The 72,089-nt window shown below is 38.2% G+C and overlaps 2 non-coding genes and 1 pseudogene across 2 annotated transcripts; 2 read left to right on the top strand and 1 right to left on the bottom strand.

Annotated features, from left to right (window-relative positions):
- The first annotated feature begins 30,001 nt into the window (after positions 1-30,001).
- On the top strand, positions 30,002-35,130 carry LOC127135975 (uncharacterized; annotated as a pseudogene).
- Positions 35,131-35,239: 109 nt separating this feature from the next.
- Positions 35,240-35,311, top strand: TRNAN-GUU (transfer RNA asparagine (anticodon GUU)). Its single transcript has one exon. It is a non-coding gene; the product is annotated as a tRNA-Asn (tRNA).
- Positions 35,312-35,554: 243 nt separating this feature from the next.
- Positions 35,555-35,628, bottom strand: TRNAR-ACG (transfer RNA arginine (anticodon ACG)). Its single transcript has one exon. It is a non-coding gene; the product is annotated as a tRNA-Arg (tRNA).
- Positions 35,629-72,089: the final 36,461 nt, after the last annotated feature.

Raw genomic sequence — 72,089 nt, 5'->3', positions numbered from 1 at the left:
ACGGGTCAATATGATCGTCCAACTTTTTTATTTTCAGACAAAGAATAGGAAAGAATTATCAAACCATGTAAATCAAGAGTTATTGTTAAACTTCTTGGTAGGAAGATTGGATACAAGGCCTTGGTTTGAAACAGATGTGGGTGAGGAACGACATTATCAATATTATAGATCTGAGTAACGACTATTTTCTTGTGACTTTTTCTGATAAAGATGATCAATATAATACTTTAATGGATGACCCTTGGTTAATATATGATCATTATCTCAGTGTTATAGAATGGAGCTCTAATTTTCATATGGATAGTGATCAAATCGAGAATGTGGCAATTTGGGTGAGATTTTCATGGTTACCAATTGAATATTATGATGCAAAAGTTCTTACATTCATTGGTAACATGATTGGTAGAATAATGAAGGTGGACAAAACACTTTTATTCAAGAAAAGAAGAAGTGATATGTCTTTCTTCAAGTATACGGAATACGTCATAGTAATATAAAAGATTATCGATCCCACAGAGACCAATATCAATCTATCGATTACCGTCGTTACAATGTTTATCTAAGGCTAATCAAACAGGTGTATAAAATGCACGTAAATTAAAAATAGTGAAGATAAATTCAGAGAAAATGATCCTGGAACGTAATTCATATCGATTAAACAATAATCCTATTGTTTCTAAATAGAATTACTTATGGGGCAATATTTTCTTCCTTGAAAAAGAGTTAATTAAAAAGGAACTGTCGCGTTAGCATAATCAGAACCAGACCTAGCCTCTAATCTATATCGGCCGCTCACGCTGCATCGGTCGCGTATTGCGTTAAAGTGAAAAATATTTTTTATATAATTACCTCTAAGGCTCAGTTGAAAAGTGCTTTTGATTGGAACCTTTTGACATAAAAGGGTTTCCGGCATATGCTCGGTCAACTGGATCCGAAACCTATAAACACATCCTAAAATAGTTTTAAAATCACTTTCTAATAATATTAAAATCTCCGAATTATTATAACAAAGAGCTTTCACTATTTTTAGTAATTAAAAACTAACCAAGTTTTATCTTAAATGTCAGACGGCTTTTGATCTTACCCGACTTAATCACAGATCTACTTTCATAGTAACAGATCAAATTAAACACAATGGTGCTTACATTTCAGCACTAAGGATTTAGCTGGACATGGTTACGTTAAACAACAATGGTGCAAATGGTTTTAAAAATGAACAACGTGAATGATACATTCAAAGTATCGTTTAAAAACGAATCTTTTGCAATGATAAAATAAATCTGACAAGTAATCGTGCAAGGAAAATAAACAAGATAAAGCAGAGCAATGAAATAAACAAATTAAAGGCAGTGCATGGAAATGAACAATGGGAAGCGATAAATAAATAAATAATAATGAGAATTGTATAAAAACCTGCTCCAGATAGGAGACTTGAATATGATACAAACTTGAAATAAATATGACTTAAAAGTAAAATGACGATAATATTAACTTCTACTCTACGGTGCTCCAAACCCGATTACAACAATGGTGCAATAATTCTCCGATGTGAAGAATTATTACTTTAACGGTGTGATTTTATGACCTATGCTGCAAATAGACTTGGATACTTCTACTATATGGTGCTCCAAATCCAATTACAACAATGGTGCAATAATCCTCCGATGTGAAGAATTATTGCTTTAACGGTGTGATTCTATGGACTATGCTGCAACTAGACTTGGATACCTACAACTAAAGATCTAAGTCATATTTATAGTATAATAATGCCTTAGAAGTTACGTAGCACCTTCAAATTTCGTGTGGAGAAAAAATCTCTAGTCATGATCACTTTCTACAACCGCTCTTGACTGGGCGCAAAATGGGAAGATGGCGCCCGCCATCTAGGCATGGCATCCTCCATGTGTACAAGGGGTGGAAGACGTGGTCTTGTGACTGTTGGAACATGGGTAAGTGCTTACACATCATGGCTACCCCCATGTTCAACACCATGTGGAATGCCATATGTGTATTTTCCACTTAAAATCTCTTATTCTTGCTCGTTTCACTTCCTTTTTTCGTGAAAGGCTTTATTTAGGCAATGTACTTGAAAATAAGACAAAAGACAAGCATAACGCTGAAGCTAGCGGAAATATACCCGAACATATCGCACGCTCGAACATACAACAGAATCACCATCAAACTTTATTTATCCACAAAGGGAAGGGGAATCATCGCTAAAACCCGGGGGAAAGAGATATACTGGGTAAGGAAGTCAGTTATGCAAGGGGAATGTATTAGCACCCCAAACATCCATGGTACTCCATGGGAACCGTTTTGATTGTTCTCTCTCGAATAGGTGTCAGATCTAAGATTACTCGCAAAAGAATTGGAAAAGGAAAGAAATAGATAAAATGCTCGGTGAGGATTAGGGCCCTCATGCCTACGTATCCTTATAGTGCAATGAGGAATTCAGAGCTCCGTAGTTCAAAAAACTAGTGGTGGGAGATGAAAATAAGTGTGATCGAAAGTATGATCTGAACCAAAGAATATTGTTTTGAACTCCAACAAGGGGTGAAAACGTGAGCCCAAGAGTAAAACTGATATGAACCAACAAGGGAGGGCCTACAACACTTGTATCACTGTATTGGAACAACCGAAAAGAGAGAAATTAGGTGTTTGGGTTAGGGTCCAAACAACTCTTAGTTCATAAGGAAGTACAAGATGGGGCACAAAGGTATAGTGTATTTAGCTAAAAGAATAGGTATATCACATAGAGTGAATGAAGGTAGAATAATGAATGCATCACTGAGATGAATGGAGTGAAGTGACCGAAGTCACAGAATAGGAGAACTTGGTAACAAGTGACTGAATAAGTATTGTTTGAAATCAAAAGGTGAAAGTGTATTGGAATCTATAAGAGAAATGAGATTTCTACCATAGAGGGAAACATCTCTGACCACTATAGGGTGTTAGCCAAAAAGAAGGAATTCAATGTTTAGGTTAAGGGCCAAACAACTCTAGGTATAATTGCGAACTATTCATTAGGTGTCCTAAAAGGGTGTATATGGAATTCTAAAGAAAGTGTATCTCGATGTCAAAGAGACATTATGTCACTGGATGAATGATTTATGATCGAGGGTAGATAATGAATAGTGAAAGATATGAGTGATGCCCTAAGGAGAAGGAGGAATAATTAGAAGTATGCTCGTCGAGGATTCTCATCCTCGTGCCTACATATTCTCATTTTGCAATGAGAAAGTCAGAGAAATTGTAGTTCAGAACTACGAGAATAGAAGGAGAGAGTTGTTTGTCTAAGCAACAAGGACTCACAAGACAAACACCAAGTCAAGGAATGATTGCAGTGCTGGAGTGCAAGGAGTAGTGTATCACTTGCTGGGGAATCGACAATTCGAGATCAAATAAGGATAGTATCTTGGATCCAAGAGAGGGATAGACTCTTAATCGAAGAGCAAAGTAGGCATTTACCAATACGTGGACTAGCAGACCGCCACTATAAGGTAAAGCCAAAAAGAAATACTGAATTAAGTGTTTGGGGTTGTAGCCTTAATAACCCTTGATTGAGAAGGGGGACTGTCATTAGGACATCTCAAAAGGATAGACAAGGAGTCCAAGGAGAAATATGATTGATCTCAAAAAGATGGTATAGATTGCATGAATGATGAATGATTGATTGAGAAATAGGGTAGGAAAAGATAAGATAGCTCGCGAAGAATCTGAATTCTCCTTCCTATGTATCCTTATAGTGCAATAAGAAAATTAGAGCTTTCGTAGTTTAGCCCACTAGGGCTGAAAAAGAAGGTGATGGAGGCAAGAAGAGGAATGTGTTTGAGATTGAAATGATTTGAATGGAATGGAGAGACTTGATATCTACTGGATGAGAATCACACTAAAGTTTATGGGTAAAGGTGGATACGATAAGCAACGAGTCAAACGCCTCGCACTCAAAGATATCCAAAATGAGTGTGGGAAAGCTCCAGTCTCATTCCTTCTTTACCATTTAAGGCTCGTGGCATGTAATTCTTGTCTTAACTTTCAAGTGGAGAGAGAAGAATTTTTGTAGTTGTTTCTTGTATTGATGAATGGAGTAAGAGGATGAAGTGATAAGAGACTTCACAGTCGATTGATAGGAATCACACTAAAGCCTATGAATAAGGGCGAACACTTTGAATATTTGGGGCATACGCCAAGTCGCTCTAGACGATGATGGGAGAGACTCCGTCTTGTCATTCCCTATTACTTAAGGACCGAAGCGCATGATACTTCTTTTGACTGACAAGTTGTTGGTGAAGAATCTTCGTTGTTGATCCTTGCATTGATGTTGATCTTGCGTGAAGAAGATTTGGTAGTTAATCGATTCGTATTGTACTACAGTCTATGAATAAGGGCGAACACTTTGAATATTTGGGGCATACGCCCCATACGCAAAGTCACTCTAGACAAGGATAGGAGAGACTCCATCTCATCATTCCTTATTACTTAAGGCTTGTTTCGTACAATTTGAATCGTATTTACCAAGTGTTGACCTTTGATTTATCCTGTATAATCCGCTGCTTGGTGTGATTGACGATGCCTTGATTGAAGATCTTGTCTTGAGGCCTTGAGCTCCATAGCTTGGAAGAAAAGTCTTATTAAGTGACCAAGGGTCTTTTGGTCACTCAATTTAGACTGTGGGATTATACAAGTTCAAAGGATTTAATCAATCAAAATTGCTTTTGATCAATTTAACCATAGGTTTTGTTTTGGTTTTAGGGAACTAGGTTTGGATCTAATCAAAGTTAGTAACTTTTAGGAGCTATCCTAAGGGATCATGCATTGATTGACAAAAATTGATTGAAAATTCTAAGTTAGAAGTCCTAAGGGAGCATGTGCAAATTGGTCAAAATATTGATTAAAACCTATGTATAAGTCCTAAGATCGTAAGGAAATGATTAAATTCTATGTCACATTCTAATCCTAAAGAAGCATGTTATTATATGGTTAAAGTACCAAAATCATCCCTAAAGGGTAAAAGGGTCTTTTCACAAGTTATCAATTAGGAACAAAATTAAATTCTAATCAAAATTTAACTATGCCTAAAATATAATCAAATTCTAAAATTCTAAAAGACAATTAAACTCTAGAAAAACAATTAAATTCTAATTCCCTAACCTAATTACTAATATTTCTAAAAATAAAAATCTATTGTTTCTAATTGATTCTAATTAAGTTCTAATATTCTAATTCTAACAATTCATCAAGATTACACTCTAATCATCCTAATGTTTCTAAAATCTAATTCTTCTAATCAACATTAACCTAATATTCTAATATTTCTAAGTAAAAATTCTAATCTAATTAATCTGACTAAATTCTAAAATCTAATTAAATTCTAAATTACCCTAATCCTATACTCTGATCCAATCAATTAGAACTAATTAACTAAACAAGAACAATAAAAGAGAAATAATGCAAAAAGAAGTTGAATTGGGCCCTGGATAAAGGGGGTGCAGGTGTAGGCCCAAGCACAAGCAGCACCAAAAAGACCCAGGAACCTACGGGCCTTAAGCCTAACAAAACCCCAATTCAAACGAGGCCTCGTTCCAAGGCCGAACGAGGGGGGGGTGCGAATATGACTGAGTCAAATAAAGGAATCGTTGGGCCTAAGGCCACAACCCCAACCATCCAATTGAAAAATCCAAACCTTTAACCTAGACTGAAGGATATGAAGAGTCATAATCCACGAATTCCATGTACATACACGACTGCGTGTAAGACCCCAATTTTTTGACCCTAAGATCCCTCATGGCATCATAACATTGCATTGGCATCTTGCCTCAAGGATCATAGCATCTTGGCTCCTTAACCTTTGGGTGGGATCCCTTGTGAGTTGGTTTGAGATCACCAAGCATGCTTGAATTGTATATTATTGTTTTTCTCATTTTGTTTACTAACCAAAAGCACAAAAATATGTCACTAACATCTCTTGTTTGTAGCTTGAGCAGTCACAAGATTCAAAGCTTCTAGGAGATCCTATGTGCATTGATGTGGCCAAGAGAAGATGAAAGCAAGCATGGAAATGGTTCCCAAAGCTCTCATCCATCAAATATGCCTCCCAAGTATCTCAATTCATCATTTTGATCAAAGCAAATCAAAGGGTTTGAGGTTTGTTTCCCAAGGAAACCCTAATTCATCTGTTCATCAACTGTGCCTTGCTCATGAAGCAACCCCACCCCATGATCAAATGCAATCAAAGGAAGTTCTTACATTCACCATTTCATGCATATTTTAACTTTTTGAGTGTCCTCAATCATCAATTCGTCAAGATATGAGGCATGGACTTGAGAAGTTGATCAGTCAATTCATCTGACTATTTTTAAATACACTGAGACCTAACTTTTGATGTGTTTGTCAAATGGATATTACCCTAAGATAAAAAATGTTCTTAAGAACAATATGAACAACTTTCATGTTCATCGAAAATTGATTTGAAGCTTGGAAGGTCATCATCCATTCCAAAGCATTATAGGTCATTTTGACTGAAACCCTAATTTTGGGTCAACTTTCCAAGGACATAACTCATTCATTTTTCATGATTTTGAGGTGGTATCAAATGAATTGGAAATCTTAAGATGTCTACTTAAAATGTTATGTTTAACAAAATTTCAAAATCTTAAAAGAAATACATGTGATAATGCAAAACATTATAGGTCACTTTGGACCAAAAGCATTGAAATGTGAAAAAGTCCAACTTCAAGTGCCCATAAATTCTTCATCAAAAATCCAAATGATGCAAAATTTAAGTCCAAATTGATTATATTTAAAATATATACAACTTTTATGTTGAAGATTTTGTCATTTGGAGCTTTCATCATTGAGACAGAAAGGCTTGAACTTTGGCTATTTTTGAAATTCTCACATGTATATGTTTTGCACCCTACACTTCATGACCACTTTTCATCAATTTCCAAGTTTCAAATGGAGTTTTGATCAACATAACAAACGATCCTCATACAAAAATCTTTCCAACCATTACTCATGAGGTGGTGTTTCAAGTTTGGACATAGCATTTTCGAAGACATGAACATATTGGTACATTTTTTGAAATCAATAAAATTTGCATTGCATGAGCCATTAATACATAATCTACATGTCCAGTTTGTACATGCTGATGTTTAGCTGCCAAATCCAAGTGGAATTGGGCCCTCCATGCGCCTGTACAGGCCCATGCATGGAGGCCCTTTCCATTCATGCAAAGTTTTGATCATGCATTTCAGCATTGCTTTGGCTATAAATACATTGCTCATGCCTCTCATTTCAGCAACCTGAAGGCGCCCTAAATGTTGTGCAATTGAATCCTCACCCTCACTACCAAAGGAACTCACCAATTTTCTCTCAATTTTTCAGATCTAGAATTCAATTTCATTGATTGTTTTCTGGATCTAAAGTTCCTTAGCCTTCTTCCCTTTGATCCAAAGAACAAACTGCAAGCATCCATATCAAGGGATTGTGCTCTCAAACTCTGCAAATAAGAGGGAATCCTATTTGAGCCAAATTGAAGAACCATTTCCATGTTCATCCAAAGCGAAATATGCAAGAGCCATTGGGGATCTTCTAAGAGCTTGCTTGATTATCTTGATTGCTTGAGCTTACACTTATTTTTCTTTCTTATTCCAAAGGATGGGAGCTACTTGGATCATCAATATTATCTCAAGAGAGGAACTCCATTTGTGGTCTTGTTTCTTATCCTTCATCTCTTGTATGATTAGGACTTTAGCCATTCTTTTTCTTCCCTCCACTCTAACCCAAGCCAAAACTTTTGTGCAAACATTTAACACTTCTTTTTGAACATTAGAAACCTAAGCATTATGCTTTTGATTTTCAAACTTTCTTTTTATAACACTTATTTTGAATTGAATCTTTAAGTCAACTTTGACCATATTTTGTAAATACTTTTCATTGGTAAATATAGCTCATTCAAATACTTTTGTGGTTTCAATGGCCACTTTCTTATCAAAAACTTTTCATAACCTTTAGCTATTAGATTTGAGTTATCCTTGAGGTAGATGTAATACTCACCTATATCCTTAGTGATGGACAATGAGTCTTCCATGCTTATTATAGGGTTAACCCCTCACTAGCATGTTAAAGCTATCCTCACATGGTGGATTTGTGGTTTTAGGTTGAGTTTTCTCCCTTGGATAACAAAAGACCTTACGGCTTTTGGACCAATCAATTCACCAACTTGTTTTGAGATTTTTACCCCGAACTACGAGGTTTTGATCCTAATTTTTTTTAAGATGGTACGTAGGCAATGGGTTTATCCATCCAAACACAAATTGTAAATAACTTGTATATTCTCTTCTCATCTCTTCAATCATGTTTGCACAAACAAATTTTTCACAAAATACCAACCTTACAACAAGTGTGAAAAGGGCTCCCTAGGAGTACCTAGGATGTTTTGGGTGCTTAAAACCTTCACATTGCATAACCAACCCCCTTACCCCGATCTCTGACATTTTTACTAGTTTTTAATTCGATAAAACTTTTAGGTTTTTGTTCGCTTTCTAACCATTCCTTTGGATAAATAGAAGTGCGGTGGCGACTCGACTTGTATGGTTTACCTTGGATTTAGTCAATATGTCTAATGGTAACGAATACCCCGCTACACCGTGCAACACCAACTTCACGATGAGCCTTCCTCTGGGATCTAATCTTGAATCAGGTATCGAAAGACGCGTTCGAATTCCATGCTCCAACGGATCGGGATCAAATATTTCGAAAGCTGGAGCTTCAAATTCGGAACGAGCGTCCCCGCGCGTAGCTTCTCGCGATGGCTTTCATGGCTTCTTCTCTTAGATTTCGTCTTGCTTCATCCTCAATATAGTCAACCCATTTCCTCCTTTATTACTTCGATCTGAGCCGTTTGAAATGTCCAACCGCGAATGCTAAATGTCGCACAGTTGTGACGGAAACGTGAAGACGAGTTCATCGTAGGTGGAAAAGAAACGCTTACCAGATCAGAGATTCTCCGCCAACAGGTGCAGAAGGCTTTTGATTTACTTCCTTTCAGTTGATTCTTTACTTGCCTTCCTTTTCTGGTTTTATAGAGCTTGATGCAGAATGGAACTTTATGCAAGGACTTGACAAATTCAGGTGCAGAGAGATGAATATTGAATGCAAAGGGATAGAGAGATGGAACTTTTTGCAGAATGATCCTTCCAAGTTTGGTGAAGATAAAGAACTCTCAGTTGCAGAAGGTTGAGTGAAGATGGTTGAAGGAGATGAAGAAGGGAGTGAAGAGGATTAATGGTGGATAGAGAAGATGGAAGAAGAAAAATCCCCTTTTGAACTCGTGAAGGTATCTACTTGTAGATTTCCAACTCTTTCCTTCTACTACTTTCCGTTGTGAAAATCGTTTAGGAGTTGTTAATTCTGTTAGAGTGTGAAGTGGTTAGGAAATGATTCTGAAGTTAGTTAAAGTAGTTGAAGTTAGTTTATTTGAAGTTTGATTCAGTTGGGGAATGTTGAATCAGTTATGCTCTACTCATTTCAGTTGTGATGTTAGTTAACTTGCTATTTGATGTGAATCGCAATGTAAGCCATGTGTCAAAACTGTTGGTTGTTAGTGAAAGTTTTGTGTTGAATGAATCTATCTAACATGTCAAAAAAGTACGTTATACAATGTTAATCAGTTTTTAGTTTCAGTTTTTTGGTCACATGAGATGTATATGGGGTAACTGCCAGTGATTGGAATTTGAACCTGTTACGCTCTATTTGCTGAAGTTATGCTGGTTAAATGTTAGTTTTCTAATGTAATGAAGTTATGTCAATTGAAGGCCAATGTGCATTTTGCAGCATGCATGTACATGGTTTACTTTTGCAGCATAACATACCATGTACTCGTAACCCTCACACTATTGCCTTGGCATCATTAGCAGGTCGTGCGTGCATGAAGAAAGACATGGTCAAGCAAGATTTGGGTCAAGACATTGAGGACAATGGGCAAATGAAAGGTAAACAAAAGGAGATTTGGAGGTTAGGATTAGGATTGGAATTTGGGATTTATGTGAAACATGGTTATATATTGGTTATGATTTTGGATGAAATTTGGGAATTGGTTGTAGTGTAAAACATGTAAACCAGGATTGAGAACTGAATTGAAAATGTGAATCGGTCCATGTTAGCATAGTTATTATATGTTGATTTATAATTGAAATTGCTTATGGAGGTGAATGGTAGCTAATAATGGGAAATGACTGATAATGAATGTCAATGATTTGTGATAATGATGAATGTCATTGATTGGTAATACTGATGATGATGAACAATGAATGTCAATGTCATGGTTTTAAATGAAAAATCTTAAACTATAGTTCTCTTGGCTTTTGTAGGTGCTTCATGGAAAGGGAACGAATTTGGGATGGAAGGATTAGAGAATGCACTATTCAAGGTCATTTGTTAGCTTGGGAATTTCGGCTTGGATGCGGCTACAAAGCGCATTGGACGGTGGGGCTGTTTTGGAATTGATTGGGTGGGTTTTAGGCTTGTGAATCGTAGGCTATTGAAGTGTAGCTTATGTATGGATTCAAATCATATTTAAATCGGAGATGTATGTATGTAGATGGAATTTCGTTACGAATGGAATGTTTATGTACGAAACATGGATGTTTAATGGTTGAATTTGAATAATGGTTTGTGGATGCAAATAGAAGTTGTATTAACATGGTTTAAAGTGTTACAATTCGAATTGGATGTATGGTTCATGTAGTTTGGAAATCCACCATGTATGGCTTATGTGATTAGTAACTTAACATGGTTGAAATTGTTTGTAACTTTGGAATTGAATGGTGGTTTTGAACATGTGAATTGAAATGGTTTATGTATGTTTGTATGGTTATGTAGTTTGGAAAATTGAAAACATTATGGAATGGATGTATTATGTTCATAATGGAATGGATGTATTATGTTCAACTTTTCTTTATAGTTTTTCTATTATGGACATTTGTGATGTAATGTAATGAATTGACATGGTATTTTGAATGAAGTGAACTTTTGACATGCTTTGAAATGAATAGGACAACTTGAATGAAATTCGCGTGAACATGCCTTGAATGGAAATGCGTTGATGAATTTGAACATGAATCTCGTATGAACTACTTGATATGAATTGAGATGAACAACGACTATGACTTTCCAAGATTTTTAATGAATTGAAATGGATTTAAATATGAACATTATAATGGACCAAAATGGATTTGAACATTGTACTATGGCTTTTAAAATGATCTTTGAAGAAACCAAATCAAATACTTTTGATCAATCGAATCCTTAAGATCATAAGCATATGGAACAAAACTCATAGATGAATCAAGAATGCAAGCCCTTATGAATCATAATGGACCAAGATAAGAAAATGGACTAAAATAAGCAATGCAAACATGAATCAATGACCAAAGACCTATGGATTTGAATGTACCATAAGCTTACGATCAAAGCTAAAGATCCAATGAAATGACTATGAGAGGATGGCCCATGACAAGTCTTGAATCAACCAAAAACCCTAGCAAGGACCAAAATAGTGGATATGACCTAAACAAAGATCCATGGTATGAATTGAGTTTGTGAACCATGGCTAGATGCAATGACACAAGACGTGAGAAGGTGATCAGATGAAAGTTGTGGGGGGCGTGGATTTGTACTAGAACCAATGGTCACAATCATAGGATGCACACGAAAGAGCATGAACTCAATGGAACCAAAAACCAGGAGGCAACATGAATGGCTAAAGAACAAGGTTGTAGGATGAAGCTTGTCCATGCAAGATTAGGAGAGCACACAAAGGGTGGTAGCCAAAAATAGGGTTTGAGAGCCAAGTTGATACACATAAGGTTAAACACAAGATTCCCTAATAACAAATATCAAGAGTTGTGGTTTGGATGCCCAGATGTATGCCATGGTGTAGTCTTCAAGAAACACGGTCTCAAAGAATCCATAAATTAGGGTCTCTCCAATGGTGAGCCATACCACAATCTTCAGGCCAAAACCCAGATTTCCATTAGCTGCGAACCTTGAATCTATGATGTTTGTTAGCATGTGTTAACCATGAATGAATGATTCACATGAATAAAATATGAATGAGTCTCAACCATAAGTCGGATGAGAATAGAAAGGGGAGAGAAAATTTTGGGGTACAACAAACGCAAGAAAATAACAATAAAACTATAATAATCATGTGCAATCCGAGGCAAATATGCAGTGTGTTTCAATGTTATCAAATTATCCCATACTTAAGCCTTTACTTATCCTCAATCAAACTATTATGAGCACAAAAGAAAAAATAACAATAACTCATAAGTATCAAATTCGGGCTAAAGACTTTTAGTTCGATCAAGGTTGCGTAGATAGGTACTAAATCGTGAACTAAGGATATCGTAGTAACACTTTCCGCGGTTTGTGGTCATAAGTTTCCTTCCTATACAAACCAATCCACATCATGTTATTATACATAGGCCTAACTTACTCATCCCTTATTCATCCTTTTTCATTTTGGTGCAATCACATTAAACCAGTTATCTTGTACTCACATGGTGAACGGACCTATTGATGACCATGATCCGAATTTGTGTCAACATTAAATAATTTTGCTATTTAGCACATACATAGAAGCACAAGTGTCATAAGTTTCTCTACCGTTAGGTTAAATAACCGGGTGAGGGTTACCTAACTTAGAGGGCGAATCCTTTTTCAAGTTCTTAGCTTTTTCTACATGTATTTTTTTTCTTTTTCTTTCTTTTTACGGGATCATTCTCCTATTTGCATCGGCTTGTTCATGTAGTGGTAATTAAGATGGTGTTAACTGTTAAAATAAACTACTTAAGGATTAGTTTAAGGGTGATATTTCAAGGCCACAACATAATAAGTATCCGGATCAGTTCCTATAATTAAGAAACTTATGGTGTCAGAACGATATCGATTTTTCAAAAGTTTTCCCAAGTCTCTGCAACTTATCCTAAACTTGTCTAACAACCCAAATTTTCAAAATAACAGTTGTTTTCTTATTCAATTTTTTTTTGTTATGGCTCAAGAAATGGGGGGAAATAGACAAACTACACATACGACTCGTCAAACCCATGTAATTATTAAAAACAAACTAGAAGCATAATAAAAACTAACTAGAAAGCAATAAAATTAGGAAACATAAATAAAAATAAAAACAATGACTATCTCCTCCCACACTTAAACCAAACATTGTCCCCAATGTTTCGGTAAAAGTTGAAAAGTGATAGGTAAAACCCGGATAATGCTATTGCTGACCACTGGCCCTCTCCTCCCTTATCTGAATGTCGAGGACGATGACTCCTACTACAGTGACAGGCACTATATGAAATCTCGAGTTGCTCAACCCGTGTTGTCAGTGCGGTGTTCGACTCTTGAAGTCTTCTGATGTTTCCCAGTATAGAAGCTTGATTCATCTCCACAAGGTTTAAATGACTGACCATATAAGCTTGTTGGCGCTGCTGTTGAGAAGCAATCGTGTGCTGATATTCTAGGATGGTCTGTATAGATTGCTCAATCTGTCTTTGAGACTCTCGCATGAAGTCTATCGCGTCCTGTTGATGCTCATACATTGCATACAACAGACCATCACATTCTTCTTCACGAGCTCTTTGCTTTCTCAAAATTTCTTCAGTAAAGTAGTGACCAATGGATGTACCTACAAAAGAGTGAGTAAAAGGTGGTTTGTGTGAGGGCAGCCTGTAAAAAGAGAAATTCTTTGGCATTTAATTTATTTGAATTCTCCCGGCTGAAAATGGTGCATACCAACAAAAGTCGAAAAACACATATGGTCAGGTTGTGGATATTTGAGGCTAAGTTTCATTCGAAGGAAACAGTGTTGTGGCCTGTAAGATTTCACCACAGTTAGAATCCCTCAGTTGACCAATTGGAATCTATGGGTGCCTCACAAACAACACCTTCCCCATGAGGGAATCCTAACAGACCTGCGAGATAGTCGATAGTGTACTCATATTCCACATTAAACATTATAAATTTCACCATACCGACAATACTAGCAGTCTTAGGACTAATATTATAAATCAAGGAACTCAAGAATTCCCGGGTTAGCCTATCATAGGTGGGTTCTTTACGCTCGAAAATATCATGTAATCCTGAGTTATCAAGCATGTAGAAGACATTATGGTAAATACCTAAGTTATATAGAAAGTTTTCATCGATATACCTCGTAGCGAAAATTTCGCGTGTTTGGAACTCTTCAAACTGTCGCCTCTGCCTATTCCCAGCTTTTCCCTTACGAAAAATAACTTCTCCGTCTCCAATTTCTGCCATTGTTGATGTTTGTTGAATAAAAATGGAAGCTTTGGTGAGAGATGATGTAATGGGGTTTTTGTGGATTTTGGGTGAAAAGTGAGGTTTTTATGGATGGAAAGTTAGTGGGTAGTGGAAATGGTAATGGTTTAGTGAGTAAATGAGTGTTGATGAGATTGAGTGGGTTTTGAAGTTTGTCAATGGTGGAGGAAATGAGGTTTGGAGAGGTTGAAGATGACAGGAATTGGGGCAAAATAGTGTTTTTTCGAATCTGCCCCAAATTTAAGCTCCAGACCCCATGGCATTTTCCAAGGGGTAGATGGCGTGTGCCATCTTCATAAAAAGGCTATTGGGCCATATTTTCCTTACAAATTTTAGGGTTTGGTTTGGTTTGGTTTCTTATCTTGGGGTGTATGTAGAATCTTCTTAAGTTCTTCTTTGTATTGGTACATGCATGAAACATCAATGACATTTTGACATAATAAAAATGAGATTTAGTATAAATAATGACACATAATTTTATTTTGAATTTTCACCGGTAAATGCATAATACTGATATAATTGCATAATAAGTGTATTAATATTGAATGCGAGAAATTAAATCTAGTTTGCGAAAAAAAATCTAATTTGCGAAAAAATAATCAATAATGGAAATATGTATAATAATAGTGAATCGGATAATAGTAATAAAACGATAAATCTCCCCCACACGTAATGTGAGCAATGTCCTCAGTGCTTCGAGTAACTCTTCTAAAGTGATTTACGTCGGGGCACCCTGTGCCTCTTCTAGTTGGCGTCGGATACTATAGATTTCATGATAAAGGCAATCGGTCTTTGTGGCATGTGTAGCATTTGAGACCTCCATCTGTAAAGTTAGTTCAGTAAGATCTTCTCATAGGGAAACCATCTCTTTGCGCATAGTGTTGAGCTCAGAGTCAATATCACGCCGCTGCAAATTAACATTAGAGGAATAAACTGTGGTCATTTCTGGGAGACGTGTGGGGTAGTATTCAGGAACATGAGGGGTCTAAGGTCTATCAGGTGTCTCATTCTGGGCTTATAAGGCATATGACCAATTTTATTTGTTATGGACATTTGTTCTTGTTGGGTGTGGTAAACCAAAGTAGTGGATAGTTTCATTATATATTAGGAGTTTATAATGGACGGGATTGAAAATGACCCCCCTTACTAGGCCACGGTCTAAGCAATGGTTCAGGTCAAGTAGGGTATAACCACAATAGGCGGTCAGGTGAGATAGTTTGCTAATGAGACCTAAGGCATAAGATATGTGGGTCATTGTTCCTCCTACATGTATAGGTCCCTCATAGGATCTGGCATTAAGGTTAAGGTTATTAATTAGGAAATTTCCGGAGGCTACAGGACATGACTTGGTGGTACAAAAGAGCATAAAGATCTCTTCATCACTAACATGGTCATCGATCTCACTCTTTCCAAAGAAGGTCCGCGCTAAGATCATTTGGAAGTATCTAAAAGTTGGATGGATGGATCAAGGCTTCCCCCAGCTGTGATATCACTCCAAAACTTATCAAGCTCATCTTTCATGGAATCACCAACAGGGAGTTCAGGCATAGCGTCAAGGCCACACTGAAATCCTAGCAGGTTAGCAAAATCCTTATGGTTAAAGGTGTACTCATTTCCAAACAGTCTAAAGTTAATACGGCCTCTTTTGAATCCTTTACGAATGTAAGGTTCATAGGTGAGTGATCTTAGAAATTCTAGGGTGAGGTGTCTATATGTAACATTTATGGCATCAGAATATTCTTCCCATTGAAGTTGGTGGCAAAGGTATCTCACACTTGCTTGAAGACCTAAGGCTTCTAAGTAGTTGAGGTCAGGATATCCGGTTGGTAACAATGGTCGCTCAGAAAGGACCACATATCATTTTCTCTGAGTATCATCTCTGAACACAACATGCATACCGTCGAAGCTCTGCATCCTGAAAAATATGGTTAGTGGAGAATGTGTTATGGAGAATGTGTTATGGAGAGGGATGTAGCTGAAACCTGAAACATAAACATCACACAAGTTAGTCCTATTAAGCAAATAATAAATAAAATAGTTCACCTTTTGAAAATAATGGGAAGTAATAAAAAAATATAATAAAGTAATAAATATAAAATGGTCGTGGGTTGCCTCTCACGCAGTGCTTATTTAACGTTGTTAGCTCGACGATTATAGAACTCACATCGTAGAAGTAGTAATTGGTGGTTCGATCAGAGTATGTCTAGAGTAATAGGTAGGGATGTCACCTTCGTTATAATGTTTCAACCTTTGTCTGTTTACTATGAAAGGACTACATGAATGGTTTCAAATTTCTACTGCCCCATACTTGAGGACTTTAGTAACCTCATAAGGGTCGGTCCATCTTGAGCGTAACTTACTAGTGAAAAGCTACAATCTAGAATTAAAGAGAAGTACATGGTCGCCTACGTTAAATCCTTTTTTAACAATTCTCTTGTCATTCCATGCTTTAGTTATTTCTTTATAGATAATGGAATTTTCATAAGCATTGCGACGTAGTTCTTCTAACCTATGGATGTCGATAATGCGCTTGTCACTGGATGCTAAGTAGTCCATATTAAGGGCCTTGATGGCCCAACGGGCTCTATGTTCCAGCTCAAAGGGTAAGTGACAAGATTTTCCGTAAACCAACTTGTATGCAGTTGTTCCTATAGGGGTTTTGTAAGCGGTCCTATAAGCCCAAAATACTTCTTGTAGTCTCAAGGACCAATATTTTCTGGATATTGAAATAGCTTTTTCTAAGATTTGCTTAATCTCCCTATTCTACACCTCTACTTGTCCACTAGTTTGCAGATGGTAGGGTGTTGCTACTTTGTGCTTAACTCCATACTCATTTAGAAGTTTATTAAAGATTCTTGATATGAAATGAGATCCGTCGTCGCTTATAACGAGACAAGGTACTCCAAATCTAGGAAATATGTTGTTTTTGAATAATTTGATGACCACACGAGTGTTGTTGGTAGGTGAGGCTATAACCTCAATCCACTTAGACACGTAGTCAACAACTACTAGGATGTATTTATTTCCCATTGACGATGGAAACAGTCCCATGAAATCTATTCCCCAAACGTCAAAGAGTTCCACTTCTTAGATATTTCTCAAGGGCATTTCATCACGTCTCGAGACATTCCCAGTGTATTGACACCAGTCACATTTGACAATGTAGGTATGGACATCGTGCCACAATGTTGGCCAGAAAAGGCATGCTTGTAGTATTTTAGCGCAAGTCTTAGATGCGCCTGCATGTCCACCATATTATGCAGAGTGACAATGTTTGATTATATTCTCTACCTCCTCTTCAGGCACACAACGATGAAATATGACGTCTGCATCTCTATTGAATAGAAGGGGTTCATCCCAATAAAAGTGTTTCACGTCGTGAAAGAATTTCTCCTTCTGTTGATAGTTAAGGTCAGGAGGTATGATATCGGCAACTAGGTAATTTACAAAATCGGCGTACCAAGGTACGTTCATTACTGCTAGAGCATTTTCAATGTTTAATTGTAAATAAAGGTCGAGGTCATCACTGTGATTAGTTCGGACTGGTACTATAAGTCTATCATAGGTAAGTCATCGTTTATGGGTACTAGGTCTGGTTTTAAATATTCTAGCCTCGAAAGGTGGTCAGCAACCACGTTTTCAGTTCCTATCTTATCACTGATCTCCAAGTCGAATTCTTGTAGCAAAAGGATCTAGCAAAGTAATCTAGGCTTAGCATCCTTTTTTATTAACATATATCGAATGGCTGCGTGATCTGTGTAAACTATAATTTTGGCTATGATTAAATAAGATTGGAATTTGTCAATAGCGAAAATAATGACGAGGAGTTCCTTTTCGGTTGTGGCATAATTAAGTTGGGTGACATCTAAGGTTCTACTGGCGTAATAAATTACATGTAATCTCTTGTCCTTTTGTTGCCCTAAAACAACACCAACATCATAGTCGCTTGCATCACACATAATTTTGAAAGGTTGGTTCCAATCGGGAGGTTGCATAATAGGTGCGAAGATTAGTGCCTGTTTTAAGTGTTTGAATGCTTCGAGACATTTATCATCGAAAATATATTCAAGGTATTTCATTAGAAGGCCAGTTAAAGGTTTTGTTATCTTAGAGAAGTCCTTGATAAAGCGTCGGTAGAAACCGGCATGTCCAAGAAAACTTCGGACTTCCCTAACTGTCTTAGGTTGTTGGAGGTTTTCTATAACCTCTATCTTGGCTTTGTCAACCTCAATTCCTCTTTCAGATACTATGTGTCCTAACACTATACCTTCGATGACCATAAAATGACATTTCTCTCAGTTTAGAACGAGGTTCACTTCCACGCATTGTTCTAGAATTCTTTCAAGGTTAGCTAGGCAGTTTTTAAAACTACATCCAAATACCGAGAAATCGTCCATGAATACTTCCAATATCTCGTCAAGGAAATCTGCGAAGATCGATATCATACAGCGTTGAAAGGTAGTCGGGGAATTGCAAATTCCGAATGTCATTCTTCTATAGGAAAACATTCCATAAGGACATGTAAAGGTTATTTTATCTTGGTCATCGGGGTGAATAGGAACTTGGAAAAATCCAGAGTATCCATCTAAATAACAAAAGTAAGAATGTCTAGCTAGACGTTCAAGCATTTGGTCAATAAATGGAAGAGAGAAATGGTCTTTCCTAGTTACTTTATTAAGTTTTCTATAATCGATGCACATACGCCAACCGTTTTCTATACGTTTAGCTACTTGTTCTCCTCTCTCGTTTTGCACGACTATGACACCTCCTTTTTTAGGTACCACATGTACAGGGCTTACCCACTTACTATCAGAAATTTGATAAATTATTCTAACCTCTAGTAATTTTAGCACTTCCTTTTTTAACACATCACTCATTATAGGGTTTATCCTTTGATATTCTCTAGAGGGTTTAGAATCTTCCTCCAGCATTATTCGGTGCATGCACATGGATGGACTTATCCCTTTGAGATCTGAAATGTTATAATTAGAGTTGCGGGATACTTTCTCAAGACATCTAAGAGTTGATTGGTCCCATCACCATTTAAGGTAGCATTAACTATGATTGGATGATTTAGTTCTTCGTCCAAAAACTCGTATCTCAGATTCTTAGGTAGCTCCTTAAGCTCTATTGATGGTTTCTTAGGACATGGCATATGGTCTGGGGTGAGTGCTACGCATTCATAAAGACTGTCATCTATATAAGGTTCCATTAATCTTTTAAATCGGCCGTCCTCCATTTTGGGGATCGAGGGTAATTTAATTGTGTCAGTGGGTTCTTCTTGGTCTAACTCTCTTATGCACTCATCAATGATATCGATGGCATAACATGAGTCATCTATGGCTGGTGCCATTAGGAATTTGGATAGTATAAATTCTACTTTCTCATCACCTACTTCAAAAGTCATATTTCCTCTCTTGACATCTATTATGGCTCCAGTTGTTGATAAGAATGGTCTACCTAGGAGGATTGGAATTTCGTCGTCTTCTTTAATGTCCATGACAACACAATCTCTTGGAATATAGAGTTGGCTAATCCTAACTAGAATGTCTTTTAATATGCATATCAGATATTTAACAGATCTATCGGCTAATTGAAGGGACATTCTAGTTGGTTGCATTTCTCATAGGTTTAACCTATTACAAACGGCTAAAGACATTAAGCTTACACTGGCTGCTAAGTCCAAAAGTGCTTTATCGATAACACGGTTTCCTAAAACATAAGGTATATATAAACTTCTGGGGTCTTTCTCCTTTTTAGCAAGTTTGCTTTCATTAATAGAGTTGCATTCTAAGGGTTTAAGATCATCAAATCTACGTTTGTTGGTTAAGATGTCTAAAGGAATTTAGCATAAGATGGTATTTGGGTAATAACTTCAGTGAATAGAATGTCAACATGGAGTTTCTTAATCACTTTTATGAAATTTTTGTATTGATTATCTAATTTGGATTTTTTTAGTCTTTGTGGATATGGAATTGACGGTTTATAAGGAGGGGTGGTACATATTCTTTGTTATCCTTCACTCCTTCCTTATCTTTAGCTTCTGAACATTTTTATTTCTCAGGCTCTATTGGTTCCTCTACTTGTTTCTCAGGTGTAGTCACAAATTTTTTCTTTGGGGGTTCTGGTTTATTCAACCAATGGTTTATAGGTTCATTGTAAGTGGTCCCACTTCGCAGGGCAATAGCGTTAGCGTGCCCCTTGGGGTTGGGTTGAGGTTGTCTAGGAATTTGTCCTCCTGGCGTAGCTTGAGCAACTTGCTATTGTGCCACTTGAGAGATTTGGGTTTCAATCATCTTATTATGGGTAATAACAAAATTGACCCTGGTGCCTAATTGTGTAATCAGTCCATTTATATGAATGTTCTGGTTCATGAATTCTTTATTTTGCTAAGTTTGGGTTATAATGAAGCTCTCCATGATTTTCTCAAGATTTGATTTCAGAGGAGTAGCTTGCATAGGCTGGTTCGGTCTTTGGGCTTGGAAACCTGGTGGTCTTTAAGGTGTAGAGTTCTGAGTAAGCTTGTTATTCTTATAGGAAAAGTTCGGGTGATTCCTCCATCCATGGTTATAAGTGTTTAAATAAGGATTTCCTTGGGCATAATTGACGTGATCTGGGTTTGATTCGTCTAAAAGATTATATTCAGCTGCGGTGTGTCATTGGGTTCCACAAATTTCGCATCCGGGTTGAACTGCAACTACGGTAGCTGTAAGGTTAACAAATAAACTTTCAACTTTTTGGGCTATGGCGTCCATTTTGCCATTCATATGGTCTATGCAACTAACTTCGTGAATACCTCCTTTGTTTCTTTCTTTTCTACTGGTGCTTGTTCAGTTCCCCATTGGTAATGGTTTTGTGCCATATCTTCAATGAGAGTGCAAGTTTCGGGGTATGTTTTGTTCATCAGTGCACCACCGACTGTAGCATCGATGGTCATCTTTATGTTATAGATAAGTTTGTTATAAAAGGTATGAATAATAAGCCATTATTCTAAACCATGGTGTGGATAATCTCTTAGTAGTTCTTTATATCTCTCCCAAGTGTCGAAAAGTGATTCTCCATCTTGTTGAGTGAATCTATTTATTTGGTTTCGTAGGACAACGATTTTACTCGGTGGAAAGTGTATATCAAGAAATACTTTCTTTAAGTCATTCCAAGTGGTTATTGAATTTTTTGAAAGGGAATCTAACCATGATCTTGCTCTATCTATGAGGGAAAAGGGAAACAGTCTTAGACGTATCGCCTTAGGAGAAGCACCATTGGTTTTAAAGGCATCAACTAATTGGATGAAAACTTTTAAATGTTGGTTCGGGTTCTCAGTAGGGAGACATGCAAACTGGTTTTGTTGCACTATTTGCAATAAAGAGGGTTTTAATTCAAAGTTATTAGCTGGAACAATGGGGTTTATAATACTAGAATGAAGTTCTCAGTTAGAAGGCAGGGAGAAGTCTTTAAGAGGTTTTTGGTTTTGTACTTTGGCCATTGATCTTCTAATCTTTTGGAGCAAAAGACGAGCGCAAGCGTATCTTTTGGGTTCTTCTATTGGATCTAGTAAATTTTCGGTACTGCGAGTTCTTCACATGGAACGACAAAAAGGGGTGCCTTAATCTAGTCAATGTAACAATAGGGTACGAAATTTGAAGTAATTGGTCCCCGGCAACGGCGCCAAAAACCTGATGTGTGCTTTCCGCAAGTATATGGAATACGTTAGAGTAATATAAAAGATTATCGGTACCACATAGACCAATGTCAATCTATCGATTACTATCGTTATGGTGTTTATCTAAGGCTAATCAAACAGGTGTTTAGAGTGCACATGAATTAAAAATAATGAAGATAAATTCAGAGAAAATGATCCTGGAACGTAATTCACATCGATTAAACAATACTCATATTGTTTCTAAATAGAATTACTCATGGGACAATATTTTCTTCCTTTAAAAAGAGTTAATTAAAATGGAACAGTCGCGTTAGCATAATCGAAACAAGACCTAACCTCTAATCTATATCGGCCGCTCACCCTGCACCTAAAGTGAAAAATCTTTTTTTTATATAATTACCTTTAAGGCTCAGTTGAGAAGTGATTTTGATTGGAAACTTTTAACATAAAAGGGTTTCCGGCATATGCTCGGCCAACCGGATCTGAAACCTGTAAACGCGTCCCAAAATATTTTTAAAATCACTTTATAATAATATTAAAATCCCCTAATTAATATAACAAAGTGCTTTTGTTGTTTTTATAAATTAAAAACTAACGATGTTTTATCTTAAATGCCGGACGACTTTCGATCTTACCTGACTTAGTCACGGATCTACTTTCGTAGTAACCGATCAAATTAAGCACAAAAAACTTGTATTAAAATCAAAACAACCCCTAAAGTATTCCTACAAATACAACATGCGGATTACCGTCGAAACGACGGTCCTCACATTCGAGCACTAAGGATTTAGCTGGACAGGGTTACGTTAAACAACATAACATATAATTGATTCATGGAATAAGTCTTTTAGGCAAATAAAGTGCTAAGTGTGCTTATGGTTTTAAAAGTGAACAACGGGAATGATACGTTCAAAATATGGTTTGAAAACGAATATTTTACGATGATAAAATAAATCTAACAAGTAATCGTGCAAGGAAAATAAACAAGATAATGCAAAGCAATGAAATAACCAAATTAAAGGAAGTGCGAGGAAACAAACAATTTAAAAGTGAAACAATAAATAAATAATAATAATGTGAATTGTATAAAAAACATGCTCCAAATCGGAGACTTGAATCTGTAAGAACAAAATTAGTTCTACAATAGATTCCAGGATTTTGATGATAACAAAGGATGAAACCAAAAATGGCACTCTAACGAAATTTCTCTAAGTGTGCAGGACTCTGAACAAGAACAAAGGAATCTGATCGCTTTATCAGATACAGAATCGGATCAGATACAAAGTACCAGAAGATCAGAAGCATCTGAAGAAGAAGCGCGCTCTAGAAGTTCTGACTCTGAGTAAAATAGCATAGAAGAATACCAGAAGCTCTAAACTGCCTTTGGAATCAACTCTGATGATCTAAATATCAGAAGCTCTGATGTTACTTCAACATAATCTCAGATTGACAGAGATAACGTAGATTCTGACGAAGGATCTCCTAATCCAGAAAGAGTAACGGAAACAACAACTTCAAATGGAAAGAAAGTATATTTGGAAAGAAGTTATTCAGGGAGACAAATTGGTTATGGAAAAAAACACAGAAGTAATGGCATTAAACTCTCATCAAAGACAAATATTCTGCCATCACTACAACGGTCCTTTCACCACTATATAAAAGACGGCATACTTCATTGAGAGACACACCTGAACGCACAGAAATACTATCTCTCTCTCTTAGTCTTTCACGAGCTGTTGCTCATACGTGAAATCCTAGCTTGCTCTTCTTGCTGTAATATTTGCTTAAATCTTAGAAGCACTTTAGATTACAAATTCCTTTTGTTAAATTGATTGTGTTCCTCAAGTGACTCTGCGTAGTCTGTATACTTGGGAGGATTAAGAGATATTTCTCTTAGACGTTGGTTGTAATAATATTTCAAGATTAGTGGATTAAGTCCTTTTTGAAGGCGAAATCACCTTGGTCGGGTGGACTGGAGTAGCTTCGTGTTATAAGCGAACCAGTATAAAATCCTGTGTGTTCTTATTCTGCAAAAACGCTTATTTTCCAAAACAATTCAAACCCCCATTTCTTGTTTTTCTCACCTTCAGTTGGTATCAGAGCTTCGGCTCTGTTATTGATTTTCTAATCAAACACTTAACCGTGTAGAGAGATCCAGAACGAGAAAAACTATGTCCCACACAAATGAAAGAGACAGTTACAATGTTAAGCCTCCTGTCTTTGATGGAGAGAAATTCGATTACTGGAAAGATAGAATTGAAAGTTTCTTTCTAGGCTATGACGCTGATCTTTGGGACATTGTCACAGATGGATACAAACCTCCTGTAACAGATGTTGGAGTTGAAGTTCCCAAAAGTAAGATGTCAGATGATCAGAAGCGCGAATTCAAAAATCATCATAAAGCCAGAACGATACTTCTCAATGCCATATCTTACAACGAGTATGAAAAAATCACCAACAGGGAAACAACTAAAGATATACTCGACTCCCTGAGAATGACTCATGAAGGAAACTCTCAGGTCAAAGAAACAAAGGCTCTGGCTCTAATCCAGAAATATGAAGCCTTCAAAATGGAGGATGACGAAGCTATAGAGGTAATGTTCTCTAGATTCCAAACTCTTATTGCAGGTCTCAAAGTACTAGACAAAGGATACACAACTGCAGACCATGTCAAAAAGATAGTCAGAAGCTTGCCAAAGAAGTGGAGACCCATGGTCACTGCCTTAAAGCTTTCAAAGGATCTGAACAACATCAGTCTTGAAGAGCTTGTCAGTTCACTCAGAAGTCATGAGATAGAACTGGAGGAATATGAGCCTCAGAAGAAGAACAAGTCTGTAGCATTAAAGTCCAGATCTGAAAAGCGCAAGTCTAACAGAAACAAAGCCTTCCAGGCCGAAACAGAAGATGCTGATGACTCTGAACAAGGAGATTCTGATGATGAAGAAGAATTGTCCCTCCTCACTAGAAGAGTTAAACAACTCTGGAAAAAGAGGAATAATAACTTCAGGAGACCAAGACCCAGAGGGGATCGATCAGAATCAACCTCAAAAGGTAAAACTAACAATGATGTTACTTGTTATGAATGTAAAGAAACAGGTCACTACAGGAATGAATGTCCCAAGTTAAAGAAAGGCAGTTCCAGAAAAGAGAGCTTCAAGAAAAATTCCCTCAGAACCAAGAAGGGATTGATGGCTACCTGGGATGATAGCGAATCTGATTCATCAGAATCTGACTCTGATGAACAGGCCAATGTGGCGTTCATGGCTACCACATCCAGGAACACCTCAGATGAAGAATCTGAATCAGAAGAGGTATTTTCTGAACTCTCTCGATCTGACCTAGAATCATGTTTGTCTGAAACTCTTAGCTCATATCAGAAACTAAAACAAAAATTTAAAGCAATAAAAGGTTGTCTTGAAGAAAAATTTGAAGAATGTGGTAAACTTGAGACAACAATTCTAGAACTAAAAGATGAAAACAAAGTTTTGACATCACTAAGAGATGCAACAAAGAAAAATTGTTTAAAACTGGAAGAAGCGTTATCTCAAGCTCCACAGACTTCAAACACGATAATTTATAAATACGAAAAAGCCTTTCAAAAGTTTCTGAAAAATGGGATAGGAAGGAGTGTAATGGCATCCATGATTTATGGAGTCAGTCAGAACAATAGAAAAGGAATTGGGTATGATCCTAAAGAAGATAAAACTTCTACTAGTGACCAACCTAAATCTCCATTTTCATATCACTACACACACACACAAGAGCAAAAATTTGATAATGCTAGAAAACCCAAAGTGATAAGAAACTTTGGGAAAACTAATCATAAAGGACCCAAAAGACTTTGGGTACCAAAGGATAAGATTGTTTATGTTGCAGATATCTTATGCAGCAAAGTTCAAACACCAGTCATGGTACCTGGACTCTGGATGCTCGCGACACATGACGGGAAGAAAGTCTATGTTCCAAAGCCTGGAACTTAAAGATGCTAGATTCGTAGGCTTCAGAGGAGATCAGAAAGGAAGGATCAGAGGCTCCGGAACTATTGGTAATGGTACTCTTCCCTCTATATCTGATGTCCTTTACGTAGAAGGATTAATGCATAACCTGTTGTCCATAAGTCAATTAAGTGATAACGGTTATGATGTAATCTTTAATCAAAAAACATGTAAAGCCATAAATCAAAACAATGGTTCTGTCCTATTCACAGGCAAGAGGAAAAACAATATTTATAAAATAAATCTTTCTGATTTAAAAGAACAAAATGTGAAATGTCTGATATCCGTTCACGAAGAGCAATGGGTATGGCATAGACGCTTGGGCCACATTAGAATGAGGAAATTATCCCAGCTAAATAAACTCGAGCTAGTCAGAGGCCTACCTAAGCTGAAGTTCTCTTCAGATGCTCTTTGTGAAGCATGTCAGAAAGGAAAATTTACAAAAACATATTTCAAAAAGAAAACTATTGTTACTACCTCTAAGCCTCTGGAACTTCTTCACATTGATTTATTTGGTCCTGTGAAAACAACATCAGTCAATGGAAAGAAGTATGGACTAGTCATTGTTGATGATTTCAGTCGCTGGACATGGGTGAAATTCCTAAAGCACAAGAGTGAGTCTCACTCTGTATTCACTAGCTTCTGTTCCAAAGTGCAAAAAGAATTTGACTTTAAAATTGTAAGAGTCAGAAGTGATCATGGTGGGGAATTTGAAAACAAATTTTTTGAGGAATTATTTGACTCTAATGGAATATCCCATGATTTCTCCTGCCCTAGAACTCCACAACAAAATGGAGTTGTAGAGAGGAAGAATAGGACACTCCAAGAGATGGCCAGAACTATGATCAATGAAACTAATGTGGCTAAGCACTTTTGGGCCGAAGATGTAAATACAGCGTGTTATATTCAGAATAGAATCTCCATAAGACCTATTCTGGAAAAGACTCCCTCTGAACTGTGTAAAGGAAGAAAACCAAACATTTCATATTTTCATCCTTTTGGATGTTCCTGCTTTATTTTAAACACTAAAGAACATCTGAACAAGTTTGATTCCAAAGCATAGAAAGGTATTATGTTAGGATACTCAGAACACTCTAAAGGCTACTGAGTATACAATACAGAAACCAAAATTGTGGAAGAATCAATTCATGTCAGATTTGACGATAAGCTTAACCCTGAAAAGTCAAAGCTAGTTGAGAATTTTGCAGATTTGGAAATCACTCTTGCAGGATCTGACAAGAAGACTGAAGCTCCAGAAGCAACTGCCATTCAAACTCCTGAAGAAACTAACTCCCCATTAATCCTAAAGAAAGCTAAAAGTCGCCTCAACATATCGGAAGAGTTGATTCTGGGTAACAAGGACGAACCTGTCAGAACCAGGTCTACCTTCAAGACCTCTGAAGAAACTCCTCTAGGACTAGTATCTCTGATCGAGCCTACGTCCTGTGATGAGGCACTTCAAGACAACAACTGGGTTCTAGCCATGCAAGAAGAACTAGATCAATTCACAAAGAACGATGTCTGGGATCTTGTTCCTAAGCCCAGAGGCACTCACGTTATCGGAACCAGATGGGTGTTCAGAAACAAGCTGAATGAGAAAGGAGAAGTCGTCAGAAACAAAGCTCAACTGGTGGCTCAAGGTTACAGTCAACAAGAAGGTATTGACTACAATGAAACCTTTGCTCCAGTCGCCGGGTTAGAATCTATTCGCCTACTTGTATCATTCGCTATAAATCACTCTATCAAATTATATCAAATGGATGTCAAGAGCGCATTCCTTAATGGTTATATATCAGAAGAAGTGTATGTCAACCAACCTCCAGGTTTTGAAAATCCAAATTATCCAGAACATGTCTTTAAACTTAAAAAATCTTTATATGGACTTAAACAAGCTCCCAGAGCTTGGTATGAACGTTTAAGTAACTTTCTTCTGGAACATAATTTTATCAGAGGGAAAGTTGACTCCACACTCTTCTGTAAAAACCTTAACAATGATCTCATGATATGCCAGATATAAGTTGATGATATCATTTTTGGTTCAGCTAACGCCTCTGTATGTAAAGAATTCTCTGAGTTAATGCAGGCAGAATTTGAAATGAGCTTAATGCAAGAACTAAAGTTCTTTCTAGGAATTCAAATTAACCAAACTTCATAAGTCACGTGCGTTCATCAAAGCAAATACATAAAAGATGTTCTGAAGAAATTTGACATGGCTGAATGCAACTCTGCAAAGACTCCCATGCATCCAACCTGCATTCTTGAAAAGGAAGAAGTCAGTAAAAAGGTTTGTCAGAAGCTCTATCGTGGTATGATAGGCTCCCTTCTCTATCTGACTGCTACTCAACCTGATATTCTCTTTAGTGTTTGTCTCTGTGCCAGATTCCAATCAGATCTCAGAGAAACTCACTTAACTGCAGTTAAGAGAATTTTCAAATATCTGAAAGGAACTCCTAACCTGGGCCTGATGTATGAGAAAACATCAGAGTATAGACTTTCTAGTTATTGTGATGCAAATTACGCAAGAGATAGATTGGAACGAAAAAGCACATCTGGGAATTGTCAGCTCTTGGGAAACAATCTGATATCCTGGGCCAGCAAGAGACAATCAACCATAGCCCTCTCCACAGCAAAAGCAGAATATATCTCAGCATCACTGTGCACTACTCAGATGCTCTGGATGAAGAATCAGTTAGAAGATCTGCAAATCTTCGAGAGTAACATTCCTATCTTTTGTGATAATACTGATGCCATTTGTTTAAGTAAGAATCCCATTTTACACTCCAGAGCTAAGCACATTAAAATAAAACATCATTTTATCAGAGACTATGTTCAGAAAGGGATAGTAACATTGAAATTCATTGATAAAGATCATCAATGGGCAGATATCTTTACTAAACCCTTAGCTGAAGATAGATTCCTCTTTATCTTAGAAAATCTGAACATTCAAAACTGCCTTGAATAAAATGTGCCTCTGAGGTTGTTAAATGAGACTCTGATATAAACAAATGGATTCTGCCTCTGACTCTGATACTTCTACCAAGTTAGAAATTATCTGAGTTAGAAATCTCCAGGAACCAATCCTTTGGTATTCCTGAAGATCAGATAAAGCAAAACACGTGGAGTGCCTTGCGTCTGACCTTGGAACTTCTAGACAACTGTCCAGCAGTAATCAAGGAACAGTCTCTTAAGATCTCCTCGAGCAGTGTGCTGACTGTTGGGATTAGACATCATTTATGAGCTATAATCATTTTTCCCTCTAAACGTGTTAACTTGGTTTTTGTGCTAAACTCTGAATTATGTGTCGTTTTGCATGCGCCCTAATTTGGGTATTTAAACACTCATTTCTCACTTTGCACACATTTCACTCTCACGCACTCTTTAAACCTCAGTTCTCTCAAGGCATTTCTGCAAGCAGTTCCTCATCTTCATCTCAGTTCTTCATCAACATCATGGATGCTCAACAACAAGCTGTGTTCAACTTCTCCCAACAAATGAGTTCAAGCGAACAAGTTCAAAGCACAAGCAACCGTACTCCAACGGTTACAGGCGTAGTTACAACACCAATCTACAAGGAGCCTCACATTCTCGATCGTGAGCCCCATATTCATCTTGCAACGCCCTTTGACAAACTGGAAGTTTTATGTGAATCCTTGGTGGATTTTGATAATACGAAAAGAAATGGCGTAGACCTCACTGAAGAACTTCATAAACAAGGTTGGGGAAACTACTTTCAACGCCTCTACGGTCCAGTTTACCCAAATCTTGTGAAAGAATTTTGGAGATTTACACAGATCAGAAATGTATTATGTACTGCATTCACAAAGGTCTGAAGCTATGCCTTCCAGCACTTCTCTTCAAGTACCTCAGAGACTCCGTACGAGAAACCAGAAATCATATGAAGCCCAGAACGTAGATCCCTTTGGGAAGACTCATCTTAGATGTACTGATAGAAAGTGGTCTCGTGGACCATCTGGTAAGGCTCAGGCTCATGGAAGACATGGCAATCGACACTGGAAAGCCTCTGAACTCCAAGAATCTGAAGAGCATGGAGATTCTGGATAAGGTCAACGTTAGACCTACTCTGGACACTTCTTGGGATGCCTTAAAAGATCAGAGGAAAATTCCTCATGGTCTATATCTGTTCTCCAAGGAAGAACCTAAAGAGGCAATCCTCTTCTATCTACAAGGTCTGAAGGATGAAGGAGTAGATATCTCAGACTTCAATTTGAACGATCTGCCAGATAAAGCTCCAAACTTCATGAGGCATAAAAGAGGTCCCTCTGAGAAGACATCACAGGCGAAGAAAGCAAAGCTAGGAGAATCCTCTGGATCAAGACCTCCAACACCTCTGCATGAGCCTTCTGGTAAGTCTGTCTCTCCTGCTCCCTCTGCACAAACACGACAACTTGCTTCTTCTATCCCTCAACCAACACCTCTATACACTCCATCTGAAATCCCTCCTTCAACCACCAGAACATCTCAACCACTCCCAAAATTCAACCTTACCACTACCTCCTTACCCCTATCTGAAGCTGAAAGGCTGAATGAAACCACCTCCTCAACTTCTTCCCTAGAATCACCCCCTACTTCGTCATCTCATTTGACACATAATTCTCTGACCCTTCTTCTCCCACTCTAGCCCAACTTCAGACTCAGAACCTGGCGTCACAACAACCACAACAAAATCCACCTGAATCTGAAGTAACCTCACCACCCATAGAACAACCAAACCTAACACCATCTGACAGTCAACCCTCTGACCTAAACACTTCTGACACACCTCCACCAAACACTTCTGCTGAACCACAAACTCTCAACCTAAGCCCTCCCGCTTCTTCACCTCTACCATCTGAACCAGAAAACTCCCTGCCAACCCTAGAGAAAGCAATTATGTTGTTTGCAGGAGCATCAGTTGAAAAGTTCAAGTCTCTGACCATCAACTTTGGCATAAGTGATGATCCTTCCTCTGTTAGGACACACTAGATTAGAGTTATTGGCTGGATGACCTCTGAGGCCTTCAAGCTGAAGAACCTCTCTGAGCAAGTCAGAAACGACTTCATCAGAGACGCTGAGGCAAGACTACAGGAGCGCTTAGCCAGATAGGCTGAGGAACAGGCCAGAAAGGAAGCAGAAGAAAGAGCAAGGCAAGAAGAAATTCAAAGGGTCAAGGAAGATGAAGCCAAAGCTCTAGCTGACGCTGCTGCTGCTAAAGCTGAAGCAAAAGCTACTGCTGAAGCTGAAGCTAAAGTCGCTGTTGAAGCTGAAGCTCTCCGTGCTGACGATCAGAATGCTCTGACTCAGGGGGAGTCCTCTACATTTTCCCCTCTGGTTCTCAAGACCCTTAAGGAGCTTCAGAAAGAGAAGAATACCACATTTTCCCATATTTTATCCTTGCGCCTATTTTGCCGTGGGGGGTTGGTTCACAGGTACCACCTTTGTAACTTCATGGTATACTCATGGATTGGCAAATTCCTATTTGGAAGGTTGTAACTTCTTAACTGCAGCAGTCTCTACTCCTGCTAATAGTTTAGCACACTCTTTGGTGTTACTGTGGGGTCCTGAAGCACAGGGAGATTTGACCCGTTGGTGTCAATTAGGTGGTCTGTGGACTTTTGTTGCTCTTCACGGTGCTTTCGGATTAATAGGTTTTATGTTACGTCAATTTGAACTTGCTCGATCTGTTCAATTGCGGCCTTATAATGCAATCGCATTCTCCGGTCCAATTGCTGTTTTTGTTTCTGTATTCCTTATTTATCCACTGGGCCAGTCTGGTTGGTTCTTTGCGCCTAGTTTTGGTGTAGCAGCTATATTTCGATTCATTCTCTTTTTCCAAGGGTTTCATAATTGGACATTAAACCCATTTCATATGATGGGAGTTGCTGGTGTATTAGGCGCTGCCCTACTATGCGCTATTCATGGCGCTACCGTAGAAAATACCTTATTTGAAGATGGTGATGGCGCAAATACATTCCGGGCTTTTAACCCAACCCAAGCAGAAGAAACTTATTCAATGGTTACTGCTAACCGCTTTTGGTCCCAAATCTTTGGGGTTGCTTTTTCCAATAAACGTTGGTTACATTTCTTTATGTTATTTGTACCAGTAACTGGTTTATGGATGAGTGCTCTTGGAGTAGTCGGTCTGGCCCTGAACCTACGTGCCTATGACTTTGTTTCTCAAGAAATCCGCGCAGCGGAAGATCCTGAATTTGAGACTTTCTACACCAAAAATATTCTCTTAAACGAAGGTATTCGTGCGTGGATGGCGACTCAAGATCAGCCTCATGAAAACCTTATATTCCCTGAGGAGGTTCTACCACGTGGAAACGCTCTTTAATGGAACTTTAGCTTTAACTGGTCGTGACCAAGAAACTATTGGTTTTGCTTGGTGGGCCGGGAATGCCCGACTTATCAATTTATCCGGTAAACTACTGGGGGCCCATGTAGCCCATGCCGGATTAATAGTATTCTGGGCCGGAGCAATGAACCTATTTGAAGTTGCTCATTTCGTACCCGAGAAGCCCATGTATGAACAAGGCTTAATTTTACTTCCCCATCTAGCAACTCTAGGTTGGGGGGTAGGTCCTGGAGGGGAAGTTATCGACACCTTTCCATACTTTGTGTCTGGAGTACTTCACTTAATTTCCTCTGCAGTATTGGGCTTTGGCGGTATTTATCATGCACTTCTGGGACCTGAGACTCTTGAAGAATCTTTTCCATTCTTTGGTTATGTATGGAAAGATAGAAATAAAATGACTACTATTTTAGGTATTCACTTAATTTTGTTAGGTATAGGGTCTTTTCTTCTAGTATTTAAGGCTTTTTATTTTGGAGGTATATATGATACCTGGGCTCCAGGAGGGGGAGATGTAAGAAAAATTACCAACTTCACCCTTAGTCCAAGCATTCTATTTGGTTATTTACTAAAATCCCCTTTTGGGGGAGAAGATTGGATTGTTAGTGTGGACGATTTGGAAGATATAATTGGGGGACATGTATGGTTGGGTTCCATTTGTATACTTTGTGGAATCTGGCATATCTTAACCAAACCCTTTGCATGGGCTCAACGTGCACTAGTATGGTCTGGAGAAGCTTACTTATCTTATAGTTTAGGTGCTTTAGCCGTTTTTGGTTTTATAGCTTGTTGCTTTGTCTGGTTTAATAATACTGCTTATCCTAGTGAGTTTTATGGTCCCACTGGACCGGAAGCTTCTCAAGCTCAAGCATTTACTTTTCTAGTTAGAGACCAACGTCTTGGAGCTAATGTAGGCTCCGCTCAAGGGCCTACCGGTTTAGGTAAATATCTAATGCGTTCTCCGACCGGAGAAGTCATTTTTGGAGGAGAAACTATGCGTTTTTGGGATCTGCGTGCTCCCTGGTTAGAACCTCTAAGAGGTCCTAATGGTTTGGACTTGAGTAGACTGAAAAAAGATATACAGCCTTGGCAAGAACGTCGTTCCGCGGAATATATGACTCATGCTCCTTTAGGTTCTTTAAATTCCGTGGGTGGCGTAGCTACAGAGATTAATGCAGTCAGTTATGTCTCTCCTAGAAGTTGGTTAGCTACTTCTCATTTTGTTCTAGGATTCTTCCTATTCGTAGGTCATTTATGGCACGCGGGAAGAGCTCGCGCAGCTGCCGCAGGATTTGAAAAAGGAATTGATAGAGATTTTGAGCCTGTTCTTTCCATGACTCCTCTTAATTGAGACATGAAATCCAATGCTTGACGTAAGAATCACATTGATTTTAGTATACATATTGGGTTGAGTCGAGGAGATCATATTGAAAAAAGGTTTTGTTTTTCAATTCATTTATATCTAATCTTTTTTCGGGCTCGGCTAAGTGGTGATATAGCCGAGCCCGAAAAAACGGAGCCAACCAAAATCAATAAAAAAAATCCATTCGCCAAGAAAAAGGAGAGAGGGGGATTCGAACCCTCGATAGTTCTTTGTTTCGAACTATACCGGTTTTCAAGACCGGAGCTATCAACCACTCAGCCATCTCTCCAAAAGATAATTTCTATTTTATCTTTATTCCACTCAAGAGAACATGACCATACAAATTAATACCCTTTTCTCTATGATAAAGATATCTCTCTATGATAAAGATATCCAGTGTGAATCTATTGGTCTAGTTCTCTATCCGTATATATTATATATGCATGATCCAGCATGCTCTTTTGTGAAATAAAAAAAACTACCCCTCGATCCATGCCTCAATAAGGAGTGTCATCTAAAATCAATGGATTCATGATAAAACCCTCCATAAGGAGAATGTCTTTTTTATTTCTTTTTGGAAGGGGTCAATAAGGGGTTGGGGGATCAAATGGTATAGTTCTTTTGTTGGTAAATTAGAGGATTATAAACATGACTATTGCGTTTCAATTAGCTGTTTTTGCATTAATTGTTACTTCATCCATTTTATTAATTAGTGTACCTGTTGTACTTGCTTCTCCTGATGGTTGGTCAAGTAACAAAAATGTTGTCTTTTCTGGTACATCATTATGGATTGGATTAGTATTTCTAGTGGGTATTCTGAATTCTCTCATCTCTTGAAACTATTCATTCTGGATCAAAAAACGAAATGACCCCTCCCCCCGAATTCTTTCGGGTTGTGTGTGAGGCACATGAAAATGGAATATATAAGACCCCACAAATAAAGAAAACTAAAACATTATTAATGGGAGGGGTCAAACTCCTTCTATTGGAAAAAGCTTATATCTTATACTTAATATGATATATAGATATATAGTAAAACTAAAAACTTGAATATTAAAATATTCATATTTTTTTCTGAATTTCATATTATTTTCTGAATATAGAATAATAATCTATATCTTCTATATATATAATATATATCTATATATTAATAAGAATTCTTAATAGAAACGAATATTAATAGAAAATCATCTATTTCGAATAGAAAGATATAGATTTCAAAATGGACTCTCCATTCATTTCATTAGATAGATAAGATCACCAAAACTTCGTGATCTGCTGGCGAACTTATTCCAATTCAATAATAGATCTCAATATTATGCCTTGAAGAGGACTCGAACCTCCACGCTGTTTAGCACGAGATTTTGAGTCTCGCGTGTCTACCATTTCACCACCAAGGCATCAATCATATTCTATGAATATGATATCTATCTTATGGAATATATTACAAATATATAGTATAAGATATTATTAGATATCTTATTATATGATAATATAGATGGGATAGAATTTGTCGTTGTTCCCCAGTAGCTCAGTGGTAGAGCGGTCGGCTGTTAACCGATTGGTCGTAGGTTCAAATCCTATTTGGGGAGATTTTATTCATTTCCAATTAAAGAATTTGGAATCAAAAGGAAGTGTAAAGTTTATTTCTATTACATTCTATCTCATCGTATACTATTCTACTATATTGGGGACTCCCGGTCAATACCTATGTGTAGATTATTGATATTCCTTTGTTCTACAGTCTGGGGCTATTCTATTATAGACTATTTTGTTTCAACCTCAATCATAGTTTATTTTCTTATCCCCAAGGTCCTTCCCCTTTTAGCCGGTTGTGGGCGAGGAGGGATTCGAACCCCCGACACCGTGGTTCGTAGCCACGTGCTCTAATCCGCTGAGCTACAGGCCCCATCCTGTCTCCACTAGATCTGTTCCCCGGAGTACCCTATAAGAAACATTTACTCTTCCCAGCTATATTTTGATTAAGAAGATGTGAAAGCGACTCTCTCCTTATAAGAATACAAATAGAATAATGATTGTGCGTTCCGAGGTGTGAAGTGGGATAGATTTAATAATTGGGGTTTAGAATAAGACGACCTTTTCATTCTTATTTTCTTTTGCTATTGAAAAAGAGAATAAGAATGAAAAGTGTTAAGCTTTTTATCATCCTGGCGCCGAGCTATTTTTCCGCAGGGCCTCCCCTACAGTATCGTCATCTGCAAAGAACCAATTCCCTCTCATACAAACCCTAAGATTGTTCTGCAAAGCCAACGGTGCAATTCAATTTCAATCGTTCTCTCCAATCAGTAGGTATGTCATGTCTCGATTTGTGGATCCTTGCCCCTGACTTTGAGTTTTGATACCCTTTTGATGCATTTGTTTGACAAGGGGTTTAGGCCTCCTGTCCTTGGTTGCTTTTTGTGAGCTTTTTTGTGAATTTTAATGGCATGATTCATGTGGTTATATTTTGATTCTGGTTTGGTGTAACTCTTGATTGCACCCCGTCTTGTTATTCTAACCTGTTTGTTGAGTTTTTTTGTGAGGGCTCACATGACTCTTGAAGAGATAGCTTGCTTGGTATTCCACTTTATTTGTGGGATACCATTTGGAGATTTATTCTGATTGCTTTGCTGACTTATTTTCTTTGATGGTGCTAGCCTGAGAGATCTCTGGGTTTCTTATTTCTTTAGTTGTTATTACTTCGGATCTTTATCCGTGTGGTAGATCTCTTGATCCCTTTTACATCTTTCCCGTATTTTACCGCTTTCTTAGCTGGAAGACCTCGATAGGAGGCAATGTTTTTGTGTGTTTAATTTTGTGCCCAAAGACCTCCAAGAAGAGGCACCAGTGCTAAAGACCTCCATGAAGAGGCAATTGACGGATAAAAGGGATTAGTAGTCAATCCCCCGTTATTCAGTGTGTCGTTCTTTATGCTCACACTACGTGTCGACGCTTCATAACAAAAGCCCAAGATCTTTTGTCCAGTCAGTCAGTGGAGAGGGTTCCACCTTTCTGAATCCCCACTTTTTGTCATGAGCTCACCCTGTCCAGGGTTAAGAGCTATGAGGTCTTATCCTCATTACCTGTTTGATCTGCTCACCCTGACGTTCAATGTCAGTGGTTAAGAGCCCATTCGATTATCTATTCCATGGCTTGTTTGTCGAGGTTGATATGACCCCTCTTGACTAAAGCCCTACCCATGTATGTTTAAGCCCCCTTGTTGGCATTTTACTTTATGAATGTTTGTTTTGTATGGTGTGATCGTCTCCCCATAGGATTGCTAGGCTTCGTATAGTCTCTCGTTTGCATGTCAATTAAGGTAGCACTGTTCCTTCGTCTAGGACTTCCTTTTTCGCATGAGCATTCCTAAAACAAACAAACTCATTGATTTTTCTTCTCCTAGGAACACGTTAACTCCTTCTACTACAGGCGAGTAAGTCTCCAAAGGTCGAGCATCCGGTAGATTGCGTAGTAACTTCGTTCATCCAAAAAACACAACCCTTAACCCGTAGGTAGCCGAACTATGGCTTGCTCTGATTCTCATTCCAAATGGGATATGTAGGCATAAGACGCAATGTCTTAGCGAGCACACTCCTCTTTAACCCATAGGTAGCCGATCTACGAAGACTCTGATTCTCATATTCATATGAGATACGTATGCAGTGGATGCGACATCCGTGCGAGTCATTTTCTTTTGACCCCTCTTTTAGTAAATAGTACATTAGATAAACCCACACCCTTTAGACAAGAACAACAAGAGTGGATCCCGTAGAGTACTACGGATGCGTAGGGGTGCTAATACCTTCCCTTCGCATAATCGACTCCCGAACCCAAGATTTGGTTGCGAGACCTTGTCTTTTCCTTTCCTTTTTCCAGGTTTACTTCGAGCGTTTCCTTTCCCTCCTTTGGGATGAATAACGCACGGTGGCGACTCTTCTGTCATTTCTTTTCTCGCCGGTTGTTTTTTCGCATCTCCTTTTTCAGGTTGCGACATCTGGCGACTCTGCTGGGGACCCTGATTTCCCTGAGCGAGTCCCTTCTAGCTTTTCTAGGTTGTTTGTTTATTGGGTGTTCATTCTTTTGTACAGTTATTTATTTTTCAGCATTTACCTGCTTCATTGCATTGTGTACATATCATTGTTGTATCTGTTGGCTCTGTTGTTGGTTTGTTTGTTTGTTTGTTGGGATGGGGTGTTCTATGAGAGATAATCCCATTACCCAGGCTTGAGTGTACACATAGGTTTTAGAGTGGATAGTCATGAGGCTTGCGTGGCACATTGCTACTTTAAGTTGTTCATGAAGACCCACATCCAGACGAGGTTTCTTTTAGATATATTCTGTCCTATGGGTGTTCCATAACGACAAATGTTCCTTTAGAAATCGTCGACTCTGGTGACCATTTCCTGAGAACTCAGTCAAGGCCTCTCCTCCGAGACGTGGTTATGTTCGCTCTGGTGGGCGCATTCTCGCTGATCAATCCGAGGACCCCGAGACTGGGAACTTGCTTTAGGATATCCTGTTGAGGGGAGTCAGCGGAGGTCTTTTATCCCGTAATAATGCCAAACCTTCAGTGGTAAACGTATTATTCACGACTGAAGGGCCGAAGTTGACGAACTTCTGTTCTTAGAACCTACTAGTGAGGGGCGGACTAAATTTAGGAAACCTTAACCTCCAACCAACCCGGTTTTCTGGAGCAGAGTTTTGATCTTGTATTATGTTCCTCAGTGGTTTTCTCTTCAGACAGTGCGACCTGACAGATGTTCAAGCAGACCCAGCAGTCCTGATTCCCATGTCACTGCATTGCATCACATCATTTTGCATTCATATCATTTAACACATGTTTATCCATTTCTGTGGGGTTTATATCTTCTTCTTGATTCTAGTCGGGGTTTTCTTCTTACACTGTTTATCAAATGTGAGACTGGAATCAAGGGGGCAGAATGCCCTTTGGAATTGATAAACATGTCATTGCATTTGCATATTCATTAGCATGTCTTGCATAACAGGTACTGCCGCAGTGTTCTCAGTTTGTTTGATGTTCCACTAGCAGGATAGCTGACTCAGGCATTCACCGGTACGGTACCCGTAGAAACCACCAGAGAGTAATGGAAAGCCTACAAGCAGAGCTCTCCGAGATGAAGATTCGCATGAATCAGTTCATGGATGTGGTTCAAGGGGTGGCTCAGGGACAGCAAGAGCTCAGGCAGATGATGCAGAGGAATCCCGCCACTACTCAACCAGAGACGTTGACTGATCCTCCAGCTGGAGAGGTTAAAGGACCCAGTGGAACGGGGCCTACCCCGATCCTACATGTCACCTCCGGTCAACAACCCGTCCATGATGACCAGGAGGATCAGTTCCCCTTGCTTCAGGAAGACTTTGGAATGAGTCATGGTATGGACCCTATGTTTCGGAGACTGGAAGAGAGGTTGAAGGCAGTGGAAGGACAGAATCCTCTGGGAGTAGACGTTGCTGACTTGAGATTGGTCCCAGGCGTGAGGGTGCCACCGAAATTCAAGGTCCCGATATTCGACAAATACAGCGGCAACTCATGCCCGAAGACCCATGTGCAAGCCTACTTCCGTAAAATGGTTGCATACTCTGACGATGAAAAGTTGCTTATGTACTTTTTCCAGGATAGCCTAGCTGCGGCATCCCTGGAATGGTATATGAGGCTGGACAGAGCCCACATCCGCTTTTGGAGGGATTTGGCTGAGGCTTTCGTGAAGCAGTATCAATATAATGCAGACATGGCTCCGGACAAAACTCAACTTCAGAATCTGTCTCTTAAAGGCAATGAGTGCTTCAGGGAATACGCTCAACGCTGGAGGGAGACAGCTTCCCGTGTTCAACCTCCTATGTTGGAGAAGGAAATGGCTAACATGTTCATGAACACTCTGCCCGGACCTTATTTGGAGCGCCTGGTGGGTCGCAATGCCTCCAACTTTGCTGATGTAGTCTCTACCGGAGAGAGGGTGGAGTTTTACCTGAAGACATAAAAGATCCAGAGTGGAGGTAGATCCTCATCAGGGGTGAAGAAGTCGTTCATTCAGGGACAGAAGAGGAGAGAAGGGGATGCAAGTGCCATATCTTCTTATCAGAACAGGGATATCCGGAGGAATAACTTAAAGAACTATCATCAACAACCGTATGTTGCGGCTGTGACCATTCCAGCTGCAGCACCACTACAACAATAACAACCACAATGTCAACCAGCTCAGTACCAACCACAACAACCGGGTAACAAACCCGCCTATCAACAGAGGCAAAGGATGATGGACTGACGTTTCGACACTCTTCCAATGTCGTACGCTCAGTTGCTTTCTAGTCTTCAACAACTACAACTTGTGCAGTTACGCAATCTGGCTCCTCCCGTTGGTAGACTTCCGGTGGGTTACGACGCCAGCGCTAGGTGTAGCTTTCACTCTGGGGCACCTGGCCACAATATTGAGAACTGCAAAGCTTTTAAGCATGTAGTTCAGGACCTCATAGATTCAAAGGTCATCGACCTTGCACCGGCTCCTAATGTTGTCAACAATCCCATGCCACAACATGGTAGTGCGAATGTTAACATGGTTGAAGGAGAAGCCAAATCAGATGGCCAGGTCTCTACGGTCAACGGAGGATATGGGGATAGTGATTGCGACATCGATAACTGAGTGCATTCGAGGATCCCAGGTGAAGTCATCAACAATTGGTCTTCTGAGGAGATTGTCCAAGTCACTTTTTTGGAGGAGTAATTTTCTTTGTTTATTCATGCATATCTAAGTCTTACGTTCCGCCCAGGGCGTAATGACTCATTGTAGGGCTCATCTATGTGGATACTTGCATTTTTTATCATCAATAAATGACGTCTTTTTGCATTCAAATATTTTGTTCACTGTCTTTCTATATTTGCAGTTTTCAAAAATAAATAAAAAATACATTTGGCAATGTTTTGTTTAGTTTTCACTTTCTTCACACTCATAAGCACATACCGTCGCTCATGCAGATGCACATCACCGGATCCTATTGATAACGGTTCTGCTATGGCTCGCTTCGACTTTGAAAATCCAATCTTTCAAACTGAAGAAGAGGGTGATGAAGACTGTGAACTCCCTGAAGAACTTGCCAGGTTATTAAAACAGGAGGAAAGGGTCATTCAACCGCATCAAGAGTCTATTGAAGTGATTAATCTCGGCACCGAGGACGCCAAGAGAGAAATCAAGATAGGGGTTGCTTTGGAAGATAATGTGAAGAAAGGGCTGATTGAATTGCTGCAAGAATATGTTGACATCTTTGCTTGGTCTTATCAGGACATGCCAGGGCTTGACACAGATATTGTGGTACACCGTTTGCCTCTCAAAGAAGGTTGTCCTCCGGTTAAGCAGAAGCTCAGAAGAACGAGACCAGAGATGGCTGTCAAGATAAAGGAAGAAGTGCAAAAACAGTTGGATGCAGGGTTTCTAGCGGTTACAAATTATCCGCCATGGGTTGCAAACATCGTTCCAGTACCTAAGAAGGATGGAAAGGTATGGATGTGTGTTGACTACCAGGATCTGAACAGAGCTAGCCCTAAAGATGATTTCCCATTACCTCACATTGACGTTTTGGTGGATAACACAGCTCCGTTCTCGGTATTCTCCTTCATGGACGGTTTTTCTGGCTATAATCAAATTAAATTGGCGCCAGAAGACATGGAGAAGACAACATTCATAACCCCATGGGGCACCTTCTGCTACAAGGTGATGCCGTTTGGTCTGAAAAATGCCGGAGCAACATATCAACGAGCGATGGTGACTTTGTTCCATGATATGATTCATCATGAAATCAAGGTTTAGGTTGATGATATGATTGCCAAATCTCAGACAGAAGAAGAACATTTGGTGAATCTGCAAAAACTGTTTGAGCGTTTGAGGAAATTCAAGCTGAGGCTTAATCCGAACAAGTGCACTTTTGGGGTGAGATCTGGAAAATTACTGGGTTTTATTGTTAGTGAAAAAGGGATTGAGGTGGATCCGGCCAAAGTGAAAGCGATACAGGAAATGCCTAAGCCAAGAACAAAGAAACAAGTTTGTGGTTTCTTAGGGAGGTTGAACTACATTGCAAGGTTCATCTCTCACCTAACAGCCACGTGTGAGCCAATATTTAAGTTGTTGAGGAAAGATCAGGCTATCAGGTGGAATGAAGATTGTCAAAAGGCTTTCGAGAAAATAAAAGAGTATTTACAGAATCCTCCTATCATTGTGCCTCCGGTACCAGGGAGACCGCTGATTATGTATTTGACAGTACTAGACAATTCCATGGGTTGTGTTCTCGGTCAACACGACGAGACAGGTAGGAAAGAGCATGCCATCTACTACCTGAGTACGAAATTCACAGATTGCGAGTCGAGATACTCGATGCTTGAAAAGACATGTTATGCACTTGCATGGGCTGCTAAGCGTTTGAGACAATACATGCTGTCTCACACAACCTTACTGATCTCCAAGATGGATCCAGTCAAATACATATTCGAGAAGCCAGCTCTCACCGGAAGGGTTTCTCGTTGGCAAATGGTACTGACAGAGTACGATATCCAGTATACATCCCAAAAAGCCATCAAAGGGAGTATTCTATCAGACTATCTTGCTCAGCAGCCGATTGATGATTATGAGCCGATGAAGTTTGATTTTCCAGATGAAGACATCATGTTCCTTAAGATGAAAGACTGTGAAGAGCCAGTTGTTGAGAAGGGACCTGATCCAGACGAAAAATGGACTTTGTTGTTTGATGGGGCTGTCAATGCCAGAGGAAGTGGAATTGGCGTTGTCATTACTACTCCGAAAGGTGCCCACATGCCTTTCACCGCTCGTCTAACTTTTGAGTGCACAAATAATGAAGCTGAGTATGAAGCCTGTATCTTGGGTATTGAGCAAGCCATTGATTTGAGGATCAAGACTCTGGACATCTTCGGAGATTCAGCTCTAGTGATCAATCAAGTGAATGGTGATTGGAACACCCTCCAGCCCAATCTGGTCCCTTACAGAGATTACACGAGAAGACTATTGACTTTCTTCACAACAGTAAAGTTGTATCACATACCTCGTGATGAGAACCAGATGGCAGATGCTCTTGCCACTCTATCCTCCATGATCAACGTGATCCGGTGGAACCACGCTCCCAGGATCGACGTGATACACCTCGACAGGGCCGCGTATGTGTTTGCTGCTGAACTGGTAGTTGACGACAAGCCCTGGTATCACGACATCAAGTGCTTTCTGAAGAATCAAGAGTACCTTGCAGGGGCATCCAACAATGATAGAAAGACTTTGAGAAGATTGGCAGGCAGTTTCTTCTTGAACAAAGACGATGTGTTGTATAAGAGGAACTTCGACATGGTTTTGCTCAGATGCATGGATAGACACGAAGTAGACATGCTAATGCAGGAAGTTCATGAAGGCTCCTTCGGTACTCATGTCGGCGGACATGCAATGGCTAAGAAATTGTTGAGAGCGGGTTATTACTAGATGACCATGGAATCTGATTATTTCAAATATACTCGGAAGTGTCATAAATGCCAGATTTATGCTGATAAGGTACATGTGCCGCCAAATCCTTTGAATGTGATGTCTTCGCCGTGGCCTTTGGCTATGTGGGGCATTGATATGATTGGAAAGATTGAGCCGACCTCCTCCAATGGGCATCGCTTCATCCTTGTTGCCATCGACTATTTCACCAAGTGGGTCGAAGCAACATCATTCGCGAATGTCACCAGACATGTGGTTGCCCGATTCATTAAGAAAGAAATCATTTGTCGTTATGGGATTCCCGAAAGAATCATTACTGATAATGGTTCTAATCTCAATAACAAAATGATGAAGGAGTTGTGCCAGAACTTCAACATTCAACATCACAATTCTTCCCCTTATCGTCCTAAGATGAACGGTGCTGTTGAGGCAGCAAATAAGAACATAAAGAAGATTGTGCAGAAGATGGTTGTTACGTACAGAGATTGGCATGAGATGCTACCCTTCGCCTTGCATGGGTGCCGTACTTCAGTACGTACGTCGACCGGGGCAACCCCTTACTCCCTTGTGTATGGTATGGAAGCAGTCCCACCTGTTGAAGTGGAGATTCCTTCTCTAAGAGTCCTGTTGGATGTCAAGTTAGACGAAGCTGAATGGATTCGGACAAGGTTCAATGAGTTGAGTCTTATCGAAGAGAAGCGAATGGCAGCCATTTGTCATGGGCAGTTGTATCAAAGTCGGATGAAGAGAGCCTTTGATCGGAAAGTGCGTCCTCGATGTTTCCAAGTTGGAGATTTAGTGTTGAAAAGGATCCTTCCAACTCAGACAGATCACAGGGGCAAGTGGACTCCTAACTATGATGGACCGTATATTGTCACCAAGGTTTTTGATGGTGGGGCCTTAATGCTTGCAACTATGGACGGTGAAAACTTCACTTCCCCTATGAACTCAAACGCAATTAAAAAATACTTCGCATAAAATAGACCCGCTGGACAGTAAAAAGAATAGTCCAGGAAAAAATGGGCATCCCGACGAACCAAGAAAATGAAAAGGTTCGGGCAAAAATTAAGGATTAAAAATGAAAAGATCGTACACCCGGTAAGTTGAAAACCTGAAAAGGGAACTTAGGCAAAAATGGGTATCCCGGTGGATTGAAAACCCGAAAAGGGCGATCCAGGCAAAAGTTAGGGATTAAACGAATGACTGCGTTCTGAGTAGTTCTGAATCTCGTCTCGTATCAATGACTGGAAACTTTTGAAGGATAGGAAACAGTCCAATCACTCTTTTCAGAAAGCTGATCATCTGGAGGATCTTGAAGACGAGCAAGTCATAGCAGAATTGGAACCCAATAGAAATCCATTTCACATTGCCATTAGATTAATTTCTGTTTTTATCTTTTGTGCGATTACCTCTTTCCAGGGATTGCTTCCTGACGTAAATTCCTATTCAGAGGCCATTCTATCAATAAAATCATATTATTCAGTATATCTCTGTTTTCATTTTCATTTTACTGTTTTGTTTGCAAAAATGACGTCCGAATTTTTGATAAACATTGCATCATGAAACATAAGAGCTTTACAGGTACATGCTTAATAAACATTTAAAATTGATGTAAATGTTAAGTGCTTTAGATCGTCTATTCAGAACAGGTACCCTCGGGGCATTTCCTTAAGGTTCCCCGTCGATGATCGCGAATGTTTTCCCCCAACAGTCAAAGTTGGTATCTTATCCTTGCAGAGCTGATCAGAGCATTGGATTCTTCGATCCCCAGCAGGCTCTCACTGTTGTACCTCCCCCAAGCGGTTGCTTCAGAATATACACTCCCCAGAAGAGTTGACAGTGCCAGACTATCTATCCCCATCGGATTTGACAGTGCCAGACTGTATCTTCCCAGCAGAAGCGGCTGCTCCTCAGGGTTCGATGCCAGATCGATGATCTCGACGCCAGATCCATGGTCTCTTTCCTTGAAGCAGAATCTCGGTACTGTATTGGTGTTTGCTTCCCCTGCTAAGTCGTCTCTCTCACAGATTATGGTTGCCAGAACCACTATCGCTTTCCCTAACAACAGGTTTTCAGTGCCGTTCTCTCCCCAGTCAGAGTCTCGGTATTTCGTCATTACTAGAACACCGTGTGGCGGGTCATTTCCCCACAGAGTTCTTTGCGATGTGCATCTCCAACAGCCTTTTCAGGGTCCAGAAGATGGTGATCATTTCCCCAGCAGATTCCCTTGCCTCGGCTTGGCATTCTACCCAGCATTTCGCATCCCTGCATGTAGAATCATATTGCACTGCATCCTCCCAAATCGCGTAGCATTTCCATTTTCATGGAGCATTACGCCATTGAAAAATTCAAACATACGCATGTAAGCACAAAACATTCTCGGTATCCCAAGTGATAAGCCAGAAGTTGTTTCCAGTACTCAAACTGAAGATTGTTCATGACTTACCTTTATTATCCCCAGCAAGTGTCATTAGCCCATGCGCCGCCTCTATTATCTTTCCCTATTTCTGCCGATGCTGACAGGCATGAAGTTTTTCCGGTATTCAGACCGAAGTGGCATTCAGGCCAATTTTCCGATATTCAGATCGAAGTGGCTTTCAGGCCAGTTTTCTGATGTTCAGATCGAAGAAGTTTCCGACATTCAGGTCGACGCAACTTGTGGCATTCAGGCCAGCCTCTCGGTGTTCAGACCGATATTAATAATCTCATATCTTCTGATGTTCAGATCGAAGTCATTTCCAGTATTCAAACTGATGAGCGGCATTCAGGCCATGGTTATTTCTGTGTTACCATTTATTTTGGTATCCATGTTAACATTCTTTTTCGGTATTCAGACTGACTCTCACCGTACCAGACGGATTCTTCTTTCAAGACCACCTCTTTGCCGATTCTGACATGCATTGTTACTTCACTTCACTTCAGTGCAAATTTTCGGGCTTTTATTGTATTCAATCCCTTGATACCTCGAAAGTGCGAAAGTCGCTGCTATCTTCTTTTCGGGTCTCCAATTGATTGAATAAGGGCAACTGTAATACCTCAAAATTTACCCCCCTCATTCATGCATTCATTTTTAAGTCATTTAACATTTCATATTGCATTTCATCATGTCAATCAGAATTAGATCCAAGAAGCTTGAATATCATCCAAGACACTTTGTGGGTCCTATCTGGGTGATCAGTCAACACAAGGGAATGACTTGAGATACTTCCAACATGTTCAAATAGGGTCTATTCATCATTCAAAACGTTAATCTTGAAGGAGAAAAAGTTTGTTCATGAGTTGTCATGCTCGCTAGGCGAGCAGAATGGGTCGCCTAGCGAGTCCCAAGAAAAGCCACCAGAATCGCCTGCGCTCAGAGGAATTTCCTGAACTGTCATGCTCGCTAGGCGAAGCCCATGCGTTTTGAATATATATATATATATATATATATATATATATATATATATATATATATATATATATATATATATATATATGTATAAAAACGAAAAAAGAAAACGAATAAATAAATAAATAAAAAATATATAACAGAAAAATCTTGGACTTGGACCTCTCTCATTTGAGCCCACAAATCCATGAAAACCAGGTTATAAATTCTAAAAAAATTCAGTGGAAAAACCCTAGAGAGATTCTAACTAATTCAGAGTAACCTCTAGAGACTGAAGGGAACTCATCTGCAAAGAACCAATTCCCTCTCATATAAACCCTAAGATTGTTCTGCAAAGCCAACGGTGCAATTCAATTTCAGTCGATCTCTCCAATCAGTAGGTATGTCATGTCTCGATGTGTGGATCCTTGCCCCTGACTTTGAGTTTTGATACCCTTTTGATGCATTTGTTTGACAAGGGGTTTAGACCTCCTGTCCTTGGTTGCTTTTTGTGAGCTTTTTTTGTGAATTTTAATGACATAATTCATGTGGTTATATTTTGATTCTGGTTTGGTGTAAGTCTTGATTGCACCCCGTCTTGTTATTCTAACCTGTTTGTTGAGTTTTTTTGTGAGGGCTCACATGACTCTTGAGGAGATAGCTTGCTTGGTATTCCACTTTATTTGTGGGATACCATTTGGAGATTTATTCTGATTGCTTTGCTGACTTGTTTTCTTTGATGGTGCTAGCCGGAGAGATCTCTGGGTTTCTTATTTCTTTAGTTGCTGTTACTTCGGATCTTTATCTGTGTGGTAGATCTCTTGATCCCTTTTACATCTTTCCCGTATTTTACCGCTTTCTTAGCTGGAAGACCTCGATAGGAGGAAATGTTTTTGTGTGTTTACTTTTGTGCCCAAAGACCTCCAAGAAGAGGCACCAGTGCTAAAGACCTCCATGAAGAGGCAATTGACGGATAAAAGGGATTAGTAGTCAATCCCCCGTTATTCAGTGTGTCGTTCTTTATGCTCACACTACGTGTCGACGCTTCAGAACAAAAGCCCAAGATCTTTTATCCGGTCAGTCAGTGGAGAGGGTTCTACCTTTCTGAATCCCCACTTTTTGTCATGAGCTCACCCTGTCCAGAGTTAAGATCTATGAGGTCTTATCCTCATTACCCGTTTGATCTGCTCACCCTGACGTTCAATGTTAGTGGTTAAGAGCCCATTCGATTACCTATTCCATGGCTTGTTTGTCGAGGTTGATATGACCCCTCTTGACTAAAGCCCTACCCATGTATGTTTAAGCCCCCTTGTTGGCATTTTACTTTATGCATGTTTGTTTTGTATGGTGTGATCGTCTCCCCATAGGATTGCTAGGCTTCGTATAGTCTCTCATTTGCATGTCAATTAAGGTAGCACTGTTCCTTCGTCTAGGACTTCCTTTTTCGCATGAGCATTCCTAAAACACAAATAAACTCATTGATTTTTCTTCTCCTAGGAACACGTTAACTCCTTCTACTACAGGCGAGTAAGTCTCCAAAGGTCGAGCATCTGGTTGATTGCGTAGTAACGTCGTTCATCCAAAAAACACAACCCTTAACCCGTAGGTAGCCGAACTACGGCTTGCTCTGATTCTCATTCCAAATGGGATATGTAGGCATAAGATGCGATGTCTTAGCGAGCACACTCCTCTTTAACCCATAGGTAGCCGAGCTACGAAGACTCTGATTCTCATATTCAGATGAGATACGTATGTAGTGGATGCGACATCCGTGCGAGTCATTTTCTTTTGACCCCTCTTTTAGTAAATAGTACATTAGATAAACCCACACCCTTTAGACAAGAACAACAAGAGTGGATCCCGTAGAGTACTACGGATGCGTAGGGGTGCTAATACCTTCCCTTCGCATAATCGACTCCCGGACCCAAGATTTGGTTGCGAGACCTTGTCTTTTCCTTTCCTTTTTCCAGGTTTACTTCGAGCGTTTCCTTTCCCTCCTTTGGGATGAATAACGCACGGTGGCGACTCTTCTGTCATTTATTTTCTCGCCGGTTGTTTTTTCGCATCTCGTTTTTCAGGTTGCGACACTTAGGCACCTAGGATTCTTTCTTGCTTGTTGCTATTTGTCTCTGCTTGTTCTTTTTTTGTCTCTGCTGTTTATGCTCTTATCTGGATATATATATATATATATATATATATATATATATATATATATATATATATATATATATATATATATATATATATATATATATATATATATTGTTTTTTTTCCTTTCCTTTACTTTTACTAAGTCTTTTTGATTCTGACAAAAAGGGGGAGAACTCAAAACAGCTATGATGAAAACATATCTAATTCCTTCAGTACTCTGCAAACATGTTATTCAATAAAAATCTATCTAACCCTCTTTGACTCAGAAAATTGCAGAAAAGTATCTAGAAACATCATTGCATGGAAGCTCTGGTAAGAACTTCTGAACTCCCAGGCTTATCTCAGGGGGAGCTTACTTCCATCCGATCTGATAAATTCTTATCTCTGAATGTTTCATCTATTAATTAAGTTTGTTTTGTCATCATCAAAAAGGGGGAGATTGTAAGAACAAAATTAGTTCTACAATAGATTCCAGGATTTTGATGATAACAAAGGATGAAACCAAAAATGGCACTCTAACGAAATTTCTCTAAGTGTGCAGGAGTCTGAACAAGAACAAAGGAATCTGATCACTTTATCAGATACAGAATCAGATCAGATACAAAGTACCAGAAGATCAGAAGCATCTGAAGAAGAAGCGCTCTCTAGAAGTTCTGACTCTGAGTAAAACAGCATAGCAGAATACCAGAGCTCTAAACTGCCTTTGGAATCAACTCTGATGATCTAAATATCAGAAGCTCTGATGTTACTTCAACAAAATCTCAGATTGATAGAGATAACGTAGATTCTAACGAAGGATCTCCTAATCCAGAAAGAGTAACGGAAACAACAACTTCAAATGGAAAGAAAGTATATTTGGAAAGAAGTTATTCAGGGAGACAAGTTGGTTATGGCAAGAAACACAGAAGTAATGGCATTAAACTCTCATCAAAGACAAATATTCTGCCATCACTACAACGGTCCTTTCACCACTATATAAAGGACGACATACTTCATTGAGAGACACACCTGAACGCACAGAAATACTCTCTCTCTCTCTTAGTCTTTCACGAGCTGTTGCTCATACGTGAAATCCTAGCTTGCTCTACTTGCTGTAATATTTGCTTAAATCTTAGAAGCACTTTAGATTACAAATTCCTTTTGTTAAATTGATTGTGTTCCTCAAGTGACTCTGTGTAGTCTGTATACTTGGGAGGACTAAGAGATCTTTCTCTTAGACGTTGGTTGTAATAATCTTTCAAGATTAGTGGATTAAGTCCTTTTTGAAGGCGAAATCACCTTGGCCGGGTGGACTGGAGTAGCTTTGTGTTATAAGCGAACCAATATAAAATCCCGTGTGTTCTTATTCTGGAAAAAAGCTTATTTTCCAAAACAATTCAAACCCCCCTTATTTGTTTTTCTCACCTTCAGAATCTGGTACAAACTTAAAATAAATTTGACTTGAAAGTAAAATGACGGTAAGATTAACTTCTACTCTACGGTGCTCCAAACCCGATTACAACAATGGTGCAATAATCCTCTAATGTGAAGAGTTATTGCTTTAACGGTGTGATTCTATGTCCTATGTTGCAACTAGACTTAGATACTTCTACTATACGGTGCTCCAAACCCGATTACAACAATGGTGCAATAATCTTTCGATGTGAAGAATTATTGCTTTAACGATGTGATTTTAGAACATATGCTGCAACTAGACTTGGATACCTACAACTAAAGATCTAAGTCCTATTTATAGTGTAACAATTCTTTGGAAGTTACGTAGCACCTTCAAAATTCGTGTGGAGGAAAAATGTCTATTCATGGCCATTTTCAACAAGCGTTATTGACTGGGCATGAAATGGGATGATGGTGCCCGCCATACAGGCATGGCGTTCACCATGTGTACAAGGGGTGGAAAACATGGTCTTGTGACCTTTGGAACGTGGGTAAGTGCTTACACATCATGGCTACCCCCACGGACAACGCCATGTGGAACGCCATATGTGTATTTTCCACTAAAAATCTCTGATTCTTGCTCTTTTCACTTCCTTTTTCCCGTGAAAGGCTTTATTTAGGCAATGTACATAAAAACAAGACAAAAGACAAGCATAATGCAAGAAAATAACAATAAAACTATAATAATCATGTGCAATTCGAGCTAAATACGTAGTGTGTTTCAGTGTTATCAAGAAGTATGTGAGATTCTGCGTGTAGGTTGATTTATCAAAAGCACTACTTGCTATGTTCACCATTAGAGATATAGTCTATAAGGTTGAATAAGAAGGGTTACATTTTTTATGTCTCAACACTGGGAATTTTGGTCACTATATGGAAGGTTGTGGACATAAATCAACTTAGGTAGATATGGAGGGAGATAATGTCCAGGAGGGAGAAAACATGTGGAGTCCAATGGTATTCAAGGTGGTAGTCAGGTGCAAGAGGGTCCTTGGTTGGTTGTCAGTTGTAACACCCCTTTTCTACCCCAAATTATTTAGCATATAATCAGAGTAAATAAGCACGCATATAAAGAAAAAGGTGTCACATCGACGTTTTCGAAACTTAAAACTTTCAAAAAACCAACAATACACCTGGTCATTCAAAATAACACATTTCACTCATCATGAATATTCAAGCAATATGCGTTCGCAGCGGAAAATAAAGAATACTCATGTATTTCATAATATGATCCATGTCCCATACCATGATCATCTCTCAATAATCACTTCAAATAAAATAAAAGAATTAATGACATAAAGCATATCAAAATAAGATACGAGTTCAATACCACTAATCTACCCAGTGTTACATGACCAAAGCATTGACTCATTACCAAATTTCAAACTAAATACGGAAACTCTCCAGCTATTCTTGAGCGAGCTACCGTCCACCTACTCCAGCAATACTACTCCGTAGTATCTGCACGATACCCATGTAAAGGTAACATTCAAACAGAAAGGGTGAGAATTCAAATCATTATGAAATAGCATAATCAGGCACAATGAATTAAAACACGATTTAAGAATTCATCACACTTGGTATAATCACGTCAATAATATTAACCAACAATTATCTCACATATTCCAAACGTACATCGCATCCACATCAATACATGCATTCAATAATCACATAACTATAGACGACTCAATGCAAGACAATGTGACTCTATGCATGTGGTACCTCAATGTGAACTCAAAGTTTCACCGCTTTCCGATTCAATATCTAGAATCCAAGCCACGCTTCCGATCCGGACAAGACCAAAGCCCTACGCCTGTTTCCAATGAAGGATCACCGCTTAATACTACGCCTAATCCCAATTAAGGATTAACGTCTGCTACGTCTGTTTCCAATTAAGGATCACCGCTTAAATACTACGCCTAATCCCAATTAAGGATTAACGTCTGCTACGTCTGTTTCCAATGAAGGATCACCGCTTAAATACTACGCCTAATCCCAATTAAGGATTAACGTCTGCTACGCCTGTTTCCAATTAAGGATCACCGCTTGACCACTTCCACAATGAAGTCAACCATGCTATGAATGAATGCATACATACCAACACATATGCAACTAAGACCATCTATATACCGTCTTAACATTCCACATACCACCATGACTCACAATTGGTACATATACACATCCATAACAACACATCAATTACGATTACATATACACATCCATAACCATAAATCATTCACAATTCAATAATGGTATACATACACATTCATACAATATATTATTCACCAATATAGGCCAATCATCAAATATGTACACATAGATTTCATTCCAAAACACACACAACATTTAAATATCAATTTTTCACTTTTCAAACAGTGTTAACCGGTTAACGCCCTGGGTTAATCGGTTAACGCAAAATAGAATGCGCTTCTTGGCAATTTATAACAGTGTTAACCGGTTAACGCCCTGGGTTAACCGGTTAACGCAAAACAGAAAGCTGTTCCTGCGCTAACACGAAACAAAATGCAGATTTCCCCGCATTTTTCATCATTGGAGGACTTCCGGACCTCCGATTTCGATTCCGTAAAAAGCTACGCGTTCAGAAAATTATGACTCATCCAATTATATATTCACACAGTTTTAGCATAATTTAATCATCACAATTCAAGAGTATTTATCAAGACCTAATAATTCCAAACCATGCCAATTAAGGATTTCAACCTAAAACATGTTCCTATCCATTGACCCAATCATACTAACCCATAATGATAAGGATTTCCCCCCTTACCTTGTCAATTTGATGGAAACCTTGACTCCTCTCGCTTTTCCTCTCCTCTTTCTCTATTGCCTTCAGTGCTCAAGTGAATTCTAATTCTCACTTCCTTCACTCCTACTATTTATAATAGTATTCTAGTTGGGCTTAAATCATCTAATTTAATCACTAGGCCCAATAATACCTAATATTTAAATACCTCTATTTAAATTTAAATAATTAACCACTCACTATGCAACCAAGTTAATTAGTAATTATTTAATTATATCTCATATCAACTAAATAATTAATTACCACACTAATTAAATTAATTAATCCATTATTATACTACCTCACAACTGCTTAATTACTTAACACTCCAAATAATTAAATTAAAATATAATAATAATAGTATACGAACTAATTACTAAAATTGGGCTGTTACATCAGTGAATAACGATTTTCAATGAAAAATAAGGAGAATGATTTGTCGGTGGTGCATGATGGTTCGATGAATGTTCTGATGCTATTTAATATTGGAGAAAAATCAATGGGATTAAGATTTGTTATTTTGGGTAAATATATCCCAAATCTAGAAGTTGAGAATTTGGAGGATGAGAAAATAATGGGAGAGAATATCTTTCAAAAGATCATGCAAAATAGGATGATAAAGAATGTATCACGTGAAAAAAGGAAGATTATAAATAGGTTGATTATGGAAACCATATGTGATCATAATATGTGATCTTAATAAACTCAAGAAAACTTTTCAATTATTGGATTTTGATGGTTTACATTGCATTGATGTTAGAGGTTATGCGGGAGGTATTGTGGTTTCTTGGAGATAAGGTGATATTAACATGAGATTAATTGAGAAAAAAAATCCAATATATCCACTTGAGGGGTGTGTTTCAAAGTGGTACTTATTGTTTTTTTAACAGTCTATGTTAGTACATATGAAGAGAGTAGAAGAGGTTTTTGGGATGATCTGAGTATTATTTCAGCTTCTATGCAGAATGTGTGGTTGGTTATAGGAGAATTTGATGATATTGCAACTACTTTGGAAAGAAAGGTAGAGCTCCGATTCTACTCGCAAGTGTGGTGAATTTTTAAACATATTTAATGCTTGCAACCTTAATGATATAGGATCAATTGGCTCTAAATATAGATGGATAGGTCCTATTTTTCATGGTAAAAATGAGGTATTTGAAAAGATTCATTTAGATTTTTCTAATGATAATTGGAGGCTTAACTTTCCGGATGCGTATGTCAAAATTATTTCTCGTGTGGATTTCTATGATCATCATACAATTCTAATCATGTTATTTGGTAATGTTGATCGATATAAATTCAAATATTTCCCCTTTAAAGTGAATGGATAACATAAGCTACTTATATTAATATGATTTAACAGGCATGGGATCCTACTGCGGAATCATGTTTTGCAGGGTATTCAAAGAAGTGATCAAAATTAAAGATGATTATCATGGTCTACCTTTGATAATGTTATTTTGATGATTACAACTAAAAGAAGCTTTTGATATAACTTGTATGATAACTTCAAGATGCAATCCTTGAGTCAATCAAGTATGATAAGCAGTTAAAGATGCAAACAGATGAATTTGGATTTGGTTATCACTGCAAACATCCTCTGATGATGGAATTCAACCTAAATATATCTAAAGCCTCATCTCAACAAAATATTCAAGAAAGCGATTATATGATTTGTTTATTCAAAAAGTATTAAGGCTTCAAAGTGTTAAAGAGAGGAAGTGTGAAAGCTCACCCAGTCACGTTTGAGTCAACCATGTTTTGTAAAAACATAAGGGTATTTTCATAAATTTATACAGCTAAACCACACACACTAAGACATGTTTTTAAATTCATTATTTCTAAAAGTAAACAACCCAAAATCCTTTTGGAGCATAGCCAGTTGACTTCGGAACTGTCAAAAAGTTTGGACAAAATTTCGAACTATCAAATCGATTGGATCCCTTACCCAATTGATTTGGTAAGTGGAAAAGTTATCCATAAACGATTAAGACAATATCTTAATGAAGGAAAATGTCTTTGTATCCATTATTTCCTTTTTGAACATTTTTAATCGATTAATTTTGGGCTTCAAATTGATTGGGACAAGAAGCCAATTGATCGACACATTAATTTTGGCACATGGATCTTTCCTTTCTTGTGTCAACCTCTAGCCTATAAATAGAGATTTATTTCTTCACATTTTTATATCCAAAAACGTGAGCCTTCTATCTCACTCCTCACCCTCTCTCTAAAATATTTTTCCATTTTCTCTCACTTTAATTTAATCATGGTGCCACGAGAAAGTATTTGTGTTTGGTTAGGAAGTTTGTATTCTAAAAAGGGAGTTATTGTAAATTCACCAAGGTGTGTTTTTATATTGATTGAATAATTTATCCTTAAGGAAGTGTTTGTTTGGTTTCAAAAGCGAAACTCGTTAAATGCTTTGTTTGGGGATTTAGATTCTTAAGTCATTATTTCGGTTCGTAAGCTCAACCCGTGTAAAAGTTTTTTTCGGTTCGAGATCAGCCCAGTTTAAAATCTAAACTTAGTTTCTAGTTAACCTATTAAAAATCCTGGTTCATTTAGTAATCACAACCTTTTTAAAAGATTACTTCGGTTCGAGATCAACCCAATTTAAAATCTCAACTTGGTTCATGATTAGCCCAGTTTAAAATCTTAACTTGGTTTGTGGTCAGCCTGTTCGAAACCTCGGTTTGGTTTGGAGGAAAGCCTGTTCAAAACTCCGATTTGGTTCGAGATAAGCCCATTTAAAATATCAATTTAGCTTGGGGACTAACCGCTTCAAGTTGTTGTTTGGAAGGAAGACTAACCGCTTCAACTCGCTGTTTAGAAGGAAGACTAACTACTTCATTATGTTGTTCTTTGTTTGGTTGGAAGTTAGCCTGAAACTTCATTTTTCCTTGTATAATTGGGTTCAAGAGTTTAACCTACTAAAATCTCTTAAACATTACTGGATACTCTCAAGATTAAATCTTGGGGATATGATTTGGTCTTCTTGGCCGAACCTATATAATTCTCCGATGTCATTTCTCTTACCCTTAGAATTTTCCGCATATTTGAATGGTGATATGTTTGAACTATGGAAAACTAGATTCATATCTTTAATTAAAGTGTTGATTTATAATTTTGGGAAACAATTATCAATGGTTTGTTTATTTCTTCTCATCATATAGATGGTTAAGTAGTAGATAAACCTCATATTCTTTGGACTGTAAAAGAAAAGAGAAAATTTGAAATTGATTTCAAAACTAAAAATATTCTAGTAATGTCTTTATATTGTTGTAAATCTGCCAAGGAAATGCAGGATACCTTTAAAATGATATATGGAGTTTCTCCAAGTATCGAGCAAAGAAGATGAAAGCTTCATTTATAAATGCTCTCCAAATTTAGAAATGTTAGAAATGTTATTGGAACATTTGTTACTAACAAATATCTAAGAATTAAGAATTAGAATTCTGATCCAATCCTTAAATCTAGAGATGAGAGTGATTATGAATTTCAAGAAAAAACAAAGAAGGATGAAATCATAGAAAGGTTGAATGAACTAGTTCAATTATTTAAAGATGAAGACATAATCTATTAAATTGAATAGTCCATAACAACTTCATCAAACTACTATAAAACAACTCTCATAGTTTCCTTCGAACGAACATACCCAATAGTGATCTTTGGATAATTCAACATCAAATGAAGGAACTTCATCTGTGAGAGGAAATGAAGAAGAAGTCGCATCCAGTGGAATCTTTGAAAGAGAAGAAAACAAAGCCCCCAAAAATAAATAAGAGTAAACCTCAAGGAGAACCATAGAAAAATCTTCTTCCAACGAAGAAGATGAAATTTCTTGAAAGTATCTTACAAGGAAGATGACCATGAGGTAACAAAGTTGTAGTGTTATATTTGTGAGAGTCCCAGATAAGTGCGACACAAAGATCCCCACCTCATGAGGTATCACATAAGTGATACCTTTGCATAACATGGGGGTGGATGGGTGTGTGTGTGTGGGGGGGGGGGGGGGGGGGGGGGGGGGGGGAGGGGGCTCTCCCTCAGAACAAGACACATATATAATACTATTATCCCATCACCAATCATGTAGACTGGGTCATACCATGACTTATTGGAAAATCCGTAGCCAATAGTCTCCCTCAATAAAGGGGGAGCGGTAACAACTTTTTAAGGTTTCCAAAACTTTATACCCAATAGCCTCTATAAATATCTGAACCTTTGAGGGTAGGATACAAATCATAAATTAACCAATATGTCACAGAATATAGAGCCTTTTACCTCACATGAGTTGGTCTCTCATACCACCATAAGCGCCATAAATATCTGACCCTTTAAGGGTAGGATACAAATCATAAAGTAACCAGTATATCACAGAATATAAAGCCTTTCACCTCACATTAGTTGGTCTCTCATACTACCATAAACGCCATAAACACCACCATATAGGGCCTCTCACCGCCGTGGAAAAGCCCAAATTATTATAGACCTACTAACAAGAGGCCCTTAATAGAAGGTTATCCTTCATACCGATAAAGGTAAGGCGGCGACTTAGATTAAAGAGCCTTATAATTTCTAGGGAACTTCTCAAAAAATGGGAGATGGGAATCTATAAACTGAATAACATTAAATCCAGTGTCACTCCACAAAGTAGAAGGACGTGGTAGAGCCTCACCTTCAGACGACTTATGAATGCTCGTTTCTTCTGGAGCAGGCAAGGTGTTACCATCAGCCTGTGAAGAACCCTCTTCCAGCCTTTGGGCCTTCACATTGGGAGAATTAAGAGCTTCTTCCTCGACCAACCTCTTTATTTCTTTAATAACAAATCCCTCTAGATGAATATAGTGATATCAGATTCCCCACGAGTGGCTTGAATCTTTCCCACCTATTCCTTCACTATTTCAAAAAAATCATCGCCATCTAATTTGTAAAACAGTGCACAATTATCACATGCACTATTTGGAAATATCCATAAAAGCGCCAAATTATTCAAAATTTACCCAGGTAATTAGTGAGGTAATCATCTCCCTTCAACTAAAAATTGATTACCGTACATGAATCCATGACCTCAAACTTCCCAAGGAGGCAAACTATCCTCGCCTATCCAAGGGTAAGCTACTAATTTTCAAATCTTGTGATCACCACATGCTCATCTATCGAGCCCTAGGGAAAGAGGGGACACCATATGAAATTGTAGGTATTTTAGTTTTGATGTTTTTGTCAATTTGTGTGTATGTGTTATTGATTATTCGTGTATTTGTAAATTTCTCGTGATTTAAATATTCGCGTGTTTGTAATTCATTCACATTTTAGTGTATTATGTTTGCTTTGAATATTTAGCATTGTACCCTAAGTCCCTTCATTATTCAATAAATTAGAATGTCGGTCCATGATACTATGTGATCTTTTTTAGCCTAGCAAGTTATTTTTTTTAGTTTCATCAGGTATTACTTGAATGATAAGTTATGGAACTTAGATCAAGGTGTAAAGTTGTTTGATTCGAATCATGTACAATGTATGAGTTGAATCATGCAAGTTGTAAAAATTGGATTTTGCCTTTGTATGATTTGATTCAAATCAATAGTTAAACTTGACTCGAATCACAATACAATGTGACTCAAATGATTTAACTTGACTCGAATCATAGCATCAAAATATTCAAATTTCCACATTAGATTTAAATAGTTGTTTCTTGGATCCAAATGATAAGAGACTCTCATTGTGATTCCTTTTCATGATGAATTTTTTTATGAGACCCTTAGACAAAAATATCAATTTGTATTTTCTTCTATAGTGTGTCTATTCCTAACACCTTTGTATCTTTGTCTTGTTTAAAGAACAACTTCTTGAGTGTTAATCCATGTCAGATTACATCTCCTTTTTGTTACACCTTGTATGTTTAATTTGCTCTTTTGAGGGAAACCAAAGAAAGAGAATTGATCAATCTTGTAATGATTCATGGTTGATAATGCTCATGATAACCATCAAGATCCAAGACTCATTTCATCCAGAAACTTGAGAAAACCTTTGTGTGTATTCTTCATTCACCGCCATCTAATTCATTATTTATATCTTGTGAATTAGAGTGTGCGTATAAGATTCTTTTGGATAGGTTCATCATCTTCAACCTTAGTCCTTATCCATTGTTATGGACATTCATCTTTAAATATTGGCCGTTTGAGGGAGACTAGTTGTACATTAGGGTATCTAATATTTTTGTGTGAGATCATTTCTTGAATGTGGTTTGGACTGTATGTATCCATCAAGAGAAGAGTTTCATTATACTCCATGGAAGACTTTGGTGAAGTCAAGTAAACAATGTTCATAAAAAAACATTGGGAGTTATCCAATTCAACGCTTAGCTAATGGCAATTGCTCAGACAAGAAATTGGTGGTATCAAGGTGGATTTCCACATACAAAGACTTGGAGCAAGTTATTATGGATAACAATGTTATTGGATCAAGATCATTGAGGATCTTGTGTTAACAGTTTGAGTATTTGCATCAATAGAAGAAATTATCTTGTGATATTTCATTGTAATCGAAATGTTTGTATAAAACTTATCCAATAGTGGAAGATCACAATTATTTTCCAATGGTTTTAATACCATTAAAAAGTGGAGTAGGCAAAGCGGGGACGAATATCAAACCACTATATATCTTTTTGTATCTTTTCTTTATTCCCTTATCTCATTTAATTTTATGCATTCATTACTATAGTTATTGCATTATTTCATTGTTTGTATGTTATTTAGGTTACACCTTGCTTATAGTGATTTAATGTGTAACATTAGGTCTGCGATGCATCAAACTCATTGGATCATCATAAATCCAAGTATGTATTGAATGAATTTCTATGTAAAGTATTTTTAAATCTCTTTGTTTAAAGAGAACTTGGTTACTTGTAATTGACTTGCATTAGAAAGAATCATGCTTCTAGTGATATCTTGTAATGATTTAGTGGGACTAATTTATTGAGATGCTTCCAAGCTCTCCTTGTTTTGTGTTTTACTTATGCTTATTTTAAAATCTCTGATTTTGTTTTATGAGGCCTAATTTTTTTTTTGAAATTATCTATTTGGGGATAGGTATATTCAACCCGCCTTATAGACCTATATGTGTCCATATTCTTACCCAACACCATTAGCCTCTAATACTACGAGAGAGTCCTTTCGCCCCTCACTCAGGAAAACTTGTCTCTCCAATTCTTATAATGGTTGAATTGAGGCTTAAAAGTGGTCTTTCCCAATAGGCCGCCTAAAGACACCCATCCGCCTCTTGAATGTCTGGTAGTACCACAACATACGAGTACGGGAAATAAGGCATTAGAGGTGATGCTTGCTGAAACTTTTAGGGGTGGAAAGATTTTGGAGGCGAATGTTAAAAACTTCTAGGATTGGATATGACATCGTTGGTATCTCCCTCATTCTTCTTTTGAAAAGTTATGGGGAATTTATTTGCGCCGCTTTGATCACTAAAGGCACCTAGGATCTTTCCACATTTCAACCTATTCTCTATCCTTTCACCGATAACCACCAAATCTGAAAAAGTCGGAGGACACACTTATGATCATATTTTCATAGAAAGGGGCATGCAATGTATCCATATACATTCCCACCAATTCCCTCTCAAATAAGGATGGATCGATCTGGGCCGCCAACTCTCTCCAACACTGTGGATACTCTTTGAAAGTTTGGAATTATTCTTGACTAAGTTCTGCAACTGCATCTGATTAGGTGTCATGTCTATGTTGTACTTATACTGTTTCAAATATGCATCATCCAAATATTTCCAAGACCAATTTCTAATTTTCTCTAGGTGGATGTACCAATTAAGAGATGCCTCACTTAGACTATCTTGGAAGCAGTGGGTTAAGAGTTTGTCATTGTGTGCATATTAAGCCATCTCCCTTTAGAACATCACCAAATAGTTCCTTGGACAAATGAAACCTTTATACTTCTCAAATTTAGGTGTCTTGAATTTCGAAGTAATGTCCATGTGAGGGACCAAACACATGTCAAAAACATCAAGTCTACAAACATCATGCCCTTCAATCACTCCTCTAAAACGTGGTACCTTCCTTTGGACTCATTATCCTCATTCAATGCAGGTTGTTGCCAATCATGAGGATTTTCGTTATTTGCCACAAGGTTTCTGTCTTGAGAATTCGACATTTGATACAAAATTTGGGAATTCTCTGCGGTGCCTTGAGATAAAGGGTGTCCAGCAGGGACGTTTCAGTTTTCCTGAGCATTGGGTACCTCGTTCATGTTAGGTATTGGGATTTGCACGAGGCTAGGGTGAGTTGGACCTCTATTAGTGAAGTTTTATTATGGAAAAGTGTAACCAGGTGAGAGATTGTACATGGGAAAATGAACAGTTGTCGTATGGACCTGATGTGGATGAGGGGTGAAGCTGAGTGGATGCGGCGGAGTAACCGTTTATGCGGTAATGGTTGACTGAGGATTATCTTTTATTTTTGCCATGGCTTAAAAGCTTTCCAAAATTTGGTCCATCTTGCTTTTTAGTTGATCAACGTCTTCCCTCAACACCTCTTGACTTTATTCTTCCATGATTCTTTTAGATTTATTCCGTGTTTCGTACGAGTGTCGGGGAATTAGTTTGCTTAGTTAATTTTTTGGTGATTGAAAAAGATGGAATGAGTTTAGGAATGAAAACGTGGATACATGTTGATGGTGCGAATGGTGGAGGCATGATAATGCATGATTTTTTTACTCCTATTTTTTTATTTTTTTTATAGAGAATCGCAAGACTTGTGATTATTGTAAGTGTCTAAAAATTTGTGGGGGTATCGAAGAGTAAAATCAAATTTTGACACCAAAGCAGTAGATTCTTTCATTCATGATAAAAAAGAGTATAAAGTCAACCAAGATAACAACACAAATTTTAATTTTCAAAGTACATCCAATTTAGCCATAAACTCTTCTAACATATTTTTACAAAATTCAACAAATTCGTAAACTTCTGCCATCGTGTTCAATGGATGCATTGCTGCATCAACTTTCTTCGGGTTTTCTGGGATGTCTCTGATCACTTCATTTGCTAGGATTACTAGTTTTGAGACAAAGCTTCTCCTGTACGCCTTATTTTTTAAACTCTTCAAAGACATCTTGATTTTCCACGCGGTCGACTAAACTTTCGCAGTTGGTTTCCTAACATGTATTCTCTTCCTTCAAGTCATCATACGCTTTCTCTTGATAATAATTGAATCCTTTTAGCTCTCTTAAATATAAAATTGCTCTTTTCAACTCATCTTGATGCCTCATGAGTGATTCTTTGACTTCTTCCCTTTGATGTCTTTCACTCGGAACATAATCCCCATACTCATCCACTATTCCATTAAGCTTTTGTTTTAGAGTTTTGAGCTCTTTCTTCAAACTCTTTTCAACTCCCGTAGATTCTTTCCATAACTCTCTCCACTTGCAGGCTTTAACTAGGATTTCATCTAGTTCTTGTCTGCATAATTTGAGTTGTGTGTTAGATCCCTCTAGGTGCCTTCCATACCTTCAATCATTTTCTCCTTTTGAGTATTTTTCCCATTTTAATTCTTTATTTTTTCCAAGAGGTTTGATCAAGCTTTATTTTCAACTCTTCTTTTTCTTTTTCAAGTGTTTAGATGATTGATTTAAGCTCTTTAACATCTTCTATTGAGACGAGAATTGACTTCGTGACCTTGGTTGAGTTGGGGGTTCGATGATGAATGACAATTTGATTTCTCAAACTTTATCCTTAACCAACTGACATAAGGTTCTTTAGCAACACAGTTCTTTCGTCCCATTTCACTTCCTTTTTTTATGGACCTTCTCCCATTCTTAGATAATATTATGTAACATAATGGATCATTTTCACCCATATCATGTAACATAAAGCTCTACAAAAAATTAGCTTTAGGTTTCTCCAACATATGATAACGTCTCAAGGCCAGAGTTGGGTTATAGTTAATGCAACCTTTGAATCCTATAAGGGGCACATTCGGGAAGTCCATACAACTAAAGGTTATCTCCTCTTGAATTCTTAGGGTGCAAATTGGAAATCTTAGAAGATGAAGCATCTCAATTAAGGGTCATAGAATTGGGCCAAGACCGTGATTAATTCTAATTTCACTTTCACGAACAAAAGGTTAAGGATAGCTTAGTTGTCAATTTGGTGTTAAAATCCATAAAAACCCTCATTTTGGATAGCTTAGCTTTCGTTGCTTGAAAATGTGTCACATGCAAGTATACATGTATATTTAGAAGTATCAAGTGATAAAAAGTAAGGATATTGTACCCACAAAGAGTGAATGTTACTTAGGTTGATTTTTCAAGAAAATATCTTTTTAACTTAAGCATGAACAGAGATAAAAATAATATATGAATGTCACAAGTTCAATTTTTCTATTTTAAATCAGAGTGGAAAGATATCAAGAGAGTATAAGTTTAGTTAAGGTCCATCAATTTTAAAGAAGTAACTATGTGTTCATGATGTGCAGTGTCGTGCCAAGAAAGGTCATAGTGATCTGAAGGTGTATTTCTCTAACATCAAAGCATGCATTTTTAGGGCAAGGGAACGAATCTCTAAGTCATACTTATAACCCTAAAATACGTTTGTATTCTAAAATCACTTATAGTTGTAGTTCCTTATCTCTAAGTGAACTATTCAAGTGAATATCTCCATCCTACTCTTTTCAACTACTTTTATTATGAAATCCACTTTTTGTTGGATCTCTCACAACAACAAGCTTTTATCTTTTCTAAGTTGATCACTCAAAGAACCATATTTGTAAGAAAGTTAACACATAATAAAACAAGGCACTAAATAACACATCACTTAACATAAAAACATCATAACATTAACTTCCCATTTCTTAACATACAAAAGGTTTAGCTCATGGTGAGCTGAGTACAAACTACAAAGATGGTTCTCAAAAGGTAAATTCTTACACAAATACCGAAGAAGAAATGTAAACCTAAGACTAACTTGAAGACTTCTTGAGATGGATAATCAGCAAGAGGTGACTCCAGTCGCGCCAGGGCTCAGCGGGTGGTACTCGAAATGGTGAAAAGAAGAAACTCTCTTTTTTCTCGCCACTGACCTCACACAGTTATCTTCTATATTTTATTGTGAATTAACGTTGAACTCCTTTCTCAATCTTCAGTAGGATCTATTTATAAGCTTTCACTATGGTTTCTTGTGATGTCCTGGATCATGGGCCAACAATAAGGAAATAAAATGAAGCCCATTACATGAACCAACACCTTCACATCATTCCATATGCCTAGCAAGCAAGGAATCAGGTACAAGGGAACAATTGTGGGAGACAAGGCGTCTTGAGACAAACTGCCACAACAGGGTGCAAGTGACATTGTCCTTTCTTGCAAAGCACGTAGAGTAGTGGTTGTGCTATTGTACCCTATTTTGTCTTCTAGCACCCTTTGATCTCATCCACTTGATTCAAATGAATTTCCTTTCATACAGAGCAAAGATTCCCTCTAATACATCAATCCTTCTGCACTTTACCTAAGAACTTAGTTGCTTTCTCCATTTTCCCTCTTTAGTGAAGTTCACCTTTTTGTTTCAGCTTGCGCTCCCAGTTTCTGACCACTGCAGTCTTGCCTTAACTCGACAAAGTTAACCTTTTATCAAGCAACAAACACATTAAACCAACAAAAGGGAGCACTTATTGTGCTCCAAGCTAAATACTATAAAACAACCAAAATGAACTAAAAATAACAACTTAAGATGCAATAAACTAGCAATAAAGAAAAACTAAGGTTTGTAATAACTCATAAATTATGGGTTATAACACCCCCAAACTTGAATTATTACCTGTCCTCACGTGATGCGACAGATAACAATAGAGAAACCTCCCTTCCAAGTAACTTACTTTTCAGACATCACAAACTCACCATCAACCTAGAAATTATCTCAAAGGACTATTTTCAAAAATTGGCTCAACTCAGCCTTGAACCTAGATCATAAGTGTGTATGTGTGTGCTATGTGTATTACTAATGCTACCTGTCATGCCAGAACTCTTCAGTAAAGATAGCTAGCCTAAATTTATCTTTGATTGCCTTATTCAATGGTCCAAGATTTCAACTTTCAGTTTCAGTAGGGGGAATTTTTACTGTTCTATTTTCATATTTTTTGTACTTTAGGAACACACATGTATTTTATTGATAAGGTAGGTAGATGCTCCACCTTTTTCTCTAACGGGATCTCACTTATAATGAGTACAACCTGGTACTAATGGTCAAGGCATCTATTGTTCCTCTAGTTTCAGGCACAAGAACTTATTATAAAGACGTGTTCTTCCAGTTTCGGGCACATGAGCTTATTCAAGAAGTGCACTTTGGCTTAATTCCTCTACATACTTTGGTGTGTTTATTTACATATGCAATGTGTCCACCTGTACTAGATCCTAAACATCAGTACTATCCTCCCCTAACTAAATCCTACAATGAACTCTTATTCCATACTTTAAAAATAATTCAAATTTATCAAAAATCTATCTACTATTCTGACTACTAAACAAACAAGTTTTAAACTAACAACCTAAAAACAACTTAAAAACAATAGGGTCAGCCTTTCCCACGTGCAGCATTTGCTGCAGCACTGGGCCCCAGATTTTAGGGGGCCTAGTTATTATTTTGTAATTACAAAGGTAATAGATTCTACACCTATTTTTTCAAAATCAGGTGTAAAATCATAATTTGTTTTCAAGAATTTATGATTTTATACCCATTTTTAAAAAAATAGGTGTAAAATCATAACTATTAAAATTGATTTTTTCTTATTTAGGCCTATTTTTTTAATTAGATCCGGGCCTCCCGACTAATTGGGTCGGCCCTGAAAAACAACATAAATTAATATGATGATAACTGAGAATTGGTGAATTGATGGGCAAGGTCATGACATTGGTCGCCACTCCCTCAAACTTAAAGTACATGGTCATCACTGCCATCTGATTAAATGGAGCACCCTACTAGTTGCCCTCAAAATGATCAAGATAAATACCAGTTAGGCATTAAGCCTACTGCTTTTCCTTAAAGCACGATCTTCCTTCTTCTTTTTTCCTAGCCTCCTTCTGGGCAGGCTTTTTCAAGGGATTATTCCTTGAAGTGAATGGCTTGGATGAAGCTTTCTTCAAGGGAGATTTAGGATTAGCTGGAGTCTTGGTAATAGAAGGGGATTTATTATTCTGAGCCAATTTTGTTGGGGTAGGCATGCTGGCATTCATTGATTTCTTCACCTTCTCAGGAGTGACCACATGTGTCACCTTAGCATTCATCTCTTCGTCTGATTCTTCTACAGACTCTATCTCTTCCATAACAGATTTTCCTTCTTCCTCAACAATTGCTTCATTTTCCTGCTGGCCACTCAAGCCGTTTCCAGCGTCCTACTTGCCATCTTTCTCACTACCAACATTGTCATCAATCTATTCCTCCTCATTTTATTCTTCTTATTCTTTATCATTTTTCTATGCCTCTTCATCATCCCTGACATTTTCTTCTTCAAAAATCTTTTTACCTTGCACCCATTCTGGTGCATCAACCATTAACTCCTTCTTGTCTTTAGCAGCTTGGGTTAACAACTCCTTCAATGTTATTCCATCCTCATTAGAACTTTCCTCAGCATCACTTTTTTCTTTCTATTCATTATTTTTAACATTGTCCTCTTCAGACACGCCATTGTTCTTCACTTGTTTAAGGTTATTACTCTTCCTGGCCTTCTTCATGGGTTTCTCTGTGGTGTCCTCCTTGGCATGCCAGAGCTAGATGCTTCAGTCGCACTAGAGAAGTTAACCTTTTTCTGCTTTTTTTCCTTCACTTCCTTATTTTTTTGGGGTTAATCATATTTCTCTTTAAGTTGTCCCAGAATATGATATGGGAAAACTACCACAACTTCATCATTGTAGTTCCACTTGTTCAATTTCTTTTCCCATTCGAATTTTTCCTTTGAAAATTTATAGAAATCCCTCTGTTCTTTTTGCATTTGCAGCAACACCTTCCATAAAACCTGGTATGTCTCAAAACTTGCTTCACCATCTGCCGACTCTTGTCTTGCCTCTGGTTGCTTTCTCATGCCTTTTGGTTTCATCAATGTTTGGATAGCCGCCTTATCAAAGGAAGCCTGAGGGTGGCATATCTCATAAATATCCTTTTAAGGCACACCATGCCTCTTGAAGAGAGTGGAAATCAAATAGGGGAAGTACATCATCCCTTCTTCTTCTTAGAGCATACTTGAATCTATTGCACACTAATCTTTCCCACATTTATGCCTTCTCCATAAGTAATGTAGTGAAGTAAAACTAACCTTACTCTGTTGACAGTTTCATTGTGAGTTGTTGGTCGAAGTGAATGCTTGATAAATTGATACTAGACCTTGGACTCTGACCTTAAGTCCATCCTTTTTCACAATTTTCTCTCCTCCAGTTTCTATCGACTTAGTGTCTGGGTCCCACAGAGATTCCATAAACACATCATAACCAACATTATCAGATGCTATAAGAAGTTCTTGATATCGGTCTTCAACTGGTCCTAATTTGAACAAGATGTTGATGGTTCCTTTAGAGTAAGATACTTTCACAACTCTAACCACCACCTCATCCTTCTTGTTGGTGGTATCAACTAGATTCACATAAATCTCCTTCACAATCTGAGTATTATAGGTCTATGGTTGCTGACAGAATCTAGTATACTTCATCCTTTATATAACTTTCCCATATCTTCTAGGAGTCCTAGGTTTTCAACATGCATGTCAAAAATGAAACCTCGCTCTGAATGCAGCTCATCCCTGAAAAATAATCAGCAAATCGTTGGATGGCATGGCTATTGATGAAGGCTTCTCCATCATACATGTCTTCATCAGAGTAGTATACCATCGACGTGGAATTTTTGCAAGCACTTGACTTGAAACATCCTTAGGTGTATGTGCGCTTCATGCTGAAATTAGGGTTTGAGTGTTTAGGGACAAATGGGAATTTCTGAGATTTGAGGGAAATTAATAGTGTGGAGAAAATCTTTAAGAGACATTTTTGGGAATAAAGAGTGGTTGAAAGGTTATGATATTTGTGAGTTGAAAGAATATAGTGAATAGAGTTTGGTGATTGCACGTTTTAAAAGGGAATGAAGGAGAGAGAGGGGAAATAAAGGGTACGATTATACAAATTTGAAACTGTTAAGAGAGAGAGGGAATGACAATAGGTTAGGGTAATGAGCGGTTTATTATCCCCAAAATCATGAAGTGGAGAGACATCATAATTAATGGGCATGTCCAGAGGTTACGTCACACACAGGGCTCGATAACCTATTTACGCGCGTGGCCACCAACTCTCTCTGTTGCACTCAATTTTGTCTTATTAGCACGTCTCCTTTTTTAGCAAAACTCCCACTTGTCCTTTCTTTTACTGACTTCAAAGAGACAACAATTGCTTTCTTTTTCATATTTAACCCCTCACTCACAGGCATGGAAACACTTGCGTTATGTTAGAGTCTTATAGCCTGACTACAACAATTTCAAGAAGATTCAAGAAAATCCAAAGTGATCCTTGTGTTGTGCAAGGATTCACCATGATAAGCCTTAAATATTTATCCATTAACCTTTAACTCTTCCCATAATCTCTCATTCAATAAATCTACTACCCCATGAGGATAAACTCTCATCAATTTGAAGGGGCCAGACGACCTAGATTAAAGTTTTTCTGGGAATAACTTTAGCCTAGAATTGAATAAGAGAACTTGTTTTCCCACTATCAATTCTCTCTTTTGGAATTTACTGTCATGCCACCTCATGGTATTTTCCTTATACATCTCATCACTCTCATAGAAGAATAGCCTATGCTCCTCCAGTTCAATGAGCTGGAGCATTATGGCTTGGCCAACATTTGATAAATTAAAATTCAAAGTCTTGGCAACATAGAATGCTTTGTGCTCCAATTCAATTGGTAGATGACATGCCTTTCCATATACAAGTCTATAAGGATATATGCATATAGGAGTTTTATAGCCAATTTTATATGCCCATAGAGCATCATCTAAGTGCTTAGACCAGTCCTTTCTTGAGGGGTTCACAACTTTTTCCAAAATCCTTTTTATCTCTCTATCGGAATTTTTAACTTGTCCACTATATTATGGATGGTAGGCCGTGGCAAATTTGTGCTTGACTCCATATTTTGCCATCAAATTTTCAAATGATTTATTGCAAAAATGGGTTCCCTCATCAGTAATGATTGCTCTAGAGTTTCCGTGTATAGTAAAATGTTTTTAATCAAAAATTCAGTTACCACCCTAGCATCATTAGTTGGAGTTACTACTGCATCTATCCACTTAGAGACATAGTCTATAGCCACCAAAATATACATGTTTCTAAAAGATTAATGTAATGGTCCCATGAAGTCAATTCTCCACACATCAAAAATTTATATTTCAAGGATGTTGGTGAGATGCATTTATTGCATCATGGATATATTCCCTACTCTTTGAACTTTGGAAGTAGTTCTGGTTCCTCCAAAATGTCCTCCATAAGGAGCATCATGAAAGGCATATGTCATACCCCAAAATTTGCCCGTTGATATTACAAGGCATTTTTCAAGGCACTCCGACTTGTTCTGCAAGACACTGACCTCAAAGGAACAAAAGCCCAGCTCACAACAGGCCCAATCCAGAAAATGGCCCAAACTGGCCTGCTCGCTAGGCGAGTAATTCCTTCGCCTAGCGAACCTTCGCTACACGCTCGCCTAGCGAACCTTCGCTACACGCTCGCCTAGCGAAGCTTGCGAACATCAGAATTTTTGGGCTTCATCCTGAGCCCATTAGGTCACAACAAGAGCATTATAAATAGCCAAGCTTCAGTCAGAAAAAGGGACGAAAAACGGAGACAAGGACAGACGGAAACCCTGGCACAGAAACCCTGGAGGCTACCTTAGAGAGTTCCGAATAAAGAAACCCTGAAGGCCGCTCCTCCGCTCCGAAGCTACCGCCTCCAACTCCATCCGATACCAAAAGTGATCAGTCTCTCCAACATAGCAGCTTAGTTGCAAACAGGTTTGCGCATCACTATTGTTTTATGCTTTTAATCGGTAATCTCTATATACATAAGGCATCATGATTGAAGTTTCGAATATGTAATTTGATTTCACATGCGAATTTAAATATGCTTGAATATCATGAATGTTTGTCCATGCTATTCCTGTAATCAAATTCCATAAAAGTTCAGGTTTTCGGAGGTCATGCTGCTGTCAAACTCCAAACCCGTGGCCGCTCGCTAGCACGTCGCTAAGCGAGCCTGTAGCGAGCATTCGCTGAGCCTTCGCTAGGCGAAGCAGAGGCGAACGGGACAGTGGCTGCTTTGTTTCTTTTCTATTCTGCCTTATGTCTATCTAACCAAGACTTATTATAATTCTGCATCATTTGGCCTAAGATTATGACTGTTGTGTTGTAGTGCAATTTTCAATTATACTTTACTTTGATGCTCTAACCCGTGTGCTGAATTGTGTAAAGGTTTACATATTCCCGAGGAAATGGCCGGCTAGGTATTCCACTTTATGTGTGGGATACCCTTATGGAGATTCACCCTGAATTACTCAATTGATTTTAATGTATTAATTTCATGGTGAAGATCCACCCTAATGGCTTAATTGATCTTAATGTACTGATTTTAATATGGACCTAATTACTTAATTGACTACGGCTATCTAATTAATTGTAAAACTTTGCCTTTTAATATGCGATCTTGGACCTCTCTTTTGTTACCCTACGATTACGGTATTATGGTCATGTCCCGCGAATATGGGGATACACTTAGCAAAGACCCTTCGGTTAAATCATCATAGTCCCTCGAATGTTGCCTTTGTCCCTCGATGACCCTTCGGTGTAGCCTACGGTTAAATGATGATCGTCCCTTCGAATGCTAAGGTATCCTCACAACTGTTGCCTTCAATGACCAATCAATGACCAATCGATGACCAATCGATGACCCTTCGATGACCCTTCTACATCCAAAGGATAAAACTGCTTACTTCTCAATAGTAAGGACAGTTTTACCCTCATAAGGATAGGAAATGCCCGGAAAGACCTCAGATAGGTATAACTCTTAATTGCTTATTCACAATTTAAAACTACTTTTCACACCTTACACCTTTCAAAACCTCCATTAGAAAATCACCACTTGGCATACATTCGCACTAGAATCATTGCCGAGTTATATTTTTCTAAACTATTTTCAAAACTAAACGAGATAACCACTTTGTATACATTCATTCAAGAATCATTACAAAGTTAAATTCTCCTTTTCAAAACATTTCCTACACATTTCTCAACCACTTTTTCAAACTAGAAAAACATAAATGATTGAGCAATTAAGAGCCCATGGATAACCATGGATACAAAGGGTGCTAACACCTTCCCTTTGTATAATGTACCTCCCGAACCTAAGAATCTAAATTAAGGTCTTTCCTGTTTTTTTCCACCTTTCCTTATTGGATAAAAGAAAAGTCGGTGGCGACTCTTGCTAACCGCGACATTGCGATTAAAAAAAACACAAAAAGTCAGTTCACCGTATGACAGAACTGGCGACTCTACTGGGGACTACAAAGAGAGGTCACCTTAAAAAATCATTTATGTCTTTAAATTGTTCCTTCTTTTAAGGGTATTGTTGAGTGAAAGATCCTACACCCGGATCTAGTGTGCCTTAGGTAAGTAGCAATAGATCATCGCGACTATCCGGCGTATACTGGAATGGTTAAAATGATGGCTACGGTTAATGTGACACTTTGGATGTCCTGATGTTCCTCATGTTTACTTGAGGAAAAATTTGGCATTCGCGTGGTGTCATCAAAGCATTAACCAGACCTTTAGAACCCTAATTGACTCATCCTAGCCATTAGAAAGTAGTGAGATAACTGACTTCGGTTCCGACTGGGGTTGGTTGAGACTCGATACTACACTCTTTGAGATTGGACTTTAGGGAAGCTTTGGTCAACCACTTGGCGTTGCACTGAAGTGGACTTAAAGAAAGGTCGATGATCTGAGATCCTTCTAGAACCCGGTTACTATTCTAGGACAGGTTGAACCAACCAAACTTCAGTGGGGAGGGTACTTACCTATGGAACTCATGCAAGCC

The sequence above is a fragment of the Lathyrus oleraceus genome, chromosome 4 (assembly GCF_024323335.1).
Source record: "Lathyrus oleraceus cultivar Zhongwan6 chromosome 4, CAAS_Psat_ZW6_1.0, whole genome shotgun sequence".
Taxonomy (NCBI): domain Eukaryota; kingdom Viridiplantae; phylum Streptophyta; class Magnoliopsida; order Fabales; family Fabaceae; genus Lathyrus; species Lathyrus oleraceus.
This window is presented reverse-complemented; position numbering and strand designations above follow the sequence as displayed.